The 72089-nt window shown below is 33.0% G+C and overlaps 2 protein-coding genes across 2 annotated transcripts; both read left to right on the top strand.

Annotated features, from left to right (window-relative positions):
* The first annotated feature begins 12231 nt into the window (after positions 1-12231).
* On the top strand, positions 12232-30318 carry LOC139863359 (uncharacterized). The gene is made up of 3 exons (XM_071851998.1): positions 12232-12478; positions 29531-29706; positions 29905-30318. The coding sequence occupies exons 1-3, from the start codon at positions 12232-12234 to the stop codon at positions 30316-30318; spliced, it is 837 nt and encodes a 278-aa protein (XP_071708099.1).
* A 243-nt stretch (positions 30319-30561) lies between these two features.
* LOC139863358 (uncharacterized) lies at positions 30562-31377 on the top strand. Its single transcript, XM_071851997.1, has one exon. It carries the CDS (start codon positions 30562-30564, stop codon positions 31375-31377), a length of 816 nt encoding a protein of 271 aa, XP_071708098.1.
* Positions 31378-72089: the final 40712 nt, after the last annotated feature.

The following is a 72089-nucleotide window of genomic DNA, read 5'->3' as shown; positions in this document are numbered from 1 at the left end:
AACACTCACCTTGAAGTCTTGAAGAAAGCTTCCAAGTAAACCGCAACTCGCCAATGGAAAATACCTATTCCATTATCACAATTACAACAATACACTTAGAGTGGATTCACAAGTCAACCAAATTCGACACTTAGTGCAATTTGACCCAAATGCACTACCAAGTACAAACCGCGCCCAAACTAACCAATAATCACTCACACAAGTGAGAATGGTCCTATTATGCCAATTAAACCCGAACTCAAGTGTCAAACACGTGTCATACCCATTTTGATACTTAAACCCTAATTTTGACCCATAAAGGCCAAAATCTCATCCTTTACAAGTTTTGACACCAAAACACATTTAACTCGGTTCTATACTTCAACTTAATCCATTTTAAGTTTATAACCTCATTAAATCGCCAATCGGGTCATAATCACCACCAAACCCTAATTTGACCCAAAGTCAAAGTTAGTCAACCAAACAACCTCAAATGGGTTCCAATACTTCCATAATCGCTAACTAAAGTGATTAAACTAAATTTCAAGTTCTAAACATGGCCAATTTGTTCACCAACCCAAAATCCACCAACAATTTACAATAAACCCGATTACTAGCATCACTAAACCCATTTCATCACCTAAAAGGGTATTACAACAAATTAACTCAAAACCCTAACTTGAATATCAAATTAAATAGATGAAATTCGGAGTTTGAGCTTACCAATACTATCACCGCGTAGCCGAGAACGAAAGGAACATCTTTAAAACCCGAGACTTTGATCGATTCGAGCTTCTTCTTCCCCAAAACCTCGAATCTCTCTCTAGACTTCTCTCTCTCTCTCTAAGAATGGATGAGGAAGATGAATGGATGTGAAATGATCCAAAGTTGGATCTAAACCAACTGAAAATGCCCACAAATCCGGCCCCATGTGAAATTACCCAATTGCCCCTCATTAAAACAATTAAAATAAAGAGTGTTCTGTCAGCGCCTATTTGCGCGGCGCGCGGCCTCATTGCGCGGCGCGCAGAATGCCAGCATCAGATCCTTTTGCTTTTTAATTAAATATAACGAAACCTCATTCCCAAAATGTCATTAATACACAATTACGCGAGATAAATATTCGGGTCTTACAATGAGACATGGACAAGATTTGGAAAGTTGTTGAGAGGATGTCCTCAACATGGTTTAGACACTTATCAAATAGTACAAATATTCTACCAAGGATGCGATATTACTACACGAAAAGACATCGACATAGCAGCTGGTGGTTCCATTATGAAGAAAACCGCAACTGAAGCTTACAAAATTATTGACAACACAGCTTCCCACTCACATGAGTGGCATCAAGAAAAAGACATCGTTAAATCATCCAAAGCGGCTAGAGCCGATTCTAGCCATGATTTTGATTCCATTTTCGCAAAGTTAGATGCTTTCGAGAGACGAATGGAAAAGATGACTAAAGATATTCACGCAATACGCATTAGTTGTGAGCAGTGTGGAGGACCACATTTGACAAAAGATTGTCTCAGTATTGAACAAACAATGGAACAACGAGAGAATGTTTTATACATGAACCAAAGGCCTGGAAATAATTATCAAAGTAATTATCAACCTCCAAGACCAAACTACAATCAAAATCAGAATTATAACCGAAATGTTCCATACAACAACCAACAAGGTCCTAACAATCAACAAGTATCTAATAATACTTACAACCAACAAAGACCTATTTTTCCAATTAAACCACCACAAACCGATGATAAAAAGTCAAATTTAGAAGATATGATGTCGAAGCTAGTTGAATCTCAAACTCAATTTTTCACATCTCAGAAACAAACTAATGAACAAAATGCTCAAGCATTTAGAAATCAACAAGCTTCTATTCAAAATCTGGAACACGAAGTAAGTAACCTAGCACGGTTAATAGGTGAAAGAAAACCGGGGAGTCTACCTAGCGATACAAATGCTAACCCCCGGAATGAAACAGCTAAAGCCATTACCACAAGAAGTGGTATTACACTTAAAACACCTAAAATACCTGTAATTTCTGATGACTCTATTCCTACTACACAGGCACCACAATCTGAACAAGAGAAGAAATCAGAACCGATAGTTGAAAAGGTTAATGAAGATAATACAGTTAAGGCTAAACCTTATGTGAAACCATACCAACCACCACTTCCTTACCCGAGTAAAATGAGAAAAGAAAGACTTGAAGTCGAGCAATCTAAATTCTTGGATATGTTTAAACAAATAAATGTTAATCTTCCTTTCATTGATGTGATTTCAGAAATGCCTAAATATGCTAAATTCTTGAAAGATCTAATCACAAATAGACAGAAAATGGAAGAACTCTCAGCTGTTACTATGAATGCTAATTACTCTGCAGTGCTGTTGAATAAGCTATCAGAAAAACTCTCAGATCTAGGAAGTTTCACAATTCCATGTTTTCTGGGTAGTCGAAGCATTGGCAGACTTAGGTGCTAGTATAAATTTAATGCCGTATTCACTATATGCTAAACTAGACCTCGGAGAATTGAAACCAACACGAATAAGCATACAACTAGCTGATCGATCAGTAAAATATCCTAGAGGGATAATGGAGAACATGCTAGTTAAAGTTGGTACTTTAGTATTTCCAGTACATTTTGTTATTCTGGACATGGAAGAAGATTCTCGAGTTCCTCTCATATTAGGAAGACCATTCTTAAACACGACTAAAGCAATAATAGATGTGTTTGGTAAGAAAATGACCCTAAGTATAGAGGACGAGAGTGTTATCTTTTCTGTTGATAGAGCCATGCAACAACCGCAATCTGCAGATGATACATGTTATTATATTCAAACTATAGATTTACATGCAGAATTGTTAGAAGAATTTTTAGAATTACAAGAAACAGGAGAATGTTCTTTAGGAGAAGGAATTGAAACAATTGATGAAGCTGAAATGTTAGCTACACTCATGGCTAATGATTACGAACCAACAACAGAAGAACTTCAATTGCTAAAAGAAGAAGACAGATATCGATACAAATCATCGATAGAAGAACCACCGACATTAGAGTTAAAGCCACTTCCAAACCATTTGGAATATGCTTATTTACATGGTGAATCTGAATTACCTGTAATAATATCGTCTTCTCTTACAAAAAATGAAAAATCTCAACTCATTTCTGTGCTTAAAGATCATAAACCAGCTATTGCATGGAAGATTCATGACATTAAAGGTATAAGTCCTTTGTATTGCACACATAAAATCCTTATGGAAGAAGGTCATAAAACGTATGTTCAACGCCAATGAAGACTAAATCCTAATATGCAAGATGTTGTTAAGAAAGAAATTATTAAACTGCTAGATGCAAGTTTAATTTATCCAATCTCTGATAGTCCATGGGTAAGCCCAGTTCAATGCGTACCTAAGAAGGGTGGCATGACTGTCATCAAAAATGAAAAAGATGAGCTTATTCCTACTAGGACTGTAACATGATGGCGTGTTTGTATTGATTATAGAAAATTAAATGACGCCACCAGAAAAGATCACTTTCCCTTACCTTTCATTGATCAAATGTTGGAAAGATTAGCCGGGAATAGTTACTATTGTTTTCTTGACGGTTTTTCTGGATATTTTCAAATTACAATCGCACCCGAGGACCAAGAGAAAACCACGTTCACGTGCCCTTATGGTACTTTTGCGTACAAACGCATGCCATTTGGACTTTGCAACACCCCTGCAACCTTTCAAAGGTGCATGATGGCGATTTTCCATGACATGATAGAAGAATGCATGGAAGTTTTCATGGATAACTTTTCAGTCTTCGGTGATACTTTTGAAACATGTATAGATAATCTTGAACGAATGCTTATTAGATGCGAGCAATCAAATCTAGTTCTTAATTGGGAGAAATGTCATTTCATGGTTAAAGAAGGCATCATTCTTGGTCACAAAATTTCAAAGGAAGGAATTGAAGTGGATAGAGCTAAAGTAGATGTAATTGCTAAATTTCCACATCCCACCAATGTTAGAGGAGTTAAGAGTTTTCTAGGGCATGCCGGTTTTTACCGACGTTTCATAAAAGACTTTTCTAAAATTGCCACTCCTATGAATAAACTCCTAGAAAAGGATGCTCCATTCATCTTTTCGGATGAATGCATCAAATATTTTAATATTCTTAAAGAAAAACTCACTAATGCGCCGATCATGATAACTCCAAATTGGAATCTACCATTTGAACTCATGTGCGATGCAGGTGATTTTGCAATGGGAGCCGTTTTAGGACAAAGGATTGAAAAACGATTTCAACCTATTTATTATGCTAGTAAGACGTTACAAGGAGCACAAATGAATTACACAACTACTGAAAAAGAACTCCTAGCCATTGTCTTTGCTTTTAACAAATTTAATTCATATCTCGTGCTAGCTAAAACGGTGGTCTATACCGACCATTCTGCTTTTAGATACCTATTTTTAAAACAAGATGCCAAGCCACGATTAATCTGTTGGATCTTACTCTTACAAGAGTTCGATATTGAGATCCGAGATAAAAAGGGAGCAGAAAATCTCGCAGCTGATCATCTTTCTCGTCTTGAAAATCCTGAATTAGAAGTTCTAAATGAATCGGCCATACAAGATAAATTTCCTGATGAATATCTTTTGAAGATCGATTATAATGAAATTCCATGGTTTGCAGACTATGCAAACTACTTACTATGCGGATTCCTTGAAAAAGGGTTGTCGTACCAAAGACGAAAGAAATTCTTTAGTGATAAAAACACTATTTTTAGGAAGATCCAAATTTGTTTAAAAGTTGTCCCGATGGAATAATACGCCGATGCATATTCGGAGATGAAGCTAGTCAAATCTTAAACCATTGTCACACAAGACCAACAGGAGGGCATTATGGGCCTCAACTCACAGCAAGAAAAGTCTATGATGCTGGATTCTATTGGCCTACAATTTTTAAAGACGCACACCTTCTTTGTAAATCCTGTGATGCTTGTCAAAGGGCAGGAAAAATAAGTTAACATGATGAAATGCCACAAAATGTCATTCAAGTATATGAAGTATTTGACATTTGAGGTATTGACTTTATGGGTCCATTTCCAAAATCTCATAATAATCTCTACATTCTCGTTGCCATTGATTATGTATCTAAATGGGCGGAAGCACAAGCTCTCCCAACTAACGATGCACGAGTTGTAGTCAACTTCTTAAAACATCTTTTTGCAAGGTTTGAAACATCGAAAGCTTTAATAAGTGATCGAGGTACTCATTTTTGTAATAATCAACTTGAGAAAGTTCTCAAAAGATATGGAGTGACTCATAAAATCTCAACCGCTTATCATCCACAAACAAGTGGACAAGTTGAAAATACCAACCGAGCTTTAAAAATTATTCTATAAAAAACCATAGGATCAAATCTGAAGGAATGGTCCATGAAATTGGAGGATATACTCTGGGCTTTTAGAACCGCCTACAAAACTCCAATTGGAACCACACCTTTTAAACTTGTTTACGGAAAAGCATGTCACCTTCCAGTAGAAATTGAGCACAAAGCATTTTGGGCTTTGAAGACATGTAATCTTGATTTACATGAAGCTGGACGTCTACGGTTAAGTCAACTAAACGAATTAGAAGAATTAAGACATGAAGCATACAAAAATCCATTAATCTATAAGGAAAGAACGAAGAAATGGCATGATAAAAGAATCAGAAGTTCAAAAGAATTCAAAGAAGAAGATAGAGTTCTTCTTTTCAATTCACGATTCAAGCTATTTCCTGGAAAATTGAAATCAAGATGGTCTGGACCATTCATAGTTAAAAGAGCTTTCCTATACGGAACAGTAGAATTAATAAATTCAAATGGGATTGAATTTAAGGTTAATGGTCACAGAGTTAAACATTACATAGATAATCCAATGGAAGTTGAAGTTGAAGTTAATCACAATTTAGACACCACAGCTAACTAAGTGTGGGAAGATTCGAATCTTTTAAGGGTAATATGTATTTATGTTAGAGTTAGATGTTCTGTTTTCATGTAGTTCTCGAAAATAGAATCCGAATGGTCTTTCCCTAGCAGACCCTAAAGAACTTGTCTTCTCCCTCTATTCTGAATTTTTATTTTTATTTTTAGGTTTTACGAGATGAAGAATTCCTTTGATTTGAACCATGGTCTACTACTACACGCTTTGATTACTAAACGTAATAATGACACACTCCCGAGTGAAGTGGTATCATTCATAAGAGGCAAAATGGACGAAGTGAGAAAAGAACTCAGGAACAATCATAATAAGATACATTTTGGTAAAGGAAAATCAAAATCCGCAACAAAAAGAAGAGCACGACACCTTGAAAGATGTCATAAATGCGGAAAATGGTCACATGAAGGTAAATGTTCGAACAATCAAACATATTCAAATACCGAATTTGTTACTCTATGCAGAGAAGGACCGTTCATATGTTTAGAAGAAAAGTTATTGAAAAATCGAGGTTACGCTTATGTAGCTATGGAAAACCAAATCACACGACTCTCCTATGAGTCGGCTAAAGCAGGTCTCTGAGAATTCTATCTCACAGTAAGTATGTACAGTATTTATTTTATTTTATTGCTTTTAACCTTTTGATAATAAACGCTGAATCGTTCGCTATAAAGTGCTAAATTGATATTTAATAAAATTAGGTATGCGAAACCGAAATTATTGATATCACACAAAAATTTATTACATCACTGCGAAATTTACCGTTTATTCATAAGGTATAAATATCTTTAATCAATCAATCCAAAATATTTCAAAAATCCGTCAGGAGTAAAACTAGGTAATATAACCGAAATTACTTTACCCAAAAGAGGGGCGTATATTTTTGATAATATTTGATTGATTAAAGTGGGATAAAAGACCAAAAAGATTTTTAATTTTATTTTTACCATATTTTTAAAATTAATATTGTAAATTTTTAAAATCAATATATTTAAGTTTGTAAATATTTTTTAAAAAAAACTAATATTTTTAATATAAGTTTGTAAAACTAAAATATATAAATATTAATAATATTTATATGAAATTTTATGCATTTTAAATTTAAGTTTGGTGTGAATTTAAAAACAAAATTTATTTTATTTCATTAAGTTAAAAATATGATTTCTAAAAATTCGTCGTGAGTTGAAGATGAAAGTACCCGTTCATATACATTATAAATGATTCACAATAGTTGATTACATCGCGAGGTATTTGACCTCTATATGATACGTTTTATAAACATTGCATTCGTTTTTAAAAGACAAACTTTCTTTACATCAAAAATTGATGGCATGCATACCATTTCATATTACATCCAACTATAATTGACTTAATATTAATCTTGATGAACTCAACGACTCGAATGCAACGTCTTTCAAAGTATGTCATGAATAACTCCAAGTAATATCCTTAAAATGAGCTAATGCATAGCGGAAGATTTCTTTAATACCTGAGAATAAACATGCTTTAAAGTGTTAACCAAAAGGTTGGTGATTTCATTAGTTTATCATAATCAATCATTTCCGTAATAGTAATAAACCACAAGATTTCATATACATAAACGTTTTAATAAAAATATTCTAAGTGGTTGAGCACTTGGTAACCATACTTAACATTTAATCAACGTCGCATATTCCCTTTATTATGAAATCTCACTACACTGTACCAAGTGTAGTCACTGAAACGAAGTACCACCGTTGAATACTGGTCGTCCAGTCCGGTTGGGGTTGTCAGGCCCGATAGACCTATTAACAGGATTCGCGTTTACAATACCGCATGTAAATGGTAGTTACCAAGCTATTAGGGAAAAATATGCAAAGTGGTACAACTCAACGTAGAATATGTTTTTAGTACTTGTGTCCATTTCGTAAAACAGTTATAAAACAGTGCATGTATTCTCAGCCCAAAAATATATATAAAAAGGGAGTAATGAAACTCACAATACTGTATTTCGTAGCAATTATGTATATGGCGGCACTGAACAAGTGCAGGGTTTGTCTCGGATTCACGAACCTATATTAAGTATACATATTTATATGTTGGTCAATATCTGTCTAACAATTTAGGTCAAGTCGTAGTGTATCACAATCCTAATGCTCGAGACCGACATGCAAAAGTCAACAAAAGTCAACTTGACCCAAAATGACTTCCAAAATCTATACATGTTTATTATATAACTTATATATAGCCGTTTTATATATTTAAATATATTTATCAGATCTTATTATACTAAATAATACAAGTCATTTATTAATAAATAAAAATTTATATTAAAATTCATATATGATATAAATATACTTTTATATATCTCAAGTAATAAAATTTATAAAATTCACTTAATATCATAAAAATATAGTGGTATGTATTATTAATGTAATTATATTACGTGTGGTAAAAATATCTTTGTACGCATATTTATTTGATAAAATAATATTGATAATAATAATAATGATAAAAATAATAAAATGATAGTTTCAATTAAAATATTAATTTTTAGTAATAAAGATAATTTTAATAATAACATCAACTGATAACAATTATAATAATCGTTTTAATAATATTATTAAAGTTAATGATAATTCAGTTGACCATATCTTTTAATCCGTTCGTCGAAACCGCACGAGTTCTAAATGAAAAGTTATTAATTTTTCTTCAGATTTTCAACGACATGCATATCGTATACCTTATCTCAGTAGCATATGTATCAAATTCGTGATTTATCATAAACTATTTAACGACGAAACTAAGCATACAAACATGCATAATCATATATACTCGAGCACTAGTCAGGGATACACTATTAATATATAAAAGATAAGATATGAATGATCACGTATCAATATTGTGATTCAATATTGAAGTAAAGTACGTAGACGCAACGAAAATGATAAACGTTAGGTTGACCTCACGAGCAATACCCTCGAACAATACCCATAACCTCCATAGCTATAACCCATAATTTCCTTAGCTCTATCCCGTTTGAAAACTTATTTTGAAATCGTCTGAATATAACTCCATCGTAGTATTTTATGTATATTAATAATATCTTGAAATAATACTAAGTAAATATATATATGTAATTCGATTGAGAGAGTTTAGAGAAATATATTTTCAAGTTTCTATAAAATAATGAAACCTATTAAATTCTATTTATAATAGATTTTTGAATTATTAAAGTAAATTATTAAAGTATGAATTATTAAAGTGAATTATTAAAGTATGAATTATTAAAGTGAATTATTAAATTGAATTATTAAAGTATGAATTATTAAAGTGAATTATTAAAGTGAATTATTAAAGTATGAATTATTAAAGTTAAAGTAAAGTAAAAGTAAAGTAAAGGTAAATTTAAAGTATAGTAAAAGTATAAAACTATGTACGTATAATACGCGTATAAATATATTTAATATTAATTTAAATCGTTATATCATAAAACATTTTAGAAAAGTAGAATTATATATATTCATAATAGGTTTCAAGTTTTTAAATTACAGTCTGTTGGTGAAGCATGGGATAAAGTCCAAAGGTTAAATAAACGTATGAAATCATCTTAATGAAAAATGTCGAGTTACTTAACTTGTCGATATCCAACATCTAAATTATTTACACTCCACGTTCTTACTTTCATATTAAATAAAATGAAAGTTAACATAGTTATCTTATCAAGGTAATGAGAAAAATATTATAAAACATGCCTTAAAAATTAAACAGGAATTTCCACTAACCCTTGTCTAGTTCCCGTTAATTGACACATTTGTTCTTACTTATAAATCACTTTACCATTTTCCGAATATTGTCAAAAAGAATAGATTTCTTAAATCACAGTGGGCCTCATAACATAGGCCCGTAATCATATCATAATGTATCTGATAATTCAATCATTTGATATTATCTCTTAATTCTGTCTATAAATATATCGAAAAAAATACGTTCATGTAAAGTATCATATATCTAATACTTTGTTAATGTTTTCAGTTAATATTATATATTATATATACATATCTATATACACATAATTGTTCGTGAATCCTCGAACACGGTCAAAGGGTAATTGATTACATGAATGTAGTTCCAAACTTTTTGAGATTCAACATTACAAATTCTGCTTATCGTGTCGGAAACATATAAAGGTTAAGTTTAAATTTGGTCGGAAATTTCCGGGTCGTCATAGAAGACTAGGTCGTTGAACCGAAATTGCTTTACCCGAGGGCGGGACGAGAAATTTTATTATCATTATTTTTAATCTTATTGATTTAAAGTATGCCAAAAATATTTAAAAAACCCAAAAATCTTTGCTTTTAAAACAATCGCTTTAAAATGACAAATTTTAAAATTTTGTCGAGGGACGGACTAGGTCAACGTATCGAAATGCCCTCATTCTAAAAAGAAACAAATTTTTAATTAATTATTTGTTTTATAAGTTAAAGATTTTATTTAAAAAAAAAATTCGCACTCGCAGAGTTTTGTGTGGTCCCACATCCGCACTCGCGGAGTTCACAAATTCCAGACCAGATAACTGGTTGACTGACCAGTCCTTAAACACACTCAAACATAATTTTCTGCGAAAAAATACCCAAAAACCCTCTCAAAATCACGATTTTTCACCGTTAATCATCAAATTTCTTGCTAAAATCACTATGAGGAGATACTTGCCAAGAAGTTTTTCAAGGAAATCGGTAATTTCTACATCCAAACACTCTTTAATTCGGATTTTTAGTGTTCTTGAGTAAAATTATACCTAATTTGATTTTGATGATTTCTTGTTTAATTGTGCTTAAATTGTTTGTATATTATGTTTGTATAACTAATGATACGCATATCCGCAGGGTTGTGCGGATGCGCATCCGAAGCACTAAATCGCACATAAAGGCATACGTTACGGGTATAGTCACACCCTATGCGCCTATACCATCTGATGCGAGTTTCGTATACTTGGATAAGGGTCCAGTACATTCTAGAAGAATGTACGGTATAATCAATTCGGATTCTTTTCCTTAAATAATGAAAGTTAGTTGGGATAAGATTGCATTTAATTAGGGAAGAGATTCTACTGAAACCCTAATTCGTGAGCCTATAAATACATAGCTCAAAAACCCTAAAGATACACATTCACTCGTTTACTCATACGTAAACCACATCATACAAATCTCTATCGTACGAACAAAGCTTCATACGATCTATAAAGACTTTTAGGTATGTATCGAACTATAAAACCTTCATGTCTTTGGGCCACTCAACCTCGTATGCTAGGTTGTTGGTGGACTCTCAAATCGGCCACCCTGTCGGAATCAAAACGATACCGATATTGGTTATTCACGACTAAGTGTCGGAGGTTCGAATGTTGTTAGTCCTTAAACCCCTTTATGCACTCAAGCGTAGGTTCACCTTGACCCCGTGAAATATGCTTGATCATTTGGCGCCATCCGTGGGACCTGTTATATGAAACAAAGAAGATTGGAATTTATGTTGTATATGATTTATTGTACGTGCCTTTTTTCCATAAAGCTTTTTTGTTTAACTAATTGGTCACTTTCAAGTTTTTTATTGTTAGCAAGAATGGGTGGAGGAAGTAAGAGTGCAAAGAATCAAGGGCGATCGGACTCTCTAGGAAGTCCAGGGTTTCAAACACCTACGGAGACTGTTACGAACACACCGTCGACGCCGCCAGCACCAACCAAAGGCACATCAAAGCCTCCATCAACACCAAGTGTTGGAACATGGCCGGTTACATCAGAAACTGTCCTGAATGAGTCATCTAAGGGATGGTGGCACACTCCCGATGGAAGTTTACTGGAAACGGGAACTGATTTTAACCCATTCGAGGATCTGTCACCAAAAATCCTGAGCTTTGGTTCTCCAAGCGAATCGGTTCCACCAGGCTTTAAAGTTAAAACTACCTGTGTGGGTACAATACCAATTATCACCTCGGTTGAACCTGCAACACCGATTGAAAGGGTCACTACCGAGAAAGCTCAGGAAAGAATCAGGCAGATGGGTCTGAGAAATCCAGATGGTTCATACATCATGCTGACACCAGAACAAGGGTCAACGGCACGTGCGTCTTGGCAATCAGTCCATACTATTGGAAGCAATCAATATAGCGGAACGCACTATGCCGCAACCCAGTCAAATAGCTTCATATCTCAATTACAGCAAGTCGCACCACCACACTTGGCACCCGTTTTCAATGAGCCAGCGCGGGTACAAGAGTTTATGAGCAATTGATTCGTAGTGATGCAAGGGCAAAAAGCTAAGCAAAGTCTTGAGTTAGCTCCTACAACAGAAAAGTTTTTGCCGCACATCGCCAATCATCCCTTCACAGTCACACCGGTGTTGCCTCTAACACTCGGAAGTTATGATGGGTTATCAGATCCGGATGACTTTTTACAAAAATTTAAAGGAACTGCAAGAACACACAGTTGGGGTGATGCAGTAGCATGCCATATGCTACCAATAGTGTTGCAAGGAGTGGCAAGGGAATGTGATAATGCTAAAAACGAACATATATTTCATAGCATTATCCCTCAAGAAAGACAAGCTTTTAGTTGCAATTGTTCTATTTACAAGTAATATTCGTTTAAATAATAAAAGGTGAAGACAAAAGACAGATTCGACGAATTGAAGACGCAAACGACCAAAAAGCTCAAAAGTACAAAGTACAATCAAAGTGGTTTAAATTATTGATAAGAAACGTCTCAAAATTACAAGAGTACAAGTCGCAAAACGCAAAATACAAGATATTAAATTGTACGCAAGGACGTTCGAAAATCCGGAACCGGGACCAGAGTCAACTCTCAACGCTCGACGCAACGGACTAAAAATTACAAGTCAACTATGCACATGAATATAATATAATATATAATTAATTCTTAAAATTATATATATATTATATTATTATATAAAATCGTCGGCAAGAAGAAAACAACCAAAGTTGAGCTGTCCCAGCTGGCCATGCGATCGCATGGATTTGAAGAAGGATTTCCATGCGGTCGCATGACCCAAAAAGTCAGGCCACACCCCTATAAATTCGTAGTTTGGTGATCGATTAAACATATATCTTTTCCATCTATCTCTCACTCAACGTGTATATATATATATATATATATATATATATATATATATATATATATATATATATATATATATATATATATATATATATATATTATATTTTAATTTTAATTTTAAATTCTAATAATAAGGGTATGTTAGCGAATGTTGTAAGGGTGTAAGTCGAAATTATGTCCGTGTAACGCTACGCTATTTTTAATCATTGTAAGTTATGTTCAACCTTTTTAATTTAATGTCTCGTAGCTAAGTTATTATTATGCTTATTTAAATCGAAGTAATCATGATGTTGGGCTAAAATATTAAGACGGGGTAATTGGGCTTTGTACCATAATTGGGGTTTGGACAAAAGAACGACACTTGTGGAAATTAAACTATGGGCTATTAATGGGCTTTATATTAACTAAACGATACCTCGTTAATTTAATATATAAACTTATAATTTGACGTATTTATATATAACCACATACGCTTGACTGGGTACGGTGGGCGGGATATCTATAAATATCAATAATTGTTCATTTAACCGGACACGGAACTGGATTAATAGTTAATAGACTTGTTGAAACAGGGGTGGATTACATTCAAGGGTAATTGGTGTAATTGTTAATAAAGTAGTAAAACCTTGGTTTACACGCAGTCGATAACCTGGTGTATTCATTAAACAAAGTATTAAGACCTTGTTACAATTCGAATCCCCAATTAGTTGGAATATTTAACTTCGGGTATAAGGATAATTTGACGAAGACTCTCGCACTTTATATTTATGACTGATGGACTATTATGGACAAATCCGTATAGACATATTGAATAATTCAGGACAAAGAACAATTAACCCATGGTAATAAAACTAAAATCAACACGTCAAACATCATGATTACGGAAGTTTAAATAAGCATAATTCCTTTATTTCATATTTAATTCCTTTATTTCATATTTAATTGCACTTTTAATTATCGCACTTTTATTTACTGTCATTGTATTTAATTGCACTTTTAATTATCATTCTCTTTAATTATCGCAATTTTATTTTATCGCACTTTTATTTATCGCAATTTCATTATCGTTATTTACTTTACGCTTTAAATTAATTTATTTTTAATATTTTACATTAGGTTTTAACTGCGACTAAAGTTTTAAAATCGACAAACCGGTCATTAAACGGTAAAAACCCCTTTTATAATAATAATACTACTTATATATATTTTTGTATTTTTACAATTATAAGTTAAAAAAATATAGCGTTAAACTTGGCGAGTTCCCTGAGGACGAACCGGACTTACTAAAAACTACACTACTGTACGATTAGGTACACTACCTATAAGTGTTGTAGCAAGGTTTAGGTATATCCATTCTGTAAATAAATAAAAATCTTGTGTAAAATTGTATCGTATTTAATAGTAATTTGTAGTAAAAATATAACTATTTTGTACACCACCTCGCACACGTCAAGTATTTTTGGCGTCGCTGCCGGGGACACTAAAACGCCGAAAGCGCAACACTATATAAAAAAAGATTTTTTTATTAAGTTCTTTGTATAAAAAAATTTACGTTTTAAATATTAAAAATAAAAAAATATAAAAAGAAAAACAAAATATATATATTTAAGAGTTGTTCAAAAATATATAAAATTATAAAATATTTCTATTTCTATTTTTAGTTTGTAAAAATATAAGTTTTATTTAATTTATATAAATACTTTTTATAAATTTTAAAACAGAAAATTAAAACAGAAAAAAATATATATAAAATTACTCGGCCTGGTACTGTAGCAACCCAACACCTGGCCCGAAACCCTAGCCCATGCGATCGCATGAACCCGAAGGCAAAATTCCATGCGACCGCATGAGGCATCCTGACACGCAACATATGAACATCGTACAACATTAATTACGGTTATTATTAATAATTATTATTATTAAACCCTAATTAGGGTTATATTTAATATTATTTAGTTTAGTTTTATTATTTATTTTGTATTATTAAGTTTAATTAGTTTTATAAATTATAAAATTAATACGTTTATAAAATAAATAATATAAAACTAATATTTTTATAAAAATTGTACTTTTTACAACTTTAAGTTTATTTTTATATTTTGTATCTTTTTATTTATTTTAGCGTAATATTTGTATTTTTTTCGTTCGTATTTAATTTTAAGTCATAGTTTTTACCATAGTTATTTTTTTTCTAGATTTTTAGGCTTTGCCGTAAAATCCCTTAAGTGCTTTTTCTTTAGAATAAGATTTAGGTGCTTTAGATTTTTGCGACGCTGTTTTAATATTTTAGTATCTTTTTAAGATATTGCCATCTTGGATATAGAATTTCTTTTAAGCTTTAATATCTTTAGACGCAACTTTTAATTCTTAGTTTTTAGTTCCTTTTTAAGTTTCGACGCGCTACGTTCTTTTTATTATTTTTCGACGTTTTATTTTTCGACGTTTTTCGACGCGCTCTTTTTCTTTCTTATTTTTCGCCACTCTAGTTTTTAGGACATAGAATTTTCTATTTCTTCTCTAAAATTTCTTTAAATTTTAACGAAAAATTATTTTAAGTGGTTAAATTGATAGACATCCAAAATTTTCTGGTTCGTAGTAATAGTTGGATTTGTTAGTGGCTGAGTTGTGAGCTTCCGATTTAAAGGGTTCTGGCTCCCTGCTGCATCTATTGGCTATTCGAAACGTGGGCAAAAGCAGAAAAGTCTATTAATTTGGTAACTTATATAATTTTTATTTTTTTAACTAATAGAATATTCAGTGAATGCACCGAGCAAAACGTTCACCACCTTTCGTACGTTCACCACCTGTAACTCGATCAAGACATCTAGCCAATATTGTCACCGTTGATTTTTCTTTAGAAACGTCATCTAGTCGACCAAGTACTCCAATTAAAATTTCCGATAATCTATTTTTTGAACCAGACCTCACAATTGAGAATCTGGAGGATATTCAGGGACAATTCAGAGATCCTGAACCATTAATCTTTCCTCCGGAACCACCAATCATTCAAACAGAGATTGTCGAGGAACCAACCATTAAATCAGAATCCCTTAGTGATTCAGATTCAACAAATTCAATCATGGAAAATCTGGAACCTCTAAGTATGGAAGACCGAATGCGAGCTAAACGCACTGGCCAAGGTCACGCAATTACTCAACCAGACATTAATGCGCCAGATTATGAAATCAAAGGACAAATTCTACACATGGTAACAAATCAATGCCAATTTAGTGGTGCACCGAAGGAAGATCCAAACGAACATCTTCGTACCTTTAATAGGATCTGTACTTTATTTAAAATCTGAGAAGTTGAGGATGAACAGATATATCTCATGTTATTTCCCTGGACTTTAAAGGGAGAAGCCAAAGATTGGTTAGAATCGTTACCTGAAGGGGCGATTGATACATGGGACGTTTTAGTTGAAAAATTTCTTAAACAATTCTTTCCGGCATCTAAAGCCGTAAGACTTCAAGGATAAATTGTTACATTCACACAAAAGCCAAACGAAACTCTATATGAAGCATGGACAAGATTTGGAAAGTTATTGAGAGGATGTCCGCTACATGGTTTAGACACTTGTCAAATAGTACAAATATTCTACCAAGGATGCGACATCACTACAAGGAAAGATATAGATATAGTAGCTGGTGGTTCCATTATGAAGAAAACCGCAACTGACGCTTACAAAATTATTGATAACACTGCTTCCCACTCACATGAGTGGCACCAAGAAAAAGATATCGTTAGATCATCTAAAGCAGCTAGAGCCGATTCTAGCCATGATTTGATTCCATTTCCGCAAAGATAGATGCTGTCGAGAGACGAATGGAAAAGATGACTAAAGATATCCACTCAATACGAATTAGTTGTGAGCAGTGTGGAGGATCACATTTGACAAAAGATTGTCTCAGTATTGAACTAACAATAGAACAAAGAGAGAATGTTTCATACATGAACCAAAGGCCTGGAAATAATTATCAGAATAATTATCAACCGCCAAGACCAATCTACAATCAAAATCAGAATAATAACCAAAATGTTTCATACAACAACTAACAAGGTCCAAGCAATCAACAAGTACCTAATAATACTTACAATCAGCAAAGACCTATTTTTCAAAACAAACCACCACAAACCGATGATAAAAAAGCCAAATTTAGAAGATATGATGTTGAAGCTAGTTGAATCTCAAACTCAATTTTTCACATCTCAGAAATAAACCAATGAATAAAATGCTCAAGCATTTAGAAATCAACAAGATTCTATTCAAAATCTGGAACAAGAAGTAAGTAACCTAGCAAGGTTAATAGGTGGAAGAAAACCGGGAAGTTTACCTAGCGATACAAATGCTAACCCCCGGAATGAAACAGCTAAAGCCATTACCACAAGAAGTGGTATTACACTTAAACCACCTGAAATGAATGTAATTTCTGATGACGCTATTCCTACTCCACAAGAACCACAATCTGAGCAAGATAAAGAAACAGAACTGGTAGTTGAAAAGGTTAATGAAGATAACACAATTAAGGCTAAACCTTATGTTAAACCATACCAACCACCACTTCCTTACCCAAGTAAAATGAGAAAAGAAAGACTTGAAGCCGAGCAATCCAAATTCTTAGATATGTTTAAACAGATAAATGTCAATCTTCCTTTCATTGATGTGATTTCAAGAATGCCTAGATATGCTAAATTTCTGAAAGATCTAATCATAAATAGAAAGAAAATGGAAGAACTCTCGGCTGTTACTATGAATGCTAATTGTTCTGCAGTGCTGTTGAATAAGATACCAGAAAAACTTTCAGATCCAGGAAGTTTCACGATTCCATGTTTTCTGGGTAGTCTTAGTTCAATAGAAGCATTGGCAGATTTAGATGCTAGTATAAATTTAATGTCGTATTCATTATACGCTAAACTAGACCTTGGAGAATTGAAACCAACACGAATAAGCATACAACTAGCCGATCGATCAGTAAAATATCCTAGAGGGATAATGGAGAACATGCTAGTTAAAGTTGGTACTTTAGTATTTCCAGTAGATTTTGTTATTCTGGACATGGAAGAAGATTCTCGAGTTCCTCTCATATTAGGAAGACCATTCTTAAACACGGCCAAAGCAATAATAGACGTGTTCGGTAAGAAACTGACCTTAAGTATAGAGGACGAGAGTGTTACCTTTTCTGTTGATAGAGCCATGCAACAACCGCAATCTGCAGATGATACATGTTATTATATTCAAACTATAGATTCACATGCAGAATTGTTAGAAGAATTTCCAGAATTACAAGGAACAGTAGAATGTTCTTTAGGAGAAGGAACTGAACCAATTGATGAAGCTGAAATGTTAGCTACACTTATGGCTAATGGATATGAACCAACAACAGAAGAAATTCAAATGCTAAAAGAGGAAGACAGATATCGATATAGATCATCGATAGAAGAACCACATAAATTAGAGTTAAAGCCACTTCCAAACCATTTGAAATATGCTTATTTACATGGTGAATCTGAATTACCTGTAATAATATCGTCTTCTCTTACTGAAAATGAAAAATCTCAACTCATTTATGTGTTAAAAGCTCATAAACCAGCTATTGCATGGAAGATTCATGATATTAAAGGAATAAGTCCTTCGTATTGCACACATAAAATCCTTATGGAAGAAGGTCATAAAATGTATGTGTAACGCCAAAGAAGACTAAATCCGAATATGCAAGATGTTGTTAAGAAAGAAATTATTAAACTGCTTGATGCAGGTTTAATTTATCCAAACTCTGATAGTCCATGGGTAAGCCCAGTTCAATGCGTACCTAAGAAGGGTGGCATGACTGTCATCACAAATGAGAAAAATGAGCTTATTCCTACTAGGACTGTAACAGGATGGCGTGTTTGTATTGATTATAGAAAATTAAATGATGCCACCAGAAAAGATCACTTTCCCTTACCTTTCATTGATCAAATGTTGGAAAGATTAGTCGGAAACAGTTACTATTGTTTTCTTGACGGTTTTTCCGGATATTTTCAAATTTCAATAGCACCCGAGGATCAAGAAAAAACCACATTCACGTGCCCTTATGGTACTTTTGCTTATAAACGCATGCCATTTGGACTTTGCAACGCTCCTGCAACCTCTCAAAGGTGCATGATGGTGATTTTTCACGACATGATAGAAGAATGCATGGAAGTTTTCATGGATGACTTTTAAGTCTTCGGTGATACATTTGAATCATGTCTAGTTAATCTTGAACGAATGCTTATTAGATGCGAACAATCAAATCTAGTTCTTAATTGGGAGAAATGTCATTTCATGGTTAAAGAAGGCATCGTTCTTGGTCATAAAATTTCAAAGGAAGGAATTGAAGTGGATAGAGCTAAACTAGATGTAATTGTTAAACTTCCACATCCCACCAATGTTAGAGGAGTTAGGAGTTTTCTAGGGCATGCCGGTTTTTATCGACGTTTTATAAAAGATTTTTCTAAAATTGCCACTCCTATGAATAAACTCCTAGAAAAGGATGCTCCATTCATCTTTTCAGATGAATGCATCAAATCTTTTAATATTCTTAAAGAAAAACTCACTAATGCGCCGATCATGATAACTCCAAATTGGAATCTACCGTTTGAACTTATGTGCGAGGCAAGTGATTTTGCAATGGGAGCCGTTTTAGGACAAAGGATTGAAAAACAATTTCAACCTATATATTATGCTAGTAAGACGTTACAAGGAGCACAAACAAATTACACAACTACTGAAAAAGAACTCCTAGGTATTGTCTTTGCTTTTGACCAATTTCGTTCATATCTCGTTCTAGCTAAAATGGTGGTCTATACCGACCATTCTGCTCTTAGATACCTATTTTCGAAACAAGATGCTAAACCAAGATTAATCCGTTGGATCTTACTCTTACAAGAGTTCGATATTGAAATTCGAGATAAAAAGGGAGCAGAAAATCTCACCGCTGATCATCTTTCTCGTCTTGAAAATCCCGAATTAGATGTTCTAAATGAATCAGCCATACAAGACAACTTTCCTGATGAATATCTATTGAAGATTGATTATAATGAAATTTCATGGTTTGAAGACTATGCAAACTATTTAGTATGTGGATTTCTTGAAAAAGGATTGTCGTACCAAAAACGAAAGAAATTCTTTAGTGATATAAAACACTATTTCTGGGAAGATCCACATTTGTTTAAAAGTTGTCCCGATGGAATAATACGCCGATGTGTATTCAGAGATGAAGCTAGTCAAATCTTAAACCATTGTCACACAGGACCAACAGGAGGGCATTATAGGCCTCAGCTCACAGCAAGAAAAGTTTACGATGCTGGATTCTATTGGCCTACAATTTTCAAAGACGCACACCTTCTTTGCAAATCCTGTGATGCTTGTCAAAGGGCCGAAAAAATAAGTCAACGTGATGAAATGCCACAAAATATCATTCAAGTATGTGAAGTATTTGACATTTGGGGTATTGACTTTATGGGTCCATTTCCAAAATCTCATAATAATCTCTACATTCTCGTTGCCATTGGTTATGTATCTAAATGGGCGGAAGCACAATCTCTCCCAACTAACGATGCACGAGTTGTAGTCAACTTTTTAAAACATCTATTTGCTAGGTTTGGAACACCGAAAGCTTTAATAAGTGATCGGGGTACTCATTTTTGTAATAATCAACTTGAGAAAGTTCTCAAAAGATATGGAGTAACTCATAAAATCTCCACTGCTTATCATCCACAAACAAGTGGACAAGTTGAAAATACCAACCGAGCTTTAAAACGTATTCTAGAGAAAACCGTAGGATCAAATCTGAAGGAATGGTCCATGAAATTGGAGGATGCACTCTGGGCTTTTAGAACAGCCTATAAAACTCCAATTGGAACCACACCTTTCAAACTCGTTTAAGGAAAAGCATGTCATCTTCCAGTAGAAATTGAACACAAAGCATTTTGGGCTTTGAAGACATGTAATCTTGATTTACATGAAGCCGGACATCTACGATTAAGTCAACTAAACGAATTAGAAGAATTAAGACATGAAGCATATGAAAATTCGTTAATCTATAAAGAAAGAACGAAGAAATGGCTTGATAAAAGAATCAGAAGTTCAAAAGAATTTAAAGAAGGAGACAGAGTTCTTCTTTTCAATTCAAGATTCAAGCTATTTCCTGGAAAATTGAAATCAAGATGGTCTGGACCATTCATAGTCAAAAGAGTTTTCCCGTACGGAACAATAGAGTTAATAAATTCAAATGGAATTGAATTTAAGGTTAATGGTCACAGAGTTAAACATTACATAGATAGTCCGATGGAAGTTGACAACGAAGTTAATCACAATTTTGACACCACAGCTAACTAAGTGTGGGGAGAATCTTTTTAGGGTTATATGTATTTCTGTTAGAGTTAGATATTCTATTTTTGTGTACTTACCGAGAATGAAATCCGAATGGTCTTTCCCTAGCAGACCCTAAAGAACTAGTCTTCTCCCCCCATTCTGAATTTTTATTTTTTTTAGGTTTACGAGATGAAGAATTCCTTTGATCTGAACCATGGTCTAATGTTACACGCTTTGATCACTAAATGTAATAGTGACACACTCCCGAGTGACCTGGTATCAGTAATAAGAGCCAAATTGGATGGAGTAAGAAAAGAACTCAGAAACGATCATAATAAGTTACTTTTTGGTAAAGGAAAATCAAAATCCGCAGTGAAAATAATAGCACGACACCTTGAAAGATGTCACAAATGCGGAAAATGGTCACATGAAGGAAAATGCTCGACGAATCAGATATATTCCAATACCGAGTTCGTTACTTTATGCAGAGAAGGACCGTTCATATGTTTCGAAGAAAAATCGTTGAATGCTCGAGGTTATGCCTATGTAGCTATGGAAAACCAATTAGTCCGACTATCTTATGAGTGGGCTAAAGCAGGTCACTGAGAATTCTATCTCACAAGTAAGTATGTACCGTTTTTATTTTTATTTTATTGCTTTTAACCTTCTGATAATAAACGCTGAATCGTTCGCTATAAAGTATTAAATTGGTATTCAATAAAATTAGGTATGCTTAACCGAAATTATTGATATCATACAAAAATTTATTACATCACTGCAAAATTTTCCGTTTATTCTTAAGGTATAAATATCTTTAATCAATCAACCCAAAATATTTCAAAAATTCGTCAGGAGTAAAACTAGGTAATATAGCCGAAATTACTTTATCTAAAAGAGGGACGTATATTTTTGATAATATTTGATTGATTAAAGTGGGATAAAAGACCAAAAAGATTTTTAATATTTATTTTTACTTTATTTTTAAAATTAATATTAAATTATTATTGTAAACTTTTTAAATCAATATATTTAAGTTTGTAAATATTTGAAAAATTAATATTTTTAATATAAGTTTGTATATATAAAAACAAAAATATAAGTTTGGTGTGAATTTTTAATTTTAATATAAATTTTTAATTTTATGCATTTTAAATTTAAGTTTGGTGTGATGTTAAAAACAAAAATTTACTTTATTTCACTAAGTTAAAAATTTGATATTTAAAATTCGTCGTGAGTTGAAAACTAGGTCGTTGAACCGAAATTGCTCTACCCAAGGGAGGGACAAGAACTTTTATTATCATTATTTTTAATCTTATTGAATTAAAGTATGCCAAAAACATTAAAAAAAAAAACCAAAAAAATCTTTGCTTTTAAAACTGAGCTTTGAATTGACAAATTTTAAAATTTTGTCGAGGGACGGACTAGGACAACGATCCGAAACGTCCTCATCCTAAAAAGAAACAAAATTTTAAATTTAATTAATTATTTGTTTTAATAAGTTAAAGGTTTTATATATATATAAAAAAAAAGGGGGACCTCATGCGATCTCATGAGATTTACCCTGTAACCTCATGCGATCGCATGAGGCTGGAAAACTGGCCAGAAACATAAAGCTCAGCGAGCTGCTGCTCTTTCACAAACATACACACACAAATACGCAAATACCTCCCAAACTCTCTCAATTTTCATCAATTTTTCACCAAAATTCACCAAATTTCTTGCTACAATCCACTCTAAACATGAATTTGATAAGAAGTTTATCAAGAAGGGTAACAATTTCACTCCTAAACCTCTTTAAATTTGATTTTTAGTGTTCTTGAGCAATATTTTTCCTAATTTGATTTTGTTAATTTCTAGTGTAATTAGAGTTAAATTGTTAGTATTTTATGCATGTATAACCTAGATTGATGCTATTTAACATGATTTGAAGCCAAAAACTTTAAAATTTTTAGGAATCTAGGGTTTGTGTTCTTGAGCAATTTGGGGCTTTTTGATATAAACAGGTTATGGCCGATTTTTGTCATGAATTATTGCTAAATTAAGTAATGTAACATGTTTAAGTAGCTAAATGATCCAAACTTTGATCCTAAACATGATTTTTGAGAATTAAAGTGGACTTTTTAGATATAAAATTCATGAACTTGATTAAATTGATGTAAATGCCATTTGAAACTTGTTTAATTGCTAGTAATGGTTATTTTAACATGTTATATGAGTTGAATGCTTATGAACTTTGTAAACATTTTTCATATATGCATATTTGAAAAAATGTAGAATTTTAAAAATTGTGAAAATGTGTATAAGTTTAATTTTGATTAAACATGTTAATGTAATTGTTTCAAGTTGTTATTTTGCTAACACTAATGCATATTTGGATGCACAAATTTTGTGTTTAATGTGTTTTGCAGAGATTTACTAATACTGAAACTGGAGGTGCATCATCATCATCATCTAGACAACCACAACCGGAACCTGAGCCAGAATTGCAATACAAGCCAGAACTCGAACAAGAACAACAACAGGAACAACAACATCAACCTGATCAACACGTACCTTTTTATGATCCGCTACAATTTTTTGATGCCTTTATAGTATTTCCGATGCATCCGCCAGTAGAATACCCAACGATTCCTGAACACACGTTGCATCCTAATCTGAGATTCGATAGAAGCTAGAGAGATTACCCAACATATCAAAGTAACAAATTCAAACTGATAACGAAAAATGTAGAAGTGCCAAGGGTAATCGATTGGGAGCCTTTGGAAAGGGTCCAACTTGCTAACTCAGTTAGACAGCATTTGATCCAAAGGTATGGTAATTCTTCTTTTTCGGATTGGGAACGTCTATTCACCATTCGTAGACCTGTATATAAGGAATGGTGTATTGAGCTTATGAGTACTATAGCGTTAAATGCAGATGTAGGTAGATTAGATGATAGAAGTTTTCTTAGATTTATACTTGGCCGTAGGATGTACAGGATGTCCATGCTGGACATGGCCAGGGCTTTGCAGATATATACTCCTGGTGAATTACTACTACCCGATTGTATGAATTTGATTTATCGTGGTGAAAGGGTAGATAGGAATTTTGACGTGACGCCGTCTGGAGGCGTATGTCAGATTATAATATTTTTATGCTGGGAGGAAAACACTCCTACTTACATATTAACAAAGCCGAGCTTTGTATAATTCATAGATTTTTGGCTAACTCGATTACACAGAGAGGTCACAATAAGGAGAAAATGGCCTTACATGATTTATTTTACCTAAAGTGTATTCGAGACCCAAGAGGCTTTGCTAATATCCCTTACTGTGTTGGTTTTTATTTATCTTAGATGGTAGAAGGAATATAGGAAGGGGGAATAATAGGAGGAGGTATTTTTGTTACTCTCATTGGAGAGTATTTGGGTGTAGATAGGGACCAAGGGGGTCCACTTTTGGAATGTAGGGAACAGGTTGAGCCTTTAGGATTGAAGGTCTATCAGGGTGCTAAGGTATTAAAGAGCAGACGAAACCAGGCAGTACCCTATGAAGGTCGTCATCCATAGGTAGAGAGAGGATCAGATGAGGAAATGGAGGAAGCGGATGACATTAGGGATGTCATTAGGGAGGCTATGACTGACGTCTACCAGCGTGTAGATGAGGTAGATATGACAAACGGAGAGAGATTTAGTCGGATGGAGCAGTGGCAAGCCCGGAATGATTACAAGCATTCCAGGCAACGACAACATGATAGATGGGACTATCATCAGCGTCAGATTATGAGCCGGCTGTCACCTCAGGATCACTACGTTCCGACCCGACCCGCTTACTATCCTCCACACCAGCCCGAGATGAGACCACCATATACTCTCTACGACCCTAACCAGGCCTACCAGTACACCTATCACCAACCATGAAACCCGGACGACGACATGAACTGGAACCCCTATCCAGATTGATATAGTTCATGTTGGTGATTTTTATGATTTTTATCTTTTTATTATTTTTATTTATTTATGTTTAAACATATGATATTGTGATACATTAATGTATTATTTAATATTTTTATTATTTTGTACTAATATTTCATATTTGATTTGAAAGTGGGATTTTAAGTCTCATTTCAAATTACCATGCATGTTTATATTTGTATTGTATGTATTTTATTTCATATACACAACAGGGTAAAACAGCGCATTTTCAAAGACTGGCATTAAGTTCAGCAAAAGCTACTAGTTTTGACGACAAAATGAAAAACAAATGTGATGTAACAACAAGACGGAATGAACAAATAATGTGCACCATTTATCATTCAACAAACAAAAGCCGATATGTTTGGAAACTTTGGTAAAATTTAATCATTTTTCTACGCTAATCACCCTCAATAATTTAAATTGTTACTGATTTCTTGCAAATGAGGGCATTGCAAGATCTTAAGTGTGGGAAGGGGTTAAATTCTTTTGGATTTTTAAAATTTTAACTTATACACTTGGTTACCATTAAAAATACTAGTAACACAGTAGTTGTATTAGAATCTAGTGCTCTCTGATAATAAAGAACAGCCCTAGTCTTATATACTGACTACTCAATTCTAGTAAAATTTTTCAAAATTTTCAATTAAATGAATTCAAAATCATGTTAATACATATTTATGAAAGATAAAACTAGGTGTTAACACCGAAATTATTGTTACCTCAGAAAGGACATAAATTGAGAAACAACCCAAAATGTTAGAATTCATTTAAAATGGAATAAAGGACAATAAAAAGGAAAAGAAAGGAAAATAAAAGCCAAGTGTGGGAAAAATTTACCAAGTTATTTTGAACATATATCACATATTTGTGTACAAATAATTGAAGATACTTTTGTTTTGGACAAAAATTAACCGTTTTACTCGAAAAATTGTAATATATTTGAAAGAAAGATGGATCTACACGATGAATCAATTCCATCATTAAAAGGAAGTAAAGTCTTCCGAAAAAGAAACGCGCTTCTTGATTTAGGTCATGAAGTTGTCGTTCAGACCAGTTGTAGAGTCTACGAAAAACCTTGAAAAGTTTTCTTGAAAATCAGCTGGAAATCCATGGACCTCGGCATCAAACAGGGTCGCCAAGTGGTCAGACTTATCCTAACCATGAGAGGATCTGTCTCGTAAAATGGGGAGGGCGCCGTGCAAATTAGCTTGATAAGACTAATGAATCAGACCCCCAGAAAGGATAATCTCATTAAAAGATCAAAAATCAGCTTTTAAGACTGATATTACTCAATCTTTGAGATTGACTTTAAAGATTGAGAATTACAAACTCATGAAATTCGATGATATCTAAACTCGAGCTTGAACGAGAAAATATTTTGATCAAAATTACAAAACGATTTGTTTTCTGAAAACCCATTTTTAAATGCGTTCATTACCATTGAACGTAAAATCCTAGAAATTCACCTGGAATTCATTAGGTCACCTGAACCAAATCGGGTGTCAACCGTAAAAACGGTAGTTGCATAGCATGGTCGAAGACAGGACCTTGTGCCAGACCAAAAAAACTATAGGGTAAGCTTTACTATTGCTCTTACAAAGGATAGTAATTGCATCCGACACGTTATAAACCATAATTAAAAGCATGTCAGGGGACATTGCCTTAACAGTTGCTTGTTCAACGCTTTCCTTTACAACCGGACGGTAGTTTACCGAAAGGTAATATACGGAGCAAGTATACTGGACGTGTTGCTTTCCTAATACAAGGTTAGCAAGTGGGTGACACAAAACCGCAAGTTTTGAGCTAAAATTTTCAAATCTGAAACCCACCAATCCCACAAAAACAATTTGCAAACACCGGTAAAGGGTTATTCCGGAAAACTTATCTAGGGTAAAAACTAGATTGAATTTTCAAAAGATCAAATGTTTTCATAAAGATCCAATTTCCTTAAGGATCTAAATTTTTATAGTCATGTGAGACTGTAAACCACATCGATACTACCATTGTTTATACCGCCGTGTAGAATTCACTGATGTACAAAGTGTGAAGAATAAAGAAGTGATTCTAGTATTTTTATTTCAAGACTATATTGCTTGAGGATAAGCAACGCTCAAGTGTGGGAATAATTGATAATTCTAAAAACGAACATATATTTCATAGCATTATCCCTCAAGAAAGACAAGCTTTTAGTTGCAATTGTTCTATTTACAAGTAATATTCGTTTAAATAATAAAAGGTGAAGACAAAAGACAGATTCGACGAATTGAAGATGCAAACGACCAAAAAGCTCAAAAGTACAAAGTACAATCAAAGTGGTTCAAATTATTGATAAGAAACGTCTCAAAATTACAAGAGTACAAGTCGCAAAACGCAAAATACAAGATATTAAATTGTACGTTAGGACGTTCGAAAATCCGGAACCGGGACTAGAGTCAACTCTCAATGCTCGACGCAACGGACTAAAAATTACAAGTCAACTATGCACATGAATATAATATAATATATAATTAATTCTTAAAATTAAATATATATTATATTATTATATAAAACCGTCGGCAAGAAGAAAACAACCAAAGTTGAGCTATCCCAGCTGGCCATGCGATCGCATGGCTTTGAAGAAGGATTTCCATGCGGTCGCATGACCCAAAAAGTCAGGCCACACCCTTATAAATTCGCAGTTTGGTGATCGATTAAACATATATCTTTTCCATCTATCTCTCACTCAACGTATATATATATATATATATATATATATATATATATATATATATATATATATTATATTTTAATTTTAATTTTAAATTCTAATAATAAGGGTATGTTAGCGATTGTTGTAAGGGTGTAAGTCGAAATTATGTCCGTGTAACGCTACGCTATTTTTAATCATTGTAAGTTATGTTCAACCTTTTTAATTTAATGTCTCGTAGCTAAGTTATTATTATGCTTATTTAAATCGAAGTAATCATGATGTTGGGCTAAAATATTAAGACGGGGTAATTGGGCTTTGTACCATAATTGGGGTTTGGACAAAAGAACGACACTTGTGGAAATTAGACTATGGGCTATTAATGGTCTTTATATATTAACTAAACGATACCTCGTTAATTTAATATATAAACTTATAATTTGACGTATTTATATATAACCACATACGTTTGACTGGGTACGGTGGGCGGGATATCTATAAATATCAATAATTGTTCATTTCACCGGACACGGAACTGGATTAATAGTTAATAGACTTGTTGAAACAGGGGTGGATTACATTTAAGGGTAATTGGTGTAATTATTAACAAAGTAGTAAAACCTTGGTTTACATGCAGTCGATAACCTGGTGTATTCATTAAACAAAGTATTAAGACCTTGTTACAATTCGAATCCCCAATTAGTTGGAATATTTGACTTCAGGTATAAGGATAATTTGACGAAGACTCTCGCATTTTATATTTATGACTGATGGACTATTATGGACAAATCCGTATGGACATATTGAATAATCCAGGACAAAGAACAATTAACCCATGGTAATAAAACTAAAATCAACACGTCAAACATCATGATTACGGAAGTTTAAATAAGCATAATTCCTTTATTTCATATTTAATTTCCTTTATTTCATATTTAATTGCACTTTTAATTATCGCACTTTTATTTACTGTCATTGTATTTAATTGCACTTTTAATTATCATTCTCTTTAATTATCGCAATTTTATTTTATCGCACTTTTATTTACCGCAATTTCATTATCGTTATTTACTTCACGCTTTAAATTAATTTATTTTTAATATTTTACATTAGGTTTTAACTGTGACTAAAGTTTTAAAATCGACAAACCGGTCATTAAACGGTAAAAACCCCCTTTTATAATAATAATACTACTTATATATATTTTTGTATTTTTACAATTATAAGTTAAAAAAATATAGCGTTAAACTTGGCGAGTTCCCTGAGGACGAACCGGACTTACTAAAAACTACACAACTGTACGATTAGGTACACTACATATAAGTGTTGTAGCAAGGTTTAGGTATATCCATTCTGTAAATAAATAAAAATCTTGTGTAAAATTGTATCGTATTTAATAGTATTTTGTAGTAAAAATATAACTATTTTGTACACCACCTCGCACACATCAGAATGGTTCAATAATTTGCCAGCCCAAAGCATTACAGGTTTTGCGGATTTGCGCTCAAGGTTTTTATTGAACTTTCACAATTTGCGCGCACGCAAAAGAACACATGTCGAATGTCACGACATTAAGCAGAAATCAAAAGAGAGCTTGGGAGAAATAATAGACAGATATACCAAAGAGGTGGCTAAGATACAAAACTTGCCAGAAAGCCAGAAGGTATCCGGCTTTATTCATTGAATAGATACTGACAGACACCTGTCTTTATGGCAACGGTTACGAAGAAGAGTGCCAGAAACTTTCGCGAAAGCCGTAAAAGAAACGAATGATTACATGCAGGCACAAGAAGATATAAAGTAGAATTTCAGAAATACTTCTTCAAACATGGACATCGATGATGATTATTATTAAGTGCAGGGAAGAGGTTTGGAGCCGGGTAAACGTTATGGTGGTAATGGCCAACCTAGGGGTGGTACCTATCATAATGATAAGTATCGCAAGTTCAACAACAATAAAGGGGGAGGAAGCCAGAGGTTCAAAAGCAGCCATGCTGAAAATGTTACGTTAATAAAAGACCTCACCAAAACACCAAAAGAAATTTTGGCTACAGAGGCAGTGTGCAAAAGCTTCGACCCCCCAGTGCCTTTGTCAAAGTATTATGGAAACAAAGACAGAAGCAAATTTTGTGATTTTCACAATGATTACGGTCATGAGACCAATGAATGTCGGCACTTAATTGAAAGAGTTGTTGCTGAACTCAAAAAAGGAAGATTGCAACACTTGAAGAAAAGCTCAAGAGCACAAGCCGACAAGCCAAAGGGAGAAAAATAATATACGTGGCAAAAGAAGAATGAGGGAAAGGAAATGGATAAAACCATAAACATGGTAACCAGCGAACGGATAAATCAGAGGCGCAAGTTGGAGGTATCTGAGGAATGGGAAAATATTCCCATCACATTCTCGGCCATAGCACAGGAACCCTCGGATACGCCCATTACAATTAAATGACGTGTCAAAAGTTGCGGGTACATCATCAAGAGATTGCATGTAGACACCGGTTGCGGTGTTGATATAATGTACGAGCACTGTTTTCGCTTGTTACTAAGGGCTGTGCGAGCTAAGCTAGTGGTTCCTAACACTGCGTTATCAGGATTTTTTGGTGAGTCCGCATGGCCAATCGGGATCATTGAATTAGAGCTGGAGCTGGTGGACGATGATAATAAGGAATTAGTGAGAAGTACGACAGTAGAATTTGCAGTCGTAAGGTCCTACTCAAAGTATAATGCGCTTTTAGGGCGCACGACTTTGCAAAAATTAGCAGCTATCCCTTCCACGGTACATGGACTTATCAAGTTCCCAACACCGCTAGGGATTGCAACGATAAGGTCAGAAACGCATGATGTAAGCCTCGCGGCCGTAGAACAAGTAGAGCAACAGCCTAGTGAGACCGAGCAAATTCGAAGCTGCATGATCATCGCAAACTCGCAACATCCAGAACAGAAAATTAAAATTAGCGGAGTATTGTCTGATGAGACAAAGTTTAAGCTTCGTAATATATTAGCTTCTAATACGGACGTTTTTGCATGGAAAGAAGCGGACATGACGGGTGTACCAAGGGAAATTGCTGAGCACAAGCTTAACGCAAATACTAGTCTGACGCCAGTACGACAAAAGAAACGCGGCATGGCTCCTGAAAGAAGCGAATGGTTGAAAGCAGAAGTCGACAAGTTGGTCAAAGCAAACATCTTGCGAGAAGTAAGGTATCAAACGTGGGTAGCAAACCCAGTGTTGGTAAAAAATCCTGATGGGTCTTGGTGTATGTGTGTTTACTTCACGGATATTAATAAAGCTTGCCCTAAGGACAATTATCCACTGCCAGAAATAGACTAGAAAGTTGAATCGTTAGCTGGCTTCTGATACAAATGTTCCCTAGATGCGTACAAAGGATACCATCAAATACAGATGGCAGCGGACGATGAGGATAAGACTGCTTTTCACACAACCCAGGGCATATACTGCTATACCAAGATGCCATTCGGTTTAAAAAATGCTGGAGCGACTTACCAACGGGTAATAGACGAAGCTTTCAAAGGTCAGATTGGAAGAAATTTAGAAGCATATGTTGATGACCTGGTCATAAAAAGCACAACAGAACAAGGTTTGTTGGAGGACATATTAGAAACGTTTGCGTCGTTAGGAAAGATTAATATGAAGCTTAACCCGTCGAAGTGCAGTTTTAGAGAAGAAGAAGGGAAGTTTCTTGGTCATATAATAACTGAGTGCGGGATACGTGCAAACCCAAAGAAAATAGAGTCAATCGAGAATATGCCGTCACCAAGAAATAAAAAAGAAATGCAAAGTGATGTGTGCGAGGTGTACTAGGAAATAGTATTATTTTTACAACGAAATACTATTAAATACGATACAATTTACACAAGATATTTATTTATTTATAGAATGGATATACCTAAACCTTGCTACAACACTTATAGGCAGTGTACCTAATCGTACAGTAGTGTAGTTTTTAGTAAGTCCGGTTCGTTCCACAGGGATACACTTAAACAAGCTTAACGCTATATTAGTTTTAACTTATAAAAATACAAATATATATATAAGTAATATTATTATTATAAAAGGGGTTTTTTTTACCGTTTAATGACCGGTTTGTCGATTTTAAAACTTTAGTTGCAGTTTAAACCTAATGTAAAATATTAAATAAATAAAAGACTTAAATTAAAGCGTAAAATAAATAACGATAATGAAATTGCGATAAAAGTGCGATAATTAAAAAGTACGATAATTAAAAGTGCAATTAAATACAATGACAATAAATAAAAGTGCGATAATTAAAAGTGCAATTAAATATGAAATAAAGGAAATTAAATATGAAATAAAGGAATTATGCTTATTTAAACTTCCGTAATCATGATGTTCGACGTGTTGATTTTAGTTTATTCCCATGGGTTAATTGTCCTTTATCCTGGATTATTCGATATGTCCATACGAATTTGTCCATAATAGTCCATCAGGCATAAATATAAAGTGCGAAAGTCTTCGTCAAATTATTCTTATTCCCGAAGTCAAATATTCCAACTAATTGGGGATTCGAATTGTAACAAGGTTTTAATACTTTGTTTAATGAATACACCAGGTTATCGACTGCGTGCAAACCAAGATTTTACTACTTTGTTAAAAATTACACCAATTACCCTTGAATGTAATCCACCCCTGTTTCAACAAGTCTATTAACTATTACTCCAGTTCCGTGTCCGGTAAAATGAACAACCACCGTACCCAGTCAAGCGTATGTGGTTATATATAAATACGTCAAATTATAAGTCTATATATTAATTTAACGAGGAATTTTTTAGTTAATATAAGACCCATTAATAGCCCATAGTCTAATTTCCACAAGTGTCGTTCTTTTGTCCAAACCCCAATTATGGTACAAAGCCCAATTACCCAATTTTAATATTTAGCCTAACATCATGATTACTTCGGCATTAAATAAGCATAATAATAACTTAGCTACGAGACATTAAATTAAAAATAACATTAACCATAACTTACAGTGATTAAAAATAGCATAGTGTTACACGGACAGAATTTTGACTTACACCCTTACAACATTCGCTAACATACCCTTATTATTAGAATTTAAAATTAAAATTAAAATTATAATATAAATATATTTACGTATAGATAGAGAGATGGATATATATATATATATATATATATATATATAAACTGAGCCAAAACACGCGAATTTATAAGACCGGGCCTGGATTTCAGGGCCATGCGATCGCATGGTTTTTGTTCTTCCAGGCCATGCGATTGCATGGCCAGCTGGGAGAGCTCAAAAGTCTTTAAAAATGTGGGCTGCTTATTTATTTATTATATAATATAATATATATAATTAAATATAATTATATATATATATATATATATATTATATTATATTCTTGTACTCCGTTGACTTGTAATTTTAGCTCCGTTGCGTCGCGCGTTGATAGTTGGTTCATGTCTCGGTTCCGGGTTTTCGAACGTCCTTGCGTATAATTTAATATCTTGTACTTTGCATTTTGCGTCTTGTACTCTTGTAATTTTGAGACGTTTCTTATCAATAATTGGAACCACTTTGATTGTATTTTGTACTTTTGAGCTTTTTGGTCGTTTGAGTCTTCAATTTGTCGAATCTGTCTTTTGTCTTCACCTTTTATTATTTAAACGAATATCACTTGTAAATAGAACAATTGCAACTAAAAGCTTGTCTTTCTTGAGGGATAATGCTATGAAATATATGTTCGTTTTTAGCATTATCAAATATTCTCACACTTGAGCGTTGCTTGTCCTCAAGCAATATAGTCTTGAAATAAAAATACTAGAATCACTTCTTTATTCTTCACACTTTGTACATCAGTGATTTCTATACGGCGGTATAAATAATGGTAGTAACGATGTGGTTTACAGTCTTACATGACTATAAAAATTTAGATCCGTTAGGAAATTGAATTTTTATGAAAACATTTAATTTTTTGAAAATTTAATCTATTTTTTTACCCTAGATAAGTTTTCCAGAATAACCCTTCACCGGTGTTTGCAAAATATTTTTGTGGGTTTGTGGGTTTCAGATTTGAAAATTTTAGCTCAAAACTTGCGGTTTTGTGTCACCCACTTGCTAACCTTGTATTAGGAAAGCAACACGTCCAGTATACTTGCTCCGTATATTACCTTTTGGTAAACTACCGTCCGATTGTAAAGGAAAGCGTTGAACAAGCAACTGTTAAGGCAATGTCCCCTGACATGCTTTTAATTATGGTCTATAACGTGTCGGATGCAATTACTATCCTTGGTAGGAGCAATAGTAAAGCTCACCCTTATAATTTTTCGGTCTGGCACAAGGTCCTGTCTTTGACCATGCTATGCAACCACCGTTCTTACGGTTGACACCCGATTTGGTTCATGTGACCTAATGAATTCCAGGTGAATTCCTAGTATTTTACGTTCAATGGTAATGAACGCATTGAAAATGGGTTTTCAGAAAACAAATCGGTTTGTAATTTTGATCAAAATATTTTCTCGTTCAAGCTCGAGTTTAGATATCATCGAATTCCATGAGTTTTAAATTCTCAATCTTTAAGGTCAATCTCTAGAATTGAGTAATATCAGGCTTAAAGGCCGATTTTTGATCTTTTAAGGAGATTATCCTTTCTGGGGATCTGATTCATTAGTCTTATCCAGCTAATTTGCACGGCGTCCTCCCCATTTTACAAGACAGATCCTCTCATGGTTAGGATAAGTCTGACCACTTGGCGACCCTGTTTGATGCTGAGGTCCGTGGATTTCCTGTGATTTTAGTGATGACTTTTCTAGATTTTTCGTCAACCTACAGCTGGTCTGGACGACAACTTCATGACCTAAATCAAGAAGCGCGTGTCTTTTTCGGAAGACTTTACTTTCTTTTAATGATGGAATTGATTCATCGTGTAGATCCATCTTTCTTACAGTAAATCGGGTAAAACTGTTTAGTTTAGTCCAAAGCAAAAGTATCTTCAATTATTTGTTACAGAAATATGTGATATATGTTTAAAATATCTTGGTAAATTTTCCCACACTTGGCTTTTATTTTCCTTTTTTTTTTTCTTTTTATTGTCCTCTATTCCATTTTAAATGAATTCTAACATTTTGGGTTGTTTCTCAATTTATGTCCTTTCCGAGGTAACAATAATTTCGGTGTTAACACCTAGTTTTATCGTTCATAAATATGTATAAACATGATTTTGAATTCATTTAATTGAAAATTTTGAAAAATTTTACTAGAATTGGGTAGTCAGTATATAAGACTAGGGCTGTTCTTTATTATCAGAGAGCACTAGATTCTAATACAACTACTGCTTTACTAGTATTTTTAATGATAACCAAGTGTATAAGTTTAAAATTAAAAATTCGAAAGAATTTAACCCCTTCCCACACTTAAGATCTTGCAATGCCCTCATTTGCAAGAAATCAGTAACAAATTAAATTATAGAGGGTGATTAGCGTAGAAAAATGATTAAATTTTACCAAAGTTTCCAAACATATTGGTGTTTGTTTGTCGAATGATAAATGGTGCACATCATTTGTTCATTCCGTCTTATTGTTACATCACATTTGTTTTTCGTTTTGTCGTCAAAAGTACTAGCTTTTGCTGAACTTAATGCCAGTCTTTGAAAATGCGCTGTTTTACCCTGTTTTGTACAATTGACAATATACATACATACATACAAATATAAATAAGCATGGCAATTTGAAATGGGACTTAAAATCCCACTTTCAAATCAAATATGAAACATTAGTACAACAAATAAAAATATTAAACATTACAATAAAAGTATCACAATATATTATGTTTAAACATAAATAAACAGAAATAATAAAAATTAAAAAAATTACCAACCGGAACTAAATCAATCTGGATAGGGGTTCCGGTTCATGTCGTCATCCGGGTTCCATGGTTGGTGATAGGTGTACTGGTATGCCTGGTTAGGGTCGTAGAGAGTATAAGGCGGTCTCATCTCGGACTGGTGTGGAGGATAGTAAGCTGGTCTGGTCGGGATGTAGGGCTCCTGTGGTGACAGCCGGCTCCTAATCTGACGCTGATGATAGTCTCATCTATCATGCTGTCGTTGCCTGGAATGCTCCTAATCATTCCGGGCTTGCCACTGCTCCATCTGATGAAATCTCTCCGCGTTTGTCATGTCTATCTCATCTACACGCTAGTAGACATCAGTCATAGCCTCCCGAATGACATCCTAATGTCATCCGCTTCCTCCATCTCCTCCTCTGATCCTCTTTCTACCTGCGGATGACTACCTACATAGGGTATTGCCTGGTTGCATCTACTCTTCAATACCTTAGCACCCGCATAAACCCTCAATCCTAAAAGCTCAACCTGCTCCCTACATTCCAAAAGTGGACCCCCTTGGTTCTTATCTACACCTAAATACTCTCCAATGAGAATAACAAAAATACCTCCTCATATAATCCCCCCTTCCTGTATTCCTTCAACCATCTTAGATAAATAAAAACCAACACAGTAAGGGATATTAACAAAGCCTCTTGGGTCTCGAATACACTTTAGGTAAAATAAATCATGTAAGGTCAATTTTTCCTTGTTGTGACCTCTCTGTGTAATCGAGTTAGCCAAAAATCTATGAATTATACGAAGCTCGGCTCTATTAATATGTAAGTAGGTATGTGTTCCTTCTCGCCCAAAAACATTATAATCGGATGTACGCCTCCAAACGGCGTTCGCATCAAAATTCCTATCTACCCTTTCACCACGATAAATCAAATTCATACAATCAGGTAGTAGTAATTCAGTGGGCGTATATATCTGTAATGCCCTGGCCATGTCCAGCATGGACATCCTGTACATCCTACCGCCAAGTATAAACCTAAGAAAACTTCTATCATCTAATCTATCTACATCTACATTTAATGCTATAGTACTCATCAGCTCAACACACCATTCCTTATATACAGGTCTACGAATGGTGAATAGACGTTCCCAATCAGTAAAAGAAGAACTGCCATACCTTTGGATCAAATGCTCCCTAACACGGTCAGCAAGTTGGACCCTTTCCAAAGGATCCCAATCAATTACCCTAGGCACCTCTACATCTTTCGTTACTAATTTGAATTTATTACTTTGATATGCCGGGTAATCTCTCCATCGTCTATCGAATCTCAGATTAGGATGCAATGTGTGTTCAGGAATCGTTGGGTATTCTACAGGCGGATGCATCGGAAATACTATGAATTCAGTAACAAACTGTAGCGGATCATAATAAGGTACATGTTGATCTGGCTGTTGTTGTGGTTCCTGTTGTGGTACTTGTTCAGGTTCATATTGCATTTCTGGTTCTGGTTCTGGAGCAGGTCGTCTAGATGATGATGATGATGAACCTCCAGTATCGGCTCTCTGCAAAACACATTAAACACAAAATTTGTGCATCCAAATATGCATTAGTGTTGGCAAAATAACAACTTAAATTAACCACAATAACATGTTAAATCAAACTTAAACTTATACGCATTTTCACAATTTTTACAATTCTACACTTTTTCAAATAAGCACATATGAAAATGTAGACAAAGTTCATAAGCATTTAAGTCAAATAACATGTCAAAATAGTCATTACTAACAATTAGACAAGTCTTAAATGGCAATTATATCAAATTAATCAAGTTCATGAATTTTGCTCCTAAGAAGTCCACTTTCATCTTCAAAAATCATGTTTAGGATTAAAGTTTGGATCATTTAGCTACCTAAACATGTTACACTACTCAATTTAGCAATAATTCATGACAAAAATCGGTCATAGCCTGTTTATATCAAAAAGCCCCAAATTGCTCAAGAACACAAACCCTAGATTTCTAAAAATTTTGAAGTTTTTGGCTTCAAATCATGTTAAATAGCATCAATCTAGGTTATACATGCATAAAATACTATCAATTTAACACTAATTACACTAGAAATTAATAAAATTGTATTAGGTAAAATATTGGTAATTATCACAAAAACTAGAGAATTTAAGAGTTTAGGGGTGTAATTTTTACCTTTTTTGATAAACTTCTGAACAATTTCATGATTAGAGCGAAAAATTTGACGAATTATGGTGAATTTTGGTGAAATTTGGTGAGGATTTGAGAGTGTTTTCGTGTATATGTGTGTCTTTTGTGGTGAGACAGAACAGGTAGACTGCTATATGATCCTGGCCTGATTTTCAGCTCCATGCGATCGCATAGAGTTGAAGTTCAAAACCCATGCGATCGCATGGGGGTCCGGGTACAGTGATTTTTTTTTATATATATAAAACCTTATAACTTATAAAACACATAATTAATAAAATTTTAAAAATTTGTTTCTTTTTAGGATGAGGGCGTTTCGGATCGTTGTCCTAGTCCGTCCCTCGACAAAATTTTAAAATTCGTCAATTCAAAGCGCGGTTTTAAAAGTAAAAATTTTTTGGTTTTTTTTTTTTGGCATACTTTAGTTCAATAAGATTAAAAATAATGATAATAAAAGTTCTCGTCCCTCCCTCGGGTAGAGCAATTTCGGTTCAACGACCTAGTCTTCAACTCACGACGAATTTTAAAAATCAAATTTTTAACTTAACGAAATAAAGTAAATTTTTGTTTTTAAATTCACACCAAACTTAAATTTAAAATGCATAAAATTAAAAATTCATATTAAAAATTCACACCAAACTTAAATTATATTTTTGTTTTTATACATACAAACTTATATTAAAAATATTAATTTTTCAAATATTTACAATTTTAAATATATTGATTTAAAAAGTTTACAATATTATTTTAAAAATAAAGTAAAAATAAAATAAAATATTTTTGGTCTTTTATCCCACTTTAATCAATCAAATATTATCAAAAACATACGCCCCTCTTTTCGGTAAAGTAATTTCGGCTATATTACCTAGTTTTACTCCTGACGAATTTCTGAAATATTTTGGGTTGATTGATTAAAGATATTTATACCTTAGGAATAAACGGTAAATTTCGCAGTGATGTAATAAATTTTTGTATGATATCAATAATTTCGGTCACGCATACCTAATTTTATCGAATACCGATTTAATACTTTATAGCGAACAAATTAGCGTTTATTATCAAAAGGTTAAAAATAAAAACTGTACATACTTACCTGTGAGATAGTATTCTTATTGATATGCTTTAGCCCACTCATAAGATAGTCGGACTAATTGATTTTCCATAGTTACATAGGCGTAACCTCGAGCATTCAACGTTTTTTCTTCTAAACATATGAACGGTCCATCTCTGCATAAAGTAACGAATTCGGTATTGGAATATGTCTGATTCGTTGAGCATTTTCCTTCGTGTGACCATTTTCCACATTTGTGACATCTTTCAAGGTGTCGTGCTCTTCTTTTCGCTGCAGATTTTGATTTTCCTTTACCAAACTGTAACTTATTATTTTCGTTTCTGGATTCTTTTCTTACTCCGTCCAATTTACCTCGGATTAATGATACTATTTCACTTGGAAGGGTGTCATTATTACGTTTAGTGATCAAAGCGTGTAGCATTAGACCATGGTTTAGTTCACAGGAAGTTTTCATCTCGTAAAACCTAAAAAAATAAAAATTCAGAATGGGGGGAGAAGAGTAGTTCTTTAGGGTCTGCTAGGGAAAGACCATTCGGGTTCCATTTTCGAGAACTACACGAAAACAGAAAATCTAACTCTAACAGAAATACATATTACCCTAAAAAGATTCGATTCTCCCCACACTTAGTTAAAATTGTGATTAACGTTATTTTTAATTGGATCATCAACAACTTGTATATCTCTGACTTTTACTTCAATCCATTTGTTGATTTCTTCCGTAACTTTCACAAATTCAACTAACATCGCCTTTTCTTTTGGCGATAAATTGGATATTAATCGGTTACATAACTTAAAGTTTCCCTTAATCTTAGCATCGTGAATCGGTTTATAAAGTTTCTTCGTTGAACTGTTAAAAACGGGTTCATCTAATTTCTTATCATCAACGGGGTTCTTTGTGATCGGATCATCATTAAGTGTTTCTTCATCTTTCCCATACTTATGCGTTTTTATTGGTCTAACCGTTTTGATTGGTGGAGATCTAAACTTTTGATTCACAAAGGTGATTGATTTATCACCATCCCTAAGTGTCATTCTACCTTCTCTTACTTCAATGAATGCCTCGGTGGTTGCTAAAAATGGGCGACCTAAAATTAGAGTAATATCAAGGTTTTCCTCCATATTAATCACTATGAAGTTTGCAACAAAGGTCAAACTTCCCACGTTAACAAGTAAATTATTTGCTATTCCAACCGGGTGTTTAATGGTTAGGTCAAATGATTGAACACCTATTTTGGTTGATTTTAATTTACCCATACCTAATCTTTTGTATAAGGAAAGAGGCATAATATTTGCACTTGCTCCTAAATCTGTGAGTCCATTATATACAGCACCATCATTAAGCAAGCAAGAAATGATAAATTCACCCGGGTCTCCTGCTTTAGTAAGTCGAGTTGGTTTGTAAACCTTTTTTGGGTGTTCTTTTCTTGGTTCTTTCACTTCTATTTGAACTTCTTGTTTACATTTTTCTTCGTTTCTTGGAATGGGAGGTTTGTATAAGAATTCTTCTTCATCACTCAAATTTGAATCCTCCCTATTTTCCAATTTTGATTTTTCATATGTTGTTGATAACATATTTATGTTTTCATTTTGAAGGTTTTCTTTCGTGGTGAAATTATGATTGACTTCATTGTCAACTTTCATCGGACCATGTATGTAATGTTTAACTCTGTGACCATTAACTTTAAATTCAATCCCATTTGAATTTATTAACTCTACTGTTCTGTATGGGAAAACTCTTTTGACTATAAATGATCCAGACCATCTTGATTTCAATTTTCCAGGAAATAGCTTGAATCGTGAATTGAAAAGAAGAACTCTGTCTCCTTCTTTGAATTCTTTTGAACTTCTGATTCTTTTATCATGCCATTTCTTCGTTCTTTCCTTATAGATTAACGAATTTTCGTATGCTTCATGTCTTAATTCTTCTAATTCGTTTAGTTGACTTAATCGTAGACGTCCGGCTTCATGTAAATCAAGATTACATGTTTTCAAAGCCCAAAATGCTTTGTGTTCAATTTCTACTGGAAGATGACATGCTTTTCTGTAAACGAGTCTAAAAGGTGTGGTTCCAATTGGAGTTTTGTAGGTTGTTCTAAAAGCCCAGAGTGCATCCTCCAATTTAATGGACCATTCCTTCGGATTTAATCCTACGGTTTTCTCTAGAATACGTTTTAAAGATCGGTTGGTATTTTCAACTTGTCCACTTGTTTGTGGATGATATGCGGTGGAGATTTTATGAGTTACTCCATATCTTTTAAGAACTTTCTCAAGTTGATTATTACAAAAATGAGTACCCCGATCACTTAAAAGCTTTCGGTGTTCCAAACCTTGCAAAAAGACGTTTTAAAAAGTTGACTACAACTCGTGCATCGTTAGTTGGGAGAGCTTGTGCTTCCGCTCATTTAGATACATAATCAATGGCAACGAGAATGTAGAGATTATTATGAGATTTTGGAAATGGACCCATAAAGTCAATACCCCAAATGTCAAATACTTCACATACTTGAATGACATTTTGTGGCATTTCATCACGTTGACTTATTTTTCTGGCCCTTTGACAAGCATCACAGGATTTGCAAAGAAGGTGTGCGTCTTTGTAAATTGTAGGCCAATAGAATCCAGCATCGTAAACTTTTCTTGCTATTAGTTGAGGCCCATAATGCCCTCCTGTTGGTCCTGTGTGACAATGGTTTAAGATTTGACAAGCTTCATCTCCGAATACACATCGGCGTATTATTCCATCGGGACAACTTTTAAACAAATGTGGATCTTCCCAGAAATAGTGTTTTATATCACTAAAGAATTTCTTTCGTTTTTGGTACGATAATCCTTTTTCAAGGAATCCACATACTAAGTAGTTTGCATAGTCTGCAAACCATAGAATTTCATTATAATCTATCTTCAATAGATATTCATCAGGAAAGTTGTCTTGTATGGCCGATTCATTTAGAACTTCTAATTGGGGATTTTCTAGACGAGAAAGATGATCAGCGGTGAGATTTTCTGCTCCCTTTTTATCTCGGATTTCAATATCGAACTCTTGTAAGAGTAAGATCCAACGGATTAATCTTGGTTTAGCATCTTGTTTTGAAAATAGGTATCTAAGAGCAGAATGGTCGGTATAGACCACCGTTTTAGCTAGAACGAGATATGAACGAAATTTGTCAAAAGCAAAGACAATAGCAAGGAGTTCTTTTTCAGTAGTTGTGTAATTCGTTTGTGCTCCTTGTAATGTCTTACTAGCATAATATATAGGTTGAAATCGTTTTTCAATCCTTTGTCCTAAAACGGCTTCCATTGCAAAATCACTTGCATCGCACATAAGTTCAAATGGTAGATTCCAATTTGGTGTTATCATAATCAGCGCATTAGTGAGTTTTTCTTTAAGAATATTAAAAGATTTGATGCATTCATTTGAAAAGATGAATGGAGCATCCTTTTCTAGGAGTTTATTCATAGGAGTGGCAATTTTAGAAAAATATTTTATGAAACGTCGGTAAAAACCGGCATGCCCTAGAAAAATCCTAACTCCTCTAACATTGGTGGGATGTGGAAGTTTAGCAATTACATCTACTTTAGCTCTATCCACTTCAATTCCTTCCTTTGAAATTTTATGACCAAGAACGATGCCTTCTTTAACCATGAAATGACATTTCTCCCAATTAAGAACTAGATTTGATTGTTCGCATCTAATAAGCATTCGTTCAAGATTAACTAGACATGATTCAAATGTATCACCGAAGACTGAAAAGTCATCCATGAAAACTTCCATACATTCTTCTATCATGTCGTGAAAAATCGCCATCATGCACCTTTGAAAGGTTGCAGGGGCATTGCAAATTCCAAATGGCATGCGTTTGTAAGAAAAAGTACCATAAGGGCACGTGAATGTGGTTTTCTCTTGATCCTCGGGTGCTATTGGAATTTGAAAATATCCGAAAAACCCATCAAGAAAACAATAGTAACTATTTCCGACTAATCTTTCCAACATTTGATCAATAAAAGGTAAGGGAAAGTGATCTTTTCTGGTGGCGTCATTTAATTTTCTATAATCAATACAAACACGCCATCCTGTTACAGTCCTAGTAGGAATAAGCTCATTTTTTTCATTTGTAATGACAATCATGTCACCCTTCTTAACAACATCAAGTAGTTTAATAATTTCTTTCTTAACAACATCTTGCATATTAGGATTTAGTCTTCGTTGGCGTTGCACATACGTTTTATGACCTTCTTTCATAAGGATTTTATGTGTGCAATACGAAGGACTTATTCCTTTAATATCATGAATCTTCCATGCAATAGCTGGTTTATGAGCTTTCAACACAGAAATGAGTTGAGAATTTTCATTTTCAGTAAGAGAAGACGATATTATTACAGGTAGAAGAATGTATGGAAGTTTTTCATTTTCTCGGAATGCCCCCCAAGACTCACCATGCAAATAAGCGTATTCCATATGGTTTGGAAGTGGCTTTAACTCTAATGTCGGTGGTTCTTCTATCGATGATTTGTATCGATATCTGTCTTCTTCTTTTAGCATTTGAATTTCTTCTGTTGTTGGTTCATATCCATTAGCCATAAGTGTAGCTATCATTTCAGTTTCATCAATTGGTTCAGTACTTTCTCCTAAAGAACATTCTCCTGTTCCTTGTAATTCTGGAAATTCTTCTAACAATTCTGCATGTGATTCTATAGTTTGAATATAATAACATGTATCATCTGCAGATTGCGGTTGTTGCATGGCTCTATCAACTGAAAAGGTAACACTCTCGTCCTCTATGCTTAGGGTCAGTTTCTTACCAAACACGTCTATTATTGCTTTGGCCGTGTTTAAGAATGGTCTTCCTAATATGAGAGGTACTCGAGAATCTTCTTCCATGTCCAAAATAACAAAATCTACTGGAAATACTAAAGTACCAACTTTAACTAGCATGTTCTCCATTATCCCTCTAGGATATTTTACTGATCGATCGGCTAGTTGTATGCTTATTCGTGTTGGTTTCAATTCTCCAAGGTCTAGTTTAGCGTATAATGAATATGGCATTAAATTTATACTAGCACCTAAGTCTGCCAATGCTTCTATTGAACTAAGACTACCCAGAAAACATGGAATTGTGAAACTTCCTGGATCTGATAATTTTTCTGGTATCTTATTCAACAGCACTGCAGAACAATTAGCATTCATAGTAACAGCCGAGAGTTCTTCCATTTTCTTTCTATTTGTGATCAAATCTTTCAAGAATTTAGCATATCTAGGCATTCCTGAAATCACATCAATGAAAGGAAGATTTACATTTATCTGTTTAAACATATCCAAGAATTTGGATTGCTCGACTTCAAGTCTTTCTTTTCTTATTTTACTCGAGTAAGGAAGTGGTAGTTGGTATGGTTTAACATAAGGTTTTGCCTTAACTGTGTTATCTTCATTAACCTTTTCAACTACCGGTTCTTTTTCCTTATCATGTTCAGGTTGTGGTTCTTGTGGAGTAGGAATAGCTTCATCAGAAATTACAGGTATTTCAGGTGGTTTAAGTGTAATACCACTTCTTGTGGTAATGGCTTTAGCTGTTTCATTCCGGGGGTTAGCATTTGTATCACTAGGTAGACTTTCCAGTTTTCTTTCACCTATTAACCTTGCTAGGTTGCTTACTTCTTGTTCTAGATTTTGAATAGAAGCTTGTTGATTTCTAAATGCTTGAGCATTTTGTTCATTGATTTGTTTCTGAGATGTGAAAAACTGTGTTTGAGAATCAACTAGCTTTGACATCATGTCTTCTAAATTTGGCTTTTTATCATCGGTTTGTGGTGGTTTATTTTGAAAATTAGGTCTTTGCTGATTGTAAGTATTATTGGATACTTGTTGATTACTTGGAACTTGTTGGTTATTGTATGGAACATTTCGGTTATAATATTGATTTTGATTGTAGATCGGTCTTGGCGGTTGATAATTATTCTGATAATTATTTCCAGGCCTTTGGTTTATGTATGAAACATTTTCTCTTTGTTCCATTGTTAGTTCAATACTAAGACAATCTTTTGTCAAATGTGGTCCTCCACACTGCTCACAACTAATTCGTATTGAGTGAATATCCTTAGTCATCTTTCCCATTCGTCTCTCGACAGCATCTATCTTTGCAGAAATGGAATCTAAGTCATGGCTAGAATCGGATCTAGCTGCTTTAGATGATCTAACGATATCTTTTTCTTGGTGCCACTCATGTGAGTGGGAGGCAGTGTTATCAATAATTTTGTAAGCGTTAGTTTCTGTTTTCTTCATAATGGAACCACCAGCTGCTATATCGATGTCTTTTCTTGTTGTGATGTCGCATCCTTGGTAGAATATTTGTACTATTTGACAAGTGTCTAAACCATGTTGCAGACATCCTCTCAATAACTTTCCAAATCTTGTCCAAGCCTCATATAGAGTTTCATTTGGCTTCTGTGTGAACGTAACAATTTCTCCTTGAAGTCTCACGGCTTTAGATGCTAGAAAGAATTGTTTAAGAAATTTTTCAACTAAAACGTCCCATGTATCAATCGCCCCTTCAGGTAACGATTCCAACTAATCTTTGGCTTCTCCCTTTAAAGTCCAGGAAAATAACATGAGATATATTTGTTCATCCTCCACTTCTCTTATTTTAAAAATGTGCAGATCCTATTAAAAGTACGAAGATGTTCATTTGGATCTTCCTTCGGCGCACCACTAAATTGGCATTGATTTGTCACCATATGTAGAATTTGTCCTTTGATTTCATAATCTGGCGCATTAATGTCAGGTTGAGTAATTGCGTGACCTTGGCCAGTGCGTTTAGCTCTCATTCGGTCTTCCATACTTAGAGGTTCCAGATTTTCCATGATTGAATTTGTTGAATCTGAATCACTATAGGATTCTGATTTAATGGTTAGTTCCTCAATAATCTCTGTTTGAATGATTGGTGGTTCCGGAGGAAAGATTAATGGTTCAGGATCTATGAATTGTCCCTGAATATTCTTCGGATTCTCAATTGTGAGGTCGGGATCAAAAAATGGATTATCGGAAATTTGAATTGGAGTAATTGGTCGACTGGATGACGATTCTAAAGAAAAATCAACGGCGACAATATTTGCTAGATGTCTTGATCTGGTTACAGGTGGTGAACGTACAAAAGGTGGTGAACGTTTTGCTCGGTGCATTCACTGAATATCCTATTAGTTTTTAAAAAGGAAGAAAAATTATATAAGTTATCAAATTAATAGACTTTTCTGATTTTGCCCACGTTTCGAATAGCCAAAAGATGCAGCAGAGGGGCAGGATTCGTTTGGTCTCAATATAATTGAGTACTGTTTGGCTCCAATAACCCGGTCCACGTACAAATCCAACTATTACTACGAACCATAAAATTTTGATGTCTATCAATTTAACCACTTAAAATAATTTTTCGTTAAAGTTTAAAGAAATTTAGAGAGAAGAAATAGAAAAATTCTATGTCCTAAAACTAGAATGTCGAGAAATAAGAAAGAAAAAGAGCGCGTGGAAAAACGTAGAAAAATAAAAATAAGAAAGTAGTGCGTCGAAACTTAAAAAGGAATTAAAAACTTAAAAAGGAATTAAAAACTAAGAATTAAAAGTTACGTCTAAAAATATTAAAGCTTAAAAGAAAAACTATATCCCAAATGGAAATAACTTAAAAAGGTACTAAAATATAAAAACGGCATCGCAAAATTCTAAAGCACTTAAATCTTAGTCTAAAGAAAAAGTACTTAAGGGATTTTACGGCAAAGTCTAAAAATCTAGAAGTAAAAATAACTATGGCAAAAACTATGACTTGAAACTAAAAACGGGCGAAAAATACAAATATTACGCTAAAATAAATTAAAAAGGAACAAAATATAAAAATATACTTAAAGTTGTAAAAAGTATAATTTTTATAAAAATATTATTTTTATATTATTTATTTATTAAAACTATTAATTTTATAATTTAATTAAACTAATTAAACTAAATATATAAATTAAATAATAACTAAACTAATTAATTAAACAATCTAAACCTAATTAGGGTTTATATTAATAATAATTAATAATAATAATCCGTAATGATTGCTGTTGGAGTCCACTGTCGCGTGTCAGAAACCCTCATGCGATCGCATGGGAATTTGCCTCCGGGCTCATGCGATCGCATGGGCTAGGTTTTCGGGCCAGTAAATGGGCTGCTACAGTACGGGCCGAGTAGTTTTTATATATTTTTTTTTCTGTTTTGCTGTTTTATAATTTATAAAATATTTATATTAAGTAAATAAAACTTATTATTTTTTTTTTACAAAATAAAAATAAAGAACTTTATAAAACTTATATTTTTAACAAAATTTAAAAATATATAAATTTTTTTTTCTTTTTATATTTTTGAATATATTATTTTTACAAAAGCGTATTTTTTATAAAAGTAAACTAAAAATTAATAAAAATCTTTTTTTTATAGCATTGCGCTTCCGGCGTTTAAGCAGAATTATCCCCGGCAGCGGCGCCAAAAACTTGATGTGTGCGAGGTGTACTAGGAAATAGTATTATTTTTACAACGAAATACTATTAAATACGATACAATTTACACAAGATATTTATTTATTTATAGAATGGATATACCTAAACCTTGCTACAACACTTATAGGCAGTGTACCTAATCGTACAGTAGTGTAGTTTTTATTAAGTCCGGTTCGTTCCACAGGGATACACTTGAACAAGCTTAACGCTATATTAGTATTAACTTATAAAAATACAAATATATATATAAGTAATATTATTATTATAAAAGGGGGGTTTTTTTACCGTTTAATGACCGGTTTGTCGATTTTGAAACTTTAGTTGCAGTTAAAACCTAATGTAAAATATTAAATAAATAAAAGACTTAATTTAAAGAGTAAAATAAATAACGATAATGAAATTGCGATAAAAGTGCGATAATTAAAAAGTACGATAATTAAAAGTGCAATTAAATACAATGACAATAAATAAAAGTGCGATAATTAAAAGTGCAATTAAATATGAAATAAAGGAAATTAAATATGAAATAAAGGAATTATGCTTATTTAAACTTCCGTAATCATGATGTTCGACGTGTTGATTTTAGTTTATTCCCATGGGTTAATTGTCCTTTGTCCTAGATTATTCGATATGTCCATACGAATATGTCCATAATAGTCCATCAGGCATAAATATAAAGTGCGAAAGTCTTCGTCAAATTATTCTTATTCCCGAAGTCAAATATTCTAACTAATTGGGGATTCGAATTGTAACAAGGTTTTAATACTTTGTTTAATGAATACACCAGGTTATCGACTGCGTGTAAACCGAGGTTTTACTACTTTGTTAACAATTACACCAATTACCCTTGAATGTAATCCACCCCTGTTTCAACAAGTCTATTAACTATTAATCCAGTTCCGTGTCCGGTAAAATGAACAATTATTGGTATTTATAGATATCCCGCCCACCGTACCCAGTCAAGCGTATGTGGTTATATATAAATACGTCAAATTATAAGTCTATATATTAATTTAACGAGGTATCGTTTAGTTAATATAAGACCCATTAATAGCCCATAGTCTAATTTCCACGAGTGTCGTTCTTTTGTCCAAACCCCAATTATGGTACAAAGTCCAATTACCCAATTTTAATATTTAGCCTAACATCATGATTACTTCGGCATTAAATAAGCATAATAATAACTTAGCTACGAGACATTAAATTAAAAATAACATTAACCATAACTTACAGTGATTAAAAATAGCGTAGTGTTACACGGACAGAATTTCAACTTACACACTTACAACATTCGCTAACATACCCTTATTATTAGAATTTAAAATTAAAATTAAAATTATAATATAAATATATTTACGTATAGATAGAGAGATGGATATATATATATATATAAACTGAGCCAAAACACGCGAATTTATAGGACCAGGCCTGGATTTCAGGGCCATGCGATCGCATGGTTTTTGTTCTTCCAGGCCATGCGATCGCATGGCCAGCTGGGAGAGCTCAAAAGTCTTTAAAAACGTGGGCTGCTTATTTATTTATTATATAATATAATATATATAATTAAATATAATTATATATATATATTATATTATATTCTTGTACTCCGTTGACTTGTAATTTTAGCTCCGTTGCGTCGCGCGTTGATAGTTGGTTCATGTCTCGGTTCCGGATTTTCGAACGTCCTTGCGTATAATTTAATATCTTGTACTTTGCGTTTTGCGTCTTCTACTCTTGTAATTTTGAGACGTTTCTTATCAATAATTGGAACCACTTTGATTGTATTTTGTACTTTTGAGCTTTTTGGTCGTTTGCGTCTTCAATTTGTCGAATCTGTCTTTTGTCTTCACCTTTTATTACTTAAACGAATATCACTTGTAAATAGAACAATTGCAACTAAAAGCTTGTCTTTCTTGAGGGATAATGCTATGAAATATATGTTCGTTTTTAGCATTATCACAAAGCCTAACGGGTAAGTTGGTGGCCTTGACAAGGTTCTTATCAAAATCCGCAGAGTGGTCACTCCCCTTTTTCGGAACATTAAAGAATTGCTTGAAGAAAACGGACTTCAAGTGGACGGAGGAAGCAGAAGTGGTGTTTCAAGAAATGAAAAAATTGTTGAAAGAGCTCCCAACAATGACTGCGTCGATTGCTAGAGAAACATTGATACTGTACTTAGCGGCATTAAAGGAAGCAATAAGTTCTGTGTTGATAGCAGACAGAGGACAGGTACGCACTATAAAAATTAAATATAGCTAATTTTCAATCAATAGGCATTTAAAATTATATAAATATGTTGTGCAAACAGGTGCAAATGCCTGTGTATTTTGTTAGCAAAGCTTTGACAGGGAGCGAATAAACTATCATGCAATCGAAAAACTGGTTTATGAACTCGTGCATACGGCTAGGCGCTTGCGGAGATATTTCCAAGCGCACCCAATAAGGGTCCTAACAGATCAGCCGATAAAGCAGGTATGACAAACAACTATTTGTTGTCAACAAACATAAAATTGCTTGATAAGTTCTAGCAAATTTACATTCGCTGATACATGTTAAGCAGGTGCTATATAAACCAGAAAATTCTGGTCGTATGGCCAAATGGGCTATTGAGTTAGGAGAGCACGAAATAAGCTTCTCACCACGAAGTGCGGTAAAAGGGCAAGTCCTAGCAGATTATCTGGCTGAAACAGCCGGAGATATCGAAGTCTCGCATGAATCAAAAGAAATACCACCTCCGCCCGAACAGCTGTGGGAAATGCACACAGATGGGGCTTGTGGTCCAGAAGGCGCAGGGGCAGGAATAGTCCTAAAAAGTCCAGAAGGGGAAGAGTATACCTTCGCACTACGATTCAGCTTCCCTGTCACAAATAATGAAGCTGAATATGAAGCATTGTTATCTGGGATGCGGGTAGCAAAATATCTGTAGGTTAAAGAACTCTCAGTATATGTTGATTCGCAGTTGGTTGCAAACCAATTTAATGGAATATTATGAATCTATGCAAAAATACTTAAAGCTTGTGCAAGAACTAGCAGTCGACTTCGATTTGTTCCAGATAACTCAGGTTTTAAGGACGTGAATAAAAAGGCGGATGCGCTAAGTAAGTTAGCCGCACTGACATTCAGTCATTTTAAGAAAGAAATTTGGGTTGAGGAGGTTAAGCTAAAATCTATTGAGAAAGATAGTGTTTCGGCTGCAGTTGAAGAAGAAGAGCGAAGTTGGATGACACCAATAATAGAATTTCTAACCAAAGGTACGTTGCCGATAGATTCAAGAGAAGCAAGAAAGATTAAGATGAAAGCACCAATGTATCTGTTAGATAAGGGAGTCCTATACAGAAAGTCTTTTCTGGGGCCTCATTTGCGGTGTCTTAATCCAACTCAAGCGGAGTCAATTATACGTGAAGTACATGAGGGAATGTGCGCTTTGCACTCAGGACACAAAACAGTTGCGTCCAAAATAATGTGGCTTGGATATTACTGGCCATCAATGTACAGAGATGCTGCAGAGGTAATACGCAAGTGTCAATCGTGTCAACTTCATGCACCGATAAGCAAGGCTCCGCGACATCCTATGATATCGGTCGCGTCGCCATGGCCGTTCTGCAAATGGGCAATCGACATAGTGGGGCCATTCCCCACAGGCCCAGGGGGTGTAAAATTTCAGGTAGTGGCCATTGATTATTTCACAAAATGGGTAGAGGCCAAACCGCTAAAGACAATTTTGGGCAAGCAAATTTGAAATTTCGTGTGGGAAAAATCGTCTGTCGGTTTGGGATACCAAATGAAATAGTAAGCGACAATGGCACGCAATTTGAGGGAAGTCCATTTAGTGACTGGTGTTAAGAATTGAATATAAAACAAACATTTACATCAGTCGCACACCCTCAGACGAATGGTCAATGTGAGGTTACGAATCGGGATATCGTTTTAGGAATCAAAGAAAGGCTGGGATTGTATCGAAGGGGTTGGATAGACGAACTGCCTAACGTTTTGTGGGCACACCGCACAACTCCGAAGGGCGCAACTAATGAAACACCCTTTAGTTTGGTGTACGGGTCCGAAGCTGTAATACCCGCTGAAATAAATGTGCCAACCATGCGCATAAATTCCTTCGATGAAAGTAGCAACAGCGAAGAACTGCGTGAAAATCTAAACTTAGTTGAAGAAATAAAAGAAATAAATTCGGTTTTTTATTTTTATGCTGTTTTAGACAAAAGTTGCAACACGAATTGTGTTGTAAATGTTTAATGGAAACTATATGATGTATTAATTTTAACAAAAAAGACTCCTGTAACACCAATTTGAACTTAGAACATTCGTTTGACTTTTGAAAACTAAAGTTTGACCTAAAGAATTAGGATTCGTTACTGGAATTTGAGAGCTGTGAATTTACAGAATGATTACCTAAATGATTCCTAACAAGACTGAAATATTGGTTTTTGAAATTGATTGAAATTCAAGCTGATGAAAAAAATGGGTCGTGTACAGGGGAAACTATCTGTATCTTCAACTTCCGATAAAAAAAATATATACGGCAGTTTACAGTGTGTTTTTGATACAGAGAGTGGAGAAGGTAAGTGGATTTATAAGTGTTAATTTGGATCGAATGTCCTATAGTATGTATGGGTCGATGGTTCTCATAAATCAGAAGCATAAATATATAAAAAAATGAAAAGGGTGATAGGAATGGTTAACCGAATTTGTACATATACTGTTATTGTTTGCCATCAAATTCATACAAGAATCCAATTTAGATAAAGTTGGAAAGGAACATGAGCTGTATCAAATCTCCAAATTCAGATTTTATGATTCGTTTAATAAGAGATTTTAATAAATAATAATTATATTATATGAATAATAATAATAATAATCAAATTACTAATAATAACAATAATTAATAATAATAATAATAATAATAATAATAATTATAATAATAAGAATGATTCTAATAATAATAACAATAATTATAATCATATCATTAATGTTGTTAATAATAAAAGGTATTATTTTCTAATAACTAAGATATTGATAATGATAATAGTTTATAATAATAATAATTCTTAATAGTATTATCTAATAACAAATAATAATAATACAGGTTTTAATGCTAATACATATAGATAATAATGAATGTAATAATAATAACATGACAATTATATTATAATTTGTAATTCTATATATATATATATATATATATATATATATATATATATATATATATATATACAAATATATATATATATATATATATAAATATATATATATATATATATATATATATATATATATATATATATATATATATATATATATAATTATATATATTTGTATGTATATATTTATATATATATATACACACTGTATTTAAATATATCTGTTTATATATATATATATATATATATATATATATATATATATCTGGATACATATATGTGTTTAGTCTCATTAGCTATTAAATATAACTATAATAATAATACTTCTTAATATTATTAGTAATAATAGTAACACTTTATAATAATGTAATGGTAATAATAATTATAGTATTGACATTAATAATATCTATAAGTTTTATAACAATAATATTATTAATGATAATATTATGATAATTTAAATTTATCACACTTCATATATTATCATTAATACTTCTCATAGTAATGAGAGTAATATTATTGTTGTATAAAATTTTAATGTATTAATATTACATGTTATCGTTTATAATTTATACTATGTAATATCTTATATTGAATAGTAATTATATATATATATATATATATATATATATATATATATATATATATATATATATATATATATATATATATAAATATAAATATATATAAAATATCATGTATCTTATTTTACATATTTATTTCTATTGTTTATTTTATATTTTATATTTTCTAATTAATATATATATATATATATATATATATATATATATATATATATATATATATATATATATATATATATATATATACCCTTATATACCTATTTTATTAATAACAATTATTCGTGAATCGTCAAAATCAGTCAAGGTCAAATGTATACATACCCACAGTTCAAAGTTTTTGAGACTCTAATGTTACAGACTTTGCTTATCGTGTCGAAATCATTTAAAGATAAAGTTTAAATTTGATCGAAAATTTTCGGGTGGTCACATAGTAGAATGACTAGCCATAACCAATTTCGTGGGGGATATTGAAATGTCCCGTTCTTATTGATTAAAAACGTTCCATATTAATTGATTTCGTTGCGAGGTTTTGACCTCTATATGAGACGTTTTTCAAAGACTGCATTCATTTTAAAACAAACCATAACCTTTATTTCATCAATAAAGGTTTAAAAAGCTTTACGTAGATTATCAAATAATGATAATCTAAAATATCCTGTTTACACACGACCATTACATAATGGTTTACAATACAAATATGTTACAACAAAATAAGTTTCTTGAATGCAGTTTTTACACAATATCATACAAGCATTCACTCCAAATCTCGTCCTTATTTAAGTATGCGACAGCGGAAGCTCTTAATAATCACCTGAGAATAAACATGCTTAAAACGTCAACAAAAATGTTGGTGAGTTATAGGTTTAACCTATATATATCAAATCATAATAATAGACCACAAGATTTCATATTTCAATACACATCTCATACATAGAGATAAAAATCATTCATATGGTGAACACCTGGTAACCGACATTAACAAGATGCATATATAAGAATATCCCCATCATTTCGGGACACCCTTCGGATATGATATAAATTTCGAAGTACTAAAGCATCCGGTACTTTGGATGGGGTTTGTTAGGCCCAATAGATCTATCTTTAGAATTCGTGTCAATTAGGGTGTCTGTTCCCTAATTCTTAGATTACCAGACTTAATAAAAAAGGGCATATTCGATTTCGATAATTCAACCATAGAATGTAGTTTCACGTACTTGTGTCTATTTTGTAAATCATTTATAAAACCTGCATGTATTCTCATCTCAAAAATATTAGATTTTAAAAGTGGGACTATAACTCACTTTCACAGATTTTTACTTCGTCGGGAAGTAAGACTTGGCCACTGGTTGATTCACGAACCTATAACAATATATACATATATATCAAAGTATGTTCAAAATATATTTACAACACTTTTAATATATTTTGATGTTTTAAGTTTATTAAGTCAGCTGTCCTCGTTAGTAACCTACAACTAGTTATCCACAGTTAGATGTATAGAAATAAATCGATAAATATTATCTTGAATCAATCCACGACCCAGTGTATACGTATCTCAGTATTGATCTCAACTCAAACTATATATATTTTGGAATCAACCTCAACCCTGTATAGCTAACTCCAACATTCACATATAGAGTGTCTATGGTTGTTCCGAAATATATATAGATGTGTCGACATGATAGGTCGAAACATTGTATACGTGTCTATGGTATCTCAAGATTACATAATATACAATACAAGTTGATTAAGTTATGGTTGGAATAGATTTGTTACCAATTTTCACGTAGCTAAAATGAGAAAAATTATCCAATCTTGTTTTACCCATAACTTCTTCATTTTAAATCCGTTTTGAGTGAATCAAATTGCTATGGTTTCATATTGAACTCTATTTTATGAATCTAAACAGAAAAAGTATAGGTTTATAGTCGAAAAAATAAGTTACAAGTCGTTTTTGTAAAGGTAGTCATTTCAGTCGAAAGAACGACGTCTAGATGACCATTTTAGAAAACATACTTTCACTTTGAGTTTAACCATAATTTTTGGATATAGTTTCATGTTCATAATAAAAATCATTTTCTCAGAATAACAACTTTTAAATCAAAGTTTATCATAGTTTTTAATTAACTAACCCAAAACAGCCCGCGGTGTTACTACGACGGCGTAAATCTGGTTTTACGGTGTTTTTCGTGTCTCCAGGTTTTAAATCATTAAGTTAGCATATCATATAAATATAGAACATGTGTTTAGTTGATTTTAAAAGTCAAGTTAGAAGGATTAACTTTTGTTTGCGAACAAGTTTAGAATTAACTAAACTATGTTCTAGTGATTACAAGTTTAAACCTTCGAATAAGATAGCTTTATATGTATGAATCGAATGATGTTATGAACATCATTACTTCCTTAAGTTCCTTGGATAAACCTACTGGAAAAAGATAAAAATGGATCTAGCTTCAACGGATCCTTGGATGGCTCGAAGTTCTTGAAGCAGAATCATGACACGAAAACAAGTTCAAGTAAGATCATCACTTGAAATAAGATTGTTATAGTTATAGAAATTGAACCAAAGTTTGAATATGATTATTACCTTGTATTAGAATGATAACCTACTATAAGAAACAAAGATTTCTTGAGGTTGGATGATCACCTTACAAGATTGGAAGTGAGCTAGCAAACTTGAAAGTATTCTTGATTTTATGTAACTAGAACTTGTAGAATATATGAAGAACACTTAGAACTTGAAGATAGAACTTGAGAGAGATCAATTAGATGAATAAAATTGAAGAATGAAAGTGTTTGTAGGTGTTTTTAGTCGTTGGTGTATGGATTAGATATAAAGGATATGTAATTTTGTTTTCATGTAAATAAGTCATGAATGATTACTCATATTTTTGTAATTTTGTGAGATATTTCATGCTAGTTGCCAAATGATGGTTCCCACATGTGTTAGGTGACTCACATGGGCTGCTAATAGCTGATCATTGGAGTGTATATACCAATAGTACATACATCTAAAAGCTGTGTATTGTACGAGTACGAATACGGGTGCATACGAGTAGAATTGTTGATGAAACTGAACGAGGATGTAATTGTAAGCATTTTTGTTAAGTAGAAGTATTTTGATAAGTGTATTGAAGTCTTTCAAAAGTGTATAAATACATATTAAAACACTACATGTATATACATTTTAACTGAGTCGTTAAGTCATCGTTAGTCGTTACATGTAAGTGTTGTTTTGAAACCTTTAGGTTAACGATCTTGTTAAATGTTGTTAACCCAATGTTTATAATATCAAATGAGATTTTAAATTATTATATTATCATGATATTATCATGTATGAATATCTCTTAATATGATATATATACATTAAATGTCTTTACAACGATAATCGTTACATATATGTCTCGTTTAAAAATCATTAAGTTAGTAGTCTTGTTTTTACATATGTAGTTCATTGTTAATATACTTAATGATATGTTTACTTATCATAGTATCATGTTAACTATATATATATCCATATATATGTCATCATATAGTTTGTACAAGTTTTAACGTTCGTGAATCACCGGTCAACTTGGGTGGTCAATTGTCTATATGAAACATATTTCAATTAATCAAGTCTTAACAAGTTTGATTGTTTAACATGTTGGAAACATTTAATCATGTAAATATCAATCTCAATTAATATATATAAACATGGAAAAGTTCGGGTCACTACAGATATTACTCTTATACTGATATTGATAGAGCTGAGTTAAGAGTAATCCATAGGTTCTTAGCAAACTCGATTACACATCGAGGTAGGAACAAAGAGAAGGTAAATGAAAATGATTTATTTTATCTCATGTGTATTCTAGACCCACAGAGCACTGTGAGTATACCTTATTGTGTGGGTTATTATTTATCGGCTATGGTTAGGGGTATACGGCCTAATAGTATAATAGGAGGTGGTATCTTTGTTACTTTAATTGTTGAGTATCTCGGTGTCGATAGAAGTCAGGGGAGATTAATAATTGCAGCACCAGAACCCCGTGATACAATTGGTTTGAAAGTATATCAGGGTGCTAAGGTTTTAAAGAAATGACATAACGCTGCAGCACCATATGATGGCAATCATCCACATGTCGAAAGAGATCAGCAGCAAGGTAATATGGGAAGGGGGAATCAGATGACAGAAATGCAATTTTTTATGGCTCAACATGAGTATGAAATGGCTAGACAACGAGCATTTCAAGATTGGCAGTATCATCAAAACCAAATCATAAGTCATTGTGTACATATAAATACAAACTACATTCCTACTCAAATGCCCATATTTTCTCCCTGGACTACACAGACCCGACCACCGTACCCTACATATGACCCAGCTCAAGCATTCTACATCACTTACGGCTATGAATGGAATCCCTACTGGCACCATCCTCATCAACCCTAATTTTTTTTATGCCTATTTTTATTTATTTTGTAACTTATAATTTTATATTTTTAATACTTCTTTTGATACTATAATAGTTTTTATAATTTTCTAACTTTTATTATTAGATTTTAATAATTTTTGAATGTGGGGTGATATACCCAACTTCAAAAATATGTATATATATGTTTGTAGTCTATCTCATGTACAAAACAGGGTAAAACAGCGCACTTTCAAAGACTGGCATTAAGTTCAGCAAAAGCTATTAATTTTGACGAAAAAACGAAAAACAAGTGTGATGTAACAACAGACGGAATGAACAAATGAAGTGCACCATTTATCATTCAAAACAATTGCCAATATGTTTGGAAACTTTGGTAAAATTTTAATCATTTCTCTACGCTAATCACCCTCAATAATTTAAAATGTTACCGATTTCTTGCAAATGAGGGCATTGCAAGTTCTTAAGTGTAGGAAAGGATTAAATTCTTTCTGTTTTAAATTTTTTTGACTTATACACTTGGTTTAATAGCCACCGTTAAACTTTACTAGTAACACATTAGTTGTATTAGAATCTAGTGCTCTCTGATAATAAAGAACAGCCCTAGTCTTATATACTGACTACCCATTTCTAGTAAAAATTTTAAAAATTTTCAAATAAATGAATTCAAAATCATGTTTATACATATTTATGAACGATAAAACTAGGTGTTAACACCGAAATTATTGTTACCTCGGAAAGGACATAAATTGAGAAACAACCCAAAATGTTAGAATTCATTTAAAATGGAATAGAGGAGAATAAAAAGGCAAAGAAAGGAAAATAAAAGCCAAGTGTGGGAAATTTTTACCAAGTTATTTAAATCACATATCATATATCTTTGTACAAATAATTAAAGATACTTTTGTTTTGAACGATTTTATCAGTTTTACCCGATTTCTTATAATATATTTGAAAGAAATGTGCCACTTGATTTAAAAGGAAGTAAAGTCTTCCGAGAAAAAGATACGCGCTTCTTGATTTAGGTCAGGAAGTTGTCGTCCATACCAGTTGTAGAGACTACGAAAAACCTTGAAAAGTTTTCTCGAAAAATCAGCTGGAAATCCACGGACCTCAGCATCAAACAGGGTCGCCAAGTGGTCAGACTTAACCTAACTATGAGTGGATCTGTCTTGTACAATGGGGGCACCGTGAAAATTAGCTTATAAGACTAATGAATCAGATCCCCAGAAAGGATAATCTCCTTAAAAGATCAAAAATCAGCTTTTAATCCTGATATTACTCAATCCTTGAGATTGACCTTAAAGATTGAGAATTACAAACTCATGAAATTCGATGATATCTAAACTCGAGCTTGAACGAGAAAATATTTTGATCAAATTACAAACCGATTTATTTTCTGAAAACCTATTTTTAATGCGTTCATTACCATTGAACGTAAAATCCTAAGAATTCACCGGAATTCATTAGGTCACCCGAACCAAATCGGGTGTCAACCGTAAGAACGGTGGTTGCATAGCATGGTCGAAGACAGTACCTTGTGCCAGACCGAAAACTATAGGGTAATCTTTACTATTGCTCCTACAAAGAATAGTAATTGCATCCGACACGATATAAACCATAATCAAAAGCATGTCATTAAACATTGCCTTAACAGTTGCTTGTTCAACGCTTTCCTTTACAACCGGACGGTAGTTTACCAAAAGGTAATATACGGAGCAAGTATACTGGACGTGTTGCTTTCCCAATACAAGGTTAGCAAGTGGGTGATACAAAACCATAAGTTTTGAGCTAAAATTTTCAAATCTGAAACCCACAAAACCCACAAAAACAATTTGCAAACACCGGTGAAGGGTTATTCCGGAAAACTTATCTAGGGTAAAAACTAGATTGAATTTTCAAAAGATCAAATGTTTTCATGAAGATCCAATTTCCTAACGGATCTAAATTTTTATAGTCATGTGGGACTGTAAACCACATCGTTACCATCATTGTTCATTACCGCCGTATTGAAATTACTGGTGTACAAAGTGTGAAGAATAAAGAAGTGATTCTAGTAAAGTTTTATTCAAGACCTATATTGTCTGAGGACAAGCAACGCTCAAGTGTAGGAATATTTGATAATGCTAAAAACAAACACATATTTCATAGCATTATCCTTCAAGAAAGACAAGCTTTTAGTCGCAATTTTATTTATCGTCATTTTATTTATCGCACTTTTAATTATCGCACTTTTATTTATCGTCATTTACTTTACGCTTTAAATTAAGTTGTATTTATATTTAATATTTTATATTAGGTTTTAATTGTGACTTAAGACATAAAATCGACAAACCGGTCACTAAACGGTAAAAAACCCCCTTTTATAATAATAATAATATTACTTATATATATATTGATACAAATATAGTTTAAAATAAATATAGCGTTAAACTCAGCTAGCTCCCTGCAGAACGAACCGCACTTACTAAAAACTACACTACTTTACGATTAGGTACACTGCCTATAGTGTTGTAGCAAGGTTTAGGTATATCCACTCTATAAATAAATAAATAACTTGTGTAAAATTGTATCGTATTTAATAGTATTTCGCAATAAAAATATAACTATTTCGTATACACCTCGCAAAACATCAAGTATTTTTGGCGCCGCTGCCGGGGAACACTCAAACACCGAAACGAAACGCTATAAAAAAAATTAGTTTTTAAGTTATTTTTGTAAAAATATATTTATATAAGTTATTAGTTTTAAAAAAAACGAAAATATTAAAACATAAAAAAAATATATATTTATATATCTATATTTTTAAGTGTTTAAAATTAAAAAGTTTTTATTTTAGTTACAAAAACTAATAAGTAATTGTTAAAATATAAGTTTTATTTAAGTTATATTTTATAAAATTTAAAATCAGAAAATTAAATCAAAGTAAAAAAAAAAACGTTGAACCTGCATAATTTGAGCCTGCAGCTCATTTGAACCTGCATCCTCCGCACTCGCGGAACTTTTGGGCAGCTAGGATCCGCACTGGCGGAGCAGTCTGACAGACTGAAACCTGGTACGCATTAATTACGCAGTTAGGGTTATAATTATTTATAATTAATAATAATTAGGGTTTTAGTTTAATATTAATTAGTTTTAGTTTATTTAATTTTGTATTTTTAAGTTTTAATTAGTTTTATTAATATATAAATTAATACTTTTATAAATATAAAATAATAATATAAAAATAATATATTTATAAAAATTGTACTTTTATAACTTTAAGTTTTATTTTTATATTTCGTATCTTTTTAATCGTTTAATTCGTAATTTGTATTTTTATCGTTCGTAATTAGTTTTAAACTTAGTTTTTGCCGTAGTTATTTTATATTTCTAGATTTCTAGGCTTTGCCGTAAAATCCCTTAAGTGCTTTTTCTTTAGATTAAGACTTAAGCGCTTTAAAATTTTACGACATCACTTATCGCTTTAGTTTTAAATAATTTTAGTGCCTAATTAAGTTATTGCCGTTTTGGATATAGAATTCCTTTTAAGCTTTAATTCCTTTAGACGTAATTTTTAATATTTAGTTTTTAGACTTTTAAGTTTCGATGCTTTACTTTCTTATTATTATTTTTCAACCTTTTATTTTTTTTCGACGTTTTTCGACGCACTCTTCTTCTTTCTCATTTCTGAGCTATAGTTTTTAGGACATAGAATTTTCTTAAAACTTCGACGAAAAAATTATTTTAAGCGGTTAAATTGATAGACATCCAAAATTTTCTGCTTCGTAGTAATAGTTGGATTTGTTAGTGGCTGAGTTGTGGATTTTCCGACTTAAAGGATCCTGGCTCCCTGCTACATCTTTTGGCTATTCAAAATATGGGCAAAAGCAGAAAAGTCTATTAATTTGATAACTTATATAATTTTTATCTTTATAACTAATAGGATATTCAGTGAATGCACCGAGCAAAACGTTCATCACCTTTCATACATTCACCACCTATAACTCGATCAAGACATCTAGCCAATATTGTCGCCGTTGATTTTTCTTTAGAATCGTCATCTAGTCAACCAAGTACTCCAATTCAAATTTCCGATAATCCATTTTTTGAACCCGACCTCACAATTAAGAACCCGGAGGATATTCAAGGACAATTCAGAGATCCTGAAATACTAATCATTCCTCCAGAACCACAAATTACTCATCCAGAGATTGTCGAGGAAGAAACTATTAAATCAAAATCCTCTAGTGATTCAGATTCAACAATTTCAATCATGGAAAATCAGGAACCTCTAAGTATGGAAGACCGAATGAGAGCTAAACGCACTGGCCAAGGTCACGCAATTACTCAACCAGACATTAATGCGCCAGATTACGAAATCAAAGGACAAATCCTACACATGGTAACTAATCAATGCCAATTTAGTGGTACGCCAAAAGAAGACCCAAACGAACATCTTCGAACCTTTAATATGATTTGTACTCTATTCAAAATCATAGAAGTTGAGGATGAACAGATCTATCTCATGTTATTTCCCTGGACTTTAAAGGGAGAAGCCAAAGATTGGTTAGAATCATTACCTGAAGGGGCGATTGATACATGGGATGTTTTAGTTGAAAATTTTCTTAAACAATTCTTTCTGGCATCTAAAGCCGTGAGACTTTAAGGAGAAATTGTTACATTCACGCAAAAGCCAAATGAAACTTTATATGTAGTGTGGACAAGATTCGGAAAGTTGTTGAGAGGATGTCCTCAACATGGTTTAGACATTTATCAAATAGTACAATTATTCTACCAAGGATGCGACATTACTACACGAAAAGACATCGACATAGCAGCTGGTGGTTCCATTATGAAGAAAACCACAGCTGAAGCTTACAAAATTATTGATAACACTGCTTCCCACTCACATGAGTGGCACCAAGAAAAAGATATCGTTAGATCATCTAAAGCGGCTAGAGCCGATTCTAGCCATGACTTTGATTCCATTTCCGCAAAGTTAGATGCTTTCGAGAGACGAATGGAAAAGATGACAAAAGATATTCACGCAATACGAATTAGTTGTGAGCAGTGTGGAGGACCACATTTGACAAAAGATTGTCTCAGTATTGAACAAACAATGGAACAAAGAGAGAATGTTTCATACATGAACCAAAGGCCTGAAAATAATTATCAGAATAATTATCAACCGCCAAGACCAAACTACAATCAAAATCAGAATTATAACCGAAATGTTCCATACAACAACCAACAAGGTCCTAGCAATCAACAAGTATCTAATAATACTTACAACCAGCAAAGACCTATTTTTCCAAATAAACCACCACAAACCGATGATAAAAAGTCAAATTTAGAAGATATGATGTCAAAGCTAGTTGAATCTCAAACTCAATTTTTTACATCTCAGAAACAAACTAATGAACAAAATGCTCAAGCATTTAGAAATCAACAAGCTTCTATTCAAAATCTGGAATAAGAAGTAAGTAACCTAGCAAGGTTGATAGGTGAAAGAAAACCAGGGAGTCTACCTAGCGATACAAATGCTAACCCCCGGAATCAAATATCAAAAGCCTTACCACGAGAAGTGGTATTACACTTAAACCACCTGAAATACCTGTAATTTCTGATGACTCTATTCCTACTACACAGGCACCACAGCCTGAGCAAGAGAAGGAAACAGAACCGGTAGTTGAAAAGGTTAATGAAGATAACACATTTAAGGCTAAACCTTATGTTAAACCATACCAACCACCGCTTCCTTACCCAAGTAAAATGAGAAAAGAAATACTTGAAGCCGAACAATCCTAATTCTTGGATATGTTTAAACAAATAAATGTCAATCTTCCTTTCATTGATTTGATTTCAGGAATGCCAAGATATGCTAAATTCTTGAAAGATCTAATCACAAATAGAAAGAAAATGGAAGAACTTTCGGCTGTTACTATGAATGCTAATTTCTCTACAGTGCTGTTGAATAAACTACCAGAAAAATTATCAGATCCAGGAAGTTTCACAATTCCATGTTTTCTGGGTAGTCTTAGTTCAATAGAAGCATTGGCAGATGATAATGCTAAAAACAAACATATATTTCATAGCATTATTCCTCAAGAAAGACAAGCTTTTAGTTGCAAATGTTCTATTTACAAGTGATATTCGTTTAAATAATAAAAGGTGAAGACAAAAGATAGATTCGACGAATTGAAGACGAAAACAACCAAAAAACTCAAAAGTATAAAATACAATCAAAGAGATTCCAATTATTGATAAGAAATGTCTCGAAATTACAAGAGTACAAGATTCAAAACGCAAAGTACAAGATATTAAATTGTACGCAAGGACATTCGAAAATCCGGAACCGGGACCAGAGTCAACTCTCAACGTTCAACGCAACGAACTAAAAATTACAAGTTAACTATGTATATAAATATAATATAATATATAACTAATTATATAAATTATATATATATATATTATATTTATATAATAAAACGTCGGCAAACAAAGATCCAAAAGGTGTGAGCTGGATCCGATATCTCCGTGACTCGCGGAGTTCTAAGAGCAAATGGGTCGCGACTCGCGGAGCCCCAAATTCTAAAAATGCCTATAAAAGCTCGCGTATTCTGAACGTTTTATACATATTTTTCTTCTCCTCATTCAGACGTAATATATATATATATATATATATATATATATATATATATATATATATATATATATATATATATATATATATATATATTATAATTTTAATTTTAATTTTAATTTTAATTCTAATAATAAGGGTATGTTAGCGAATGTTGTAAGGGTGTAAGTCGAAATTCTGTCCGTGCAACGCTACGCTATTTTTAATCATTGTAAGTTATGTTCAACCTTTTTAATTTAATGTCTCGTAGCTAAGTTATTATTATGCTTATTTAATGCCGAAGTAATCATGATGTTGGGCTAAAAATATATAAATTTGGGTAATTGGGCTTTGTACCATAATTGGGGTTTGGACAAAAGAACGACACTTGTGGAAATTAGACTATGGGCTATTAATGGGCTTTATATTTGTTTACCTAAATGATAGTTTGTTAATTTTAATATAAAGATTTACAATTGGACGTCCCTATAAATAACCATATACACTCGATCGGACACGATGGGCGGGATATTTATATGTACGAATAATCATTCATTTAACCGGACACGGGAATGGATTAATAGTCTATGGAATTATTAAAACAGGGGTGAAATTATGTACAAGGACACTTGGCATAATTGATAACAAAGTATTAAAACCTTGGGTTACACGCAGTCGATAACCTGGTGTAATTATTAAACAAAGTATTAAAACCTTGTTACAGTTTAAGTCCCCAATTAGTTGGAATATTTAACTTCGGGTATAAGGATAATTTGACGAGGACACTCGCACTTTATATTTATGACTGATGGACTGTTATGGACAAAAACCAGATGGACATATTAAATAATCCAGGACAAAGGACAATTAACCCATGGGCATAAAACTAAAATCAACACGTCAAACATCATGATTACGGAAGTTTAAATAAGCATAATTCTTTTATTTCATATTTAATTTCCTTTATTTATATTTAATTGCACTTCTAATTATCGTACTTTTATTTATTGTTATTGTATTTAATTGCACTTTTAATTATCGTACTTTTTAATTATTGCAATTTTATTTTATCGCACTTTTATTTATCGCAATTTCATTAACGCTTTAAATTAAGTTGTATTTATTTTTAATATTTTACATTAGGTTTTAACTGCGACTAAAGTTTTAAAATCGACAAACCGGTCATTAAACGGTAGAAACCCCCTTTATAATAATAATATTACTTATTTATATATTTGTATTTTTATAAATTAAAACTAATATAGCGTTAAGCTTTGTTTAAAAGATTCCCTGTGGAACGAACCGGACTTACTAAAAACTACACTACTGTACGATTAGGTACACTGCCTATAAGTGTTGTAGCAAGGTTTAAGTATATCCATTCTATAAATAAATAAATATCTTGTGTAAAATTGTATCGTATTTAATAGTTTTTCCTAGTAAAATATAAGCTATTTCATATACACCTCGCATAACATCAAGTATTTTTGGCGCCGCTGCCGGGGACTCAATTTCTTGCTTAAACGCCGGAAGCGCAACGCTATATATAAAAATATATATACATATATATATATATAAATCTATTTTTAAGATTTTTATTTATAAAATTATAAAGTATTTCTATTTTTTATTTTAGTTTTTAAAATATAAGTTTTTATTTATTAAATTTTATATAACTATTAAAAACAGAAAAATATATAAAATATAATTTAAAAAAACTACAGAACCTGTCGAACGATATTTGTGCATTTAAAATTTTAACCTCCGCGACTCGCGGAGTTTTCTGGTACGTGGCACCGCGACTCGCGGAGCCACCCTGACACGCGTACACAGAAACCCTAACCAGCATCATTACGGAGTAATTATTATTATTATTATTTTATTTAAAACCCTAATTAGGTTTTTAGTTTTTAATTAGTTAATTTAAGTTATTATTTTGTTTAATTAGTTTAATTAATTTACAAAAATAATAGTTTTATAAAATAAATAATATAAAAATAATATTTTTATAAAAATTGTACTTTTTACAACTTTTAGTATATTTTTATATTTTGTCCTTTTTTTAATTGTTTTAGCGTAATTTATTGTATTTTTCGCTCGTAATTAGTTTTAAGTCATAGTTTTTGCCTTAGTTTTTTTTTTTATTTCTAGATTTTTAAGCTTTGCCGTAAAATCCCTTAAGTGCTTTTTCTTTAGACTAAGATTTAGGTGCTTTAGAATTTTGCGACGCGGTTTTTAGATTTTAGTGCCTAATTAAGTTATTGCCGTTTTGGATATAGAATTCCTTTAAGCTTTAATACCTTTAGGCGTAACTTTTTAGATTTAATTTTTAGACTTTTAAGTTACGACGCGCTATTTTCTTATTTTTATTTTTCGACCATTTTCGACGCCTTTTACTTATGTATCAATTATCACTCCAATTAGTAATCTCAATTTGCAATTTTAATTTTAAGTTAGTGATAATAATAAGGTTGGGTTAGTCGAGTGTTTTAAAGTTTTATAGTCACTCTTTTTCTTTCTTATTTTTCGACGCCTTTTATTTTTCAACCCTTTTCTTTTTCGACCTTTTTCGACGCGCTCTTTTTCTTTCTTATTTCTCGCCATCCTAGTTTTTAGGACATAGATTTTTATTCTACTTCTTATCTAAATTTCTTAAAATTAAGAAAATTTATTTTAAGTGGTTAAATTGATAGACATCAAAATTTTCTGGTTCGTACTAATAGTTGGATTTGTACGTGGACCGGGTTATTGGAGCCAAACAGTACTCAATTATATTGAGACCAAACGAATCCTGCCCCTCTGCTGCATCTTTTGGCTATTCAAAACGTGGGCAAAATCAGAAAAGTCTATTAATTGGATAACTTATATAATTTTTCTTTCCTTTTAAAAACTAATAGGATATTCAGTGAATGCACCGAGCAAGACGTTCACCACCTTTTGTACGTTCACCACCTGTAACTCGATCAAGACATCTAGCAAATATTGTCGCCGTTGATTTTTCTTTAGAATCGTCATCCAGTCGACCAAGTACTCCAATTCAAATTTCCGATAATCCATTTTTTGAACCCGACCTCACAATTGAGAATCCGGAGAATATTCAGGGACAATTCATAGATCCTGAACCATTAATTTTTCCTCCGGAACCACCAATCATTCAAACAGAGATTGTTGAGGAACGAACCATTAAATCAGAATCCTCTAGTGATTCAGATTCAACAAATTCAATTATGGAAAATCTGGAACCTCTAAGTATGGAAGACCGAATGCGAGCTAAACGCACTGGCCAAGGTCACGCAATTACTCATCCAGACATTAATGCGCCAGATTATGAAATCAAAGGACAAATTCTACACATGGTAACTAATCAATGCCAATTTAGTGGTGCGCCAAAGGAAGATCCAAACGAACATCTTCGTACCTTTAATAGGATCTGCACACTATTTAAAATCTGAGAAGTGGAGGATGAACAGATATATCTCATTTTATTTCCCTGGAATTTAAAGGGAGAAGCCAAAGATTGGTTGGAATCGTTACCTGAAGGGGCGATTGATACATGGGACGTTTTAGTTGAAAATTTTCTTAAACAATTCTTTCTGGCATCTAAAGCCGTAAGACTTCAAGGAGAAATTGTTACGTTCACACAGAAACCGAATGAAACTCTATATGAGGCGTGGACAAGATTTGGAAAGTTATTAAGAGGATGTCCGCAACATGGTTTAGACACTTGTCAAATAGTACAAATATTCTACCAAGGATGCGATCACTACAAGGAAAGACATCGATATAGCAGCTGGTGGTTCTATTATGAAGAAAACAGAAACTGATGCTTACAAAATTATTGATAACACTGCTTCCCACTCACATAAGTGGCACCAAGAAAAAGATATCGTTAGATCATCTAAAGCAGCTAGAGCCGATTCTAGCCATGACTTAGATTCCATTTCCGCAAAGATAGATGCTGTCGAGAGACGAATGGAAAAGATGACTAAAGATATTCACTCAATACGAATTAGTTGTGAGCAGTGTGGAGGACCACATTTGACAAAAGATTGTCTCAGTATTGAACTAACAATAGAACGAAGAGAGAATATTTCATACATAAACCAAAGGCCTGGAAATAATTATCAGAATAATTATCAACCGCCAAGACCGATTTACAATCAAAACCAGAATTATAATCGAAATGTTCCATACAACAACCAACAAGGTCCTAGTAATCAACAAGTATCCAACAATACTTACAACCAGCAAAGACCTAATTTTCAAAACAAACCACCACAAACCGATGATAAAAATCCGAATTTAGAAGATATGATGACGAAGCTAGTTGAAACTCAAACGCAGTTTTTCACATCTCAGAAACAAACCAATGAACAAAATGCTCAAGCATTTAGAAATCAACAAGCTTCTATTCAAAATCTGGAACAAGAAGTAAGTAACCTAGCAAGGTTAATAGGTGAAAGAAAACTGGGAAGTTTACCTAGTGATACAAATGCTAACCCCCGGAATGAAACTGCTAAAGCTATTACCACAAGAAGTGGTACAACACTTAAACCACCTGAAATACCTGTAATTTCTGAGAAAGTTATTCCTACTCCACAAGAACCACAACCTGAACAAGATAAGGAAAAAGAACCGGTAGTTGAAAAGGTTAATGAAGATAACACAGTTAAGGCTAAACCTTATGTTAAACCATACCAACCACCACTTCCTTACCCGAGTAAAATGAAAAAAGAGAAACTTGAATCCGAGCAATCCAAATTCTTGGATATGTTTAAACAGATAAATGTAAATCTTCCTTTCATTGATGTGATTTCAGGAATGCCTAGATATGCTAAATTTCTGAAAGATCTAATCTCGAATAGAAAGAAAATGGAAGAACTCTCGGCTGTTACTATGAATGCTAATTGTTCAGCAGTGCTGTTGAATAAGATACCAGAAAAATTATCTGATCCAGGAAGTTTCACAATTCCATGTTTTCTGGGTAGTCTTAGTTCAATAGAAGCATTGGCAGACTTAGGTGCTAGTATAAATTTAATGCCGTATTCACTATACACTAAACTAGACCTTGGCGAATTGAAACCAACACGAATAAGCATACAACTAGCTGATCGATCAATAAAATATCCTAGAGGGATAATGGAGAACATGCTAGTTAAAGTTGGTACTTTAGTATTTCCAGTATATTTTGTTGTTCTGGACATGGAAGAAGATTCTCAAGTTCCTCTCATATTAGGAAGACCATTCTTAAATACGGCTAAAGCAATGATAGACGTGTTTGGTAAGAAACTGACCCTAAGTATAGAGGACGAGAGTGTTACCTTTTCAGTTGATAGAGCTATGCAACAACCGCAATCTGCAGATGATACATGTTATTATATTCAAACTATAGATTCACATGCAGAATTGTTAGAAGAATTTTCAGAATTACAAGGAACAAGAGAATGTTCTTTAGGAGAAGGAAATGAACCAATTGATGAAACTGAAATATTAGCTACACTAATAGCTAATGGATATGAACCAACAACAGAAGAAATTCAAATGCTAAAAGAAGAAGACAGATATCGATATAAATCATTGATAGAAGAACCACCGATATTAGAGTTAAAGCCACTTCCAAACCATTTGGAATACGCTTATTTACATGGTGAATCTGAATTACCTGTAATAATATCATCTTCTCTTACAGAAAATGAGAAATCTCAACTCATTTCTGTGTTGAAAGCTTATAAACCAGCCATTGCATGGAAGATTCATGATATAAAAGGAATAAGTCCTTCGTATTGCACACATAAAATCCTTATGGAAGAAGGTCATAAAACGTATGTGCAACGCCAACGAAGACTAAATCCTAATATGCAAGATGTTGTTAAAAAAGAAATTATTAAACTGCTTGATGCAGGTTTAATTTATCCAATTTCTGATAGTCCATGGGTAAGCCCAGTTCAATGCGTGCCTAAGAAGGGTGGCATGACTGTTATTACAAATGAGAAAAATGAGCTTATTCCTACTAGGACTGTAACAGGATGGCGTGTATGTATTGATTATAGAAAATTAAATGACGCCATCAGAAAAGATCACTTTCCCTTACCTTTCATTGATCAAATGATGGAAAGATTAGCCGAAAACAGTTACTATTGTTTTCTAGATGGTTTTTCCGGATATCTTCAAATTCCAATAGCACCCGAAGACCAAGAGAAAACCACATTCATGTGCCCTTATGGTACTTTTGCTTACAAACGCATGCCATTTGGACTTTGCAACGCCCCTGCAACCTTTCAAAGGTGCATGATGGCGATTTTTCACGACATGATAGAAGAATGCATGGAAGTTTTCATGGATGACTTTTCAGCCTTCGGTGATACTTTTGAAACATGTCTAGCTAATCTTGAACGAATGCTTATTAGATGCGAACAATCAAATCTAGTACTTAATTGGGAGAAATGCCATTTCATGGTTAAAGAAGGCATCGTTCTTGGACATAAAATTTCAAAGGAAGGAATTGAAGTGGATAGAGCTAAAGTAGATGTAATTGCTAAACTTCCACATCCCACCAATGTTAGAGGAGTTAGGAGTTTTCTAGGGCATGCCGATTTTTACCGACGTTTCATTAAAGATTTTTCTAAAATTGCCACTCCTATGAATAAACTCCTAGAAAAGGATGCTCCATTCATCTTTTCAGATGAATACATCAAATCTTTCAATATTCTTAAAGAGAAACTCACTAATGCACCAATCATGATAACTCCAAATTGGAATCTACCGTTTGAACTAATGTGCGATGCAAGTGATTTTGCAATGGGAGCCGTTTTAGGACAAAGGATTGAAAAACGATTTCAACCTATTTATTACGCTAGTAAGACGTTACAAGGAGCACAAACAAATTATACAACTACTGAAAAAGAACTCCTTGCTATTGTCTTTGCTTTTGACAAATTTTGTTCATATCTCGTTCTAGCTAAAACGGTGGTCTATACCGACCATTCTGCTCTTAGATACCTATTTTCGAAACAAGATGCTAAACCACGATTAATCCATTGGATCTTACTCTTACAAGAGTTCGATATTGAAATCCGAGATAAAAGAGGAGCAGAAAATCTCGCCGCTGATCATCTTTCTCGTCTTGAAAATCCCGAATTAGAAGTTCTAAATGAATCGGCCATACAAGACAACTTTCCTGATGAATATCTATTGAAGATAGATTATAATGAAATTCCATGGTTTGCAGACTATGCAAACTACTTAGTATGTGGATTCCTTGAAAAAGGATTATCGTACCAAAAACGAAAGAAATTCTTTAGTGATATAAAACACTATTTCTGGGAAGATCCACATTTGTTTAAAAGTTGTCCCGATGGAATAATACGCCGATGTGTATTCGGAGATGAAGCTTGTCAAATCTTAAACCATTGTCACACAGGACCAACAGGAGGGCATTATGGGCCTCAACTAATAGCAAGAAAAGTTTACGATGCTGGATTCTATTGGCCTACAATTTACAAAGACGCACACCTTCTTTGCAAATCCTGTGATGCTTGTCAAAGGGCCAGAAAAATAAGTCAACGTGATGAAATGCCACAAAATGTCATTCAAGTATGTGAAGTATTTGACATTTGGGGTATTGACTTTATGGGTCCATTTCCAAAA

This window comes from Rutidosis leptorrhynchoides, chromosome 8 (genome assembly GCF_046630445.1).
Source record: "Rutidosis leptorrhynchoides isolate AG116_Rl617_1_P2 chromosome 8, CSIRO_AGI_Rlap_v1, whole genome shotgun sequence".
Lineage (NCBI taxonomy): Eukaryota > Viridiplantae > Streptophyta > Magnoliopsida > Asterales > Asteraceae > Rutidosis > Rutidosis leptorrhynchoides.
Note: the sequence above shows the minus strand (reverse complement) of the source record. Positions and strands in the feature narration are given on the sequence as shown.

What these genes read in the sequence shown, in the direction of transcription:
- LOC139863358 (XM_071851997.1), top strand. Translation starts at nt 30,562, where the DNA reads ATGTACGAGCACTGTTTTCGCTTGTTACTAAGGGCTGTGCGAGCTAAG.
- LOC139863359 (XM_071851998.1), top strand. Translation starts at nt 12,232, where the DNA reads ATGCAAGGGCAAAAAGCTAAGCAAAGTCTTGAGTTAGCTCCTACAACA. An exon ending in GCAAGGAGTGGCAAGGGAAT is followed by an intron (nt 12,479 to 29,530) that starts GTGATAATGCTA and finishes AAAGCATTACAG; the next exon opens with GTTTTGCGGATTTGCGCTCA. An exon ending in ACTTGCCAGAAAGCCAGAAG is followed by an intron (nt 29,707 to 29,904) that starts GTATCCGGCTTT and finishes TATTAAGTGCAG; the next exon opens with GGAAGAGGTTTGGAGCCGGG.